Raw genomic sequence first — 72,089 nt, forward strand, 5'->3', positions numbered from 1 at the left:
CTTAGAGTCTGGAACTGGCTCACGGCTCTTATGTAGATCTTCAACGACTGTGAAAAGAAATATTCGGAGAATAGATCAAGGTTCTACAAAAATCATAAGTAACTTCTATGTCATGAGCAGAATTAGAATTGTCTGTCAATATAAACCATGTGAAATCATATGCCAAGTTATTCAACCTGAATCTCTGCAGCCACTATCCTGTTAGTCCTATGGGCACTAGACAGATGGCCATGACAGGATAGACACTCTCCCAAGGGTCAATACCCTTCTTCACACTTACTGTAGAAGATAACAAAATGGTCATTTGGACCAAGTATCTAAAGAGTGGCAAAGGGTCATACCACAGCATGCATCACCAGCTCCAGGACATCAGGGGACACTGGACTGGAACAAACTGATATGCAGCACATATTAACAGTACTTATAAAAGTTAAGAACATAAAGAACTAGGAGGAGTAGGCACTACAGGTCCTCGAGCCTGTTTCACCATTTAATACAATCACGGCTGATCTCATGTTGGCCTCAACTCCACTTTCCTGCCTGCTCCCAATAACCTGTTACTAACTAAAAATCTGTTTCCTCCTTAAATTTATTCAGGGTTCCAGTGATCACCGCAATCTGGGGTAGTGAATTCCACAAATTTGGGAGAAGTAATTCTCCTGCATCTCTGTTTTAGATCTGTCACTCCTTAGCTTAAAACTATGACCTCTCATCCTAAATTGCTCTACAAGGGAAATCATCTAGTCTAAGTTTACTTTGTCAGTTCTGTTTAGCATCTTGTATACTATTAGGCCTGCCAAATCTCTCCTCATAAAACAAGCCTTTCATCTCTGGAATTAATCTGGTGAATTCTCTGAACTGCCTCCAATCCAATTATAACCTTTTTTGAAGTAACAGGACCAAACATGTACACAGTAGGCCAAAGGTAGTCTTACAAATGCCTTGTACATTTGCAACATTTCCCAACTTATTCCTGCTTAATACAAACAGTTCAAAACCGATTTTTGTTTGTCCTTCTGCAGGCATTGTGTCAACACAAATCATAAACCCAGAAGAAAGGAACATTTCATTCATAGGTATTGACCTCATGCAGTTTACTGGATCATTTAGAAGGGATAAAATGGACTCCTCTGCATCTCTTTACTGGGTAAGAATACCCAGAAAACAATTTGATTTCCTTCATGGCAGGTATAAAAAAGATATAATTTCATTTTTATTTACAACCACAGATATCAACCCGACAACCGCTCAACGAAAAGTCATTGAACTCTAAATCTTAACTCTGTTTTTGTCCCTCCAGATATTGCCAGACCTGAAGAGTTTCTCCAACAACTTCTGTTTTTACTTCAGATCTCCAGCATCTACTTGCTTTTATTTAAGTAGTCTAGTTTGTTAGTGTTGACTGCAAGAGGAACCTTGCCCAATGCGCTGGGAGAAGTATCTGTCCTTTGAATAATGTCACAACAGGAACTGGCAGATTGAGCTGAAGTCCCTCTGAAGGGCAGCATTGCTGATATCATACCACTCCTTCAGCACAGCACGCAAAAACAATTCACTAAGACATGCCACTAAAATAAAACTATATCCAAACAAGACAACGCTCAGCAAGGGTCTTAAAATGAGGGCTATTTCTCCAGCAGAGGTGTGCCAGCTTGAAGAACATTTTAAAAATTTGATTTGTTAAAATCAAACACACACTTCTGGCACAAAAGAGATAACTTGCAATAAGCACACATTCATTTTTTTTGCAAATGATTACAATCAGAATCACTGGTAGGTCAGAAACACTGCCAAAATGCTTCAACATGTATCTGATTTAGTCAGCACGTGAGATAATATGGCATTGTCTTTGTATGGCTACTCGAATTCAACTTTCACTTTGTTCTGTCTTTCCTTAAACTTAGCGCCCTTTTTATAAAGAAGGTAGGTGTGTCGACAGATTAGGATCACTGCCTTATGTCAGGAAAATAACATTCCCACTTCAGACACTGATTTTCCCTAGCTGCAAAAGGTGCAATCGATCTACTTTGATGACAAGTTCAACTGTTTAACAAATAATCCTGGATCACTTTTATTCTAAAATTGAAAGTTTAATTTATCCAGCTTCTGTTTGCCTTTTCTCTTCATTTGCACAAGACGAATGAGAAGTGCTGCAGACTCAAGAACAACCAGTGCAGGCTGATTGAGGAAGAATATTTTGCTTAACTTTCACTTGCTAAGTAAAATCAGTGAATTGCAGAATTGAATAGACAGAATCAATTCAAAGATTGCCATATAAACAGTGACGGTGGAAATGCTCAGCAGATATGGCAACATCCAGAAAGGCAGGCAGAGAGGCAGCCAGAAACATACAGTTAATGTTTCAGTAGCCTTTCATCAGAGCTGAATTTTAAAAAAAAGGATGTAACAGATTTCAAACAGATACGGAGGCAGGTAAAGTGAGAAGAGAACTAAGTGAAGAACACAAGGAAAGGTCTGTGATAGAAGGGAAGGCAAAGGGAATAAATGATGGTGCAAGGCAAGAGGTAATGATAAATGGGACAAGTAAAGAAACAGAAGAGCAGCCTAGGGAAGGTGTAAAAATCAAAATCACCGTCAACAGCTGTTATTCAGAAGAATGGGAGGGAAGTTGTTGAGATCAAATACTGAGCCTGAAAGCCTGTTACATGCAGAGATAGAAAAATACAAACTGGGAAATTAAAAACAAAAACATGAGCAGAGGAAGGGTTAAAAAAAAACAAATTTTTAAAGCAGCTGTCATGTGTCTTCTTTCACAGCCAGGGAATAGGTGAGTTTATTAAAGAAAAGGCAAGTATAATAAAGAAAATACAAAATTATGCAGCACGTAATCATAAAACAATAGAGTTCTTGAATTAAGTACATACCACTGATCCCTTCAGTCATAAGATTAGACATCTTGCAGCAAGAGGAAAGTAGCTTTGTGGTGTAATGGTCCAAAATAAGTATCTGCAAGTAAAAAAGTGACAGCTTAACTATCTTGCAATGCAGTTTGCTTTAACTTCAGCTAGCAAATTGTTGAAATAGGTAACAAGCATAGCACTATGTAAATTCACTATCTTTAGACTGCAGTACTCTTTCACGGCTTTGTGTTTTTCTCCTCTTAGAAAGATCAACTCGCATTTAACTGTGGCTCCATAGAAACATGTTATCTTGAAATGGGTACTGTTACTGTATTTCTCTCAACAATGAAGATGGCAAACTGTTGACTAGTGGGGACGGTGACTGCCCTTATCCTGACAATTCACGATATCCCCTTAAACATATTCCAAAAGGAATTCCTGGAAAGTGATTAGGAGTCGGGGTTCAGTCAGATTTCTCACCCATCCTGCTGCAAAGAGTTAGTTGACAAAGTCATTTTTGTCACAAAAGCTAAGATCAGCTAAAAACAGGGCAAAGATCAAACTTAACATCCTCCAGTGGTTCTCAGTAGGCTTATTCAGCGCATTGGTACAAATATGCTGGGGGGGAATGAGCCTCCACCAGACATCAGAAAAGACAGATCACTACCATTCCCTGGTGTCAGATGTTATATATAGTATATAAAATTAATGTAGCAAGCAGACTTGCTTGAACTGATTGCATGCAATCTACAACATCTCAAGTTCAAAGCGTTTTGAATCAAAATCCTTGAACTCCTTTCCTAGTAGCACTGTGGGCATACTTCCATGCAAGGCCTGCAACAGTTAAAGAAAGTGCCTTACCACCGTCTCCTCGGGATGATTAAGCAATTGCTGGCTTAGCCAACGATGCCTACATCCTGTTAACAAATTTTTTTGCAGTATACTTGCAATACTAGTAATTACAACTCTGGTCTGCTATTCAACCCTGAATCTTTACTGTGATTATTATTGCAAGAGAAGGTATAAGTTAGCAGAACAAAAGGCAAGATACACTAGATACCACCAATCAAATTAGAACAGAAAATGATGGAAATGCACAAAGCGTCAGACATCACCGTTAGAGAAACGACAGCAAGTCATTGAACACTAACTGTCTCTCTTCACACAGCTGTTGCCTGGCCTGCTAAGGATTTTGACTATTTCCTGTTTTATATTATAAATATCAGAGGGTTTCAAATATCTAATGAAAGAAGGAGATTAAAAAGAAGAAAGGATAACAGTAGTAAGTAACAACTTCATCGACTGTGTGGTAAATAGATGTATGTCTCACCAATGTTTTTTTGAATTGGGTGCGTCATTTTGAAACAGAATTAATCACATTCCATGACAAAGAGTTTCCATTATAAAAGTATTGGATAATTCATAAAGTATGCACTCTAAATCAAAGATAACAAGGTGTAGAGCTGGAAGAACACAGCAGGCCAAGCAGCATCAGAGGAGCAGGAAGGCTGACGTTTCGGGCCTAGACCCTTCTTCACTCACTCTAAATCAAAGCTGAATTAAGCAAATGCAAACAAATCTCCATTATTCTCTCTGCTCAGTGAACTTAATTAGCCACGTTTTCAATTGATTCACAGTCCATTAACACATGTTTCTCACCCTGCTGTCTCTGCACTCGCCTGCCCAGGTTATTGAATTCAATGCTATTCTATGGGTCTGGTTCATTTTTGTTACAAACTCTAAACACAGCAGCAAGTGCAGGAAAACAATTCAAATCTGCCAACTAATACGCCTCTCACAATCTTTGTCATTCCCTTCAATCTTTGTTTGTGAAATGTTTAATGTTACACAAAAACAATGTTGAATTCGTGGATTGTCACAAGAGCCAAGAATCAAGACAGTTCATAAAATGTATCTTCACTGAGATGCTGGAAGAGGCATTCAAGACTACGTATTCAGATTTGACAAGAAGCAATAGAGACATTTCAAATTTCTTTGCAGTACAAATTTAGATCCCTGCAGTTACCAAGAAAAAAAGAACTTGAAGCTTCATATCTTCCATTTTGAAACATCCCGAAGTTGTTTGCACAATTAATTACAGTGCAATAACTGTTGTTAATGATTTAACTAGACCATGGTACAATCAAATTATATAATTTAAAATGACAAGGTCAAAAAGTCATACGACACCAGGTTATAGTACAACAGGTTTATTTTAAATCACAAGCTTTCATAGTGCTGTCCCTTCGTCAGGTAAAGTGCAATTTAAATGACTGCAGAATATGTACCCCCGAATATGTACTTTTTTCAATTGATACAAAATTAATCCACACATTTGCAACCCATTACAAATTTGTGTTTTCCAACTATATCTAGATAAACCAAGACTGACAGTTTAAAAACCAAAAGAACTGCGGATGCTGTAAATCAGGAACAAAAACAAAGTGGCTGGAAAAGCTCAGCAGGTCTGGCATCAGCTGTGAAGGAGAAAACAGAGTTTCGGTTCCAATGACCCTTCCTCAGAACTCAAGACTGACAGTTTACTCTATTTGGGTTGGATAGATCGAAGATGATTCCTGTAGGTGAGTAGCTCCTCCCTCAATGTCTCATTTGATAAGGTTATCAATGCTCTGTATTTTATGATATTCTATTGGTATGCACACAGCAGATATTACTAATACACCAAAAAGGTTTCATTTCATTCAAGTGGTTTTAAAAAAAAAGCACAAGGTTCCCTGAAAGATCACAAAATTTCCAAACCCTTGTTTGATCTTCCTCTGAAGAAACTTTAAACACACAGTTTTGATCTCTAAAAGGGAGGAGCAGACAGCCCCCTGCTCCACTGTTGCCCTTGACTGGTCATCCAAGATCTGTACAGGATGACTTACCCCTCCTCATTCAGCACTACAGATACTTCAAATGTTGCACAGAGGGGGAATGGGGACCCAAATTCAATCCATCCATGATGCTACATGCTTAGTTGATGTACCAGAGTCAACAGACAGTAACTAGGTCGTCAATTACTTATTTTTTAGAAAGTGCAAAATCATGCAAACATGTTCAAACATTAAATCATTTTTAAATATGAACAATCAAGTCCTTGCCTTACCTTCCATTCTCCTTCTGTCCTACAGTCCTCCAATACATGTTTCTTGATCTCTGCAAGGAAAAAATATACAATTCAAACTTTTTTCATCAAATCGTCTCATAATTCACCAGCTGAGCTCTGGATGAGAATAAGTCCTTTTTTCTTTATTTTGTTTCAAGTGCTTCCAAATGCATTTTCTATAACATCTGAAATAGGGCATTTAAACATAGGTTTATAAAGTAAATTTTTCTGGAGCCATCAGCCAGTCTTCATCGCTATATGATCATTTCTAATCAAAACCAATCATTTGCGCACTGTTTACCCGCAATGCTCAATCTGTGTCTAATCACAACTGAAAGAATGAGGTCCCATGCAGTTCAGAAGATTATTTCTGATAACTTAATTAATCAGCCAATGGCTAATCATATTGACCACAGTGAAAATTTTTGTGTCTGCAAAAATGCAAAAAATCATGATGTTTACATAATTTATCTTTAATGCAGAAGAGCCTCTTCTGTCTGAAAGGGTTAAATTACCAACTCTTGAAAATAATTACTTGAACATGAGGTGAATGTTGATGCTCGTTCTTATAACCAATTCATATCAGTCATATACAAGACAGAAATTCTGTCAATTACAACTAATCGTGGAAGGAAGATCCAATATTTATAATTATAATAAATTTAGATATTGTATATACAGAGATGATATGTTTGTTATATTTGGATCCAAGGATGCATGTAAAAAACGTCATAGTGGGCTCCATCCTGTGTTCAAATTTATATGTGAAACCAAACAGTACAATCAGCTTCCTTCCCTCAGCTTACTAGTTGAGACACTGGCTGGGTTCTTTAATACTGCCTGAGAACCTACCTTCACTGGTCAGTTTATAATACACCAAGATTGGCCTTATCAACAACCTTACATGAGCCATTTGTTCACTGCACAAGCTTGATGCTAATTAGGGCATATCAAAGCCATCTGCAGGATAATGGCTACCCTATTCAGATTATTTCTAGCCGTTTACTGCATAACCTCATGGAAAGCCTAAAATGATTACTTTCGGTCCTGTAAAGTGCCCACTATGTCTCCGATTACCCTGGAAGGAATCGTATCTCAAATATTTGAGCATTAGGTGAAGCTAAGCTGATTCTAGCTACTACACTATAGGAATGGTGCGTACCACCAATAGAATGTCACCAAATTAAAAAGACATGCTGCTTATGACATAAATGGGTAATGTGGTGAATGAATTTCAGTGCTGGTGTGCTGCCAAATATGTACATAGGTTAGTAAATTGTATCAAACAGCAAATCTCTTCAGCAGGTTGCAACAAGCAGGTACTGACAACTCAACAAGCACACTTGCAAAACACGCAACAGGCAACATTAGATGGGATTCTGCTCTTTGACAACACTCCCTGATTAATATCCTTGCACATTCAGGAATAAGCATTAAATCAATGAAGCATTGTCAGTAGGGTTCAGTGTGGTGCACTTGTGCATGCTGGATGTTAGCTGCTTTATCCTACTTAGGGCCCTGTTCTTTCTGCTGACAAAGAATACACATACACACTGCATTTGTGTCAACTCAAGAAAATAGGTAACAGCCACTCGCTTGTCAATTTCTTGGGGCAATGCCGTGACCAATCAGAGCTAACCTGTCCAGCTTAAAATTTTAACAGACCCTGGCTGTTGTTTGTCAATCAGCATTAATGGGTGCGTTCTTCATGGCAAAGCCTCTAATTTCAATGAATCCAATTAACACAGTGGCCACATTCTATTCAGAATTATCCATTAACATCCATTTGGTATTTCCTCATTTTGAAATACTTTACGATGTCAGGGTTAAAACTTCAAAGTAATCCAAAGACTTCATCTTGAATTCTATATTTTCTTTATATTAGGCAACCTGATCTATTTCAGTGTAATTACCGTGTTGGAGTTTCTCAAACTGAAAAACAACGGAAATGGAGTAAGGCACAGAAAAGCAGTTTCTAGGCATTACTGTATAAACATTAAACACTATTTTACATCATTGATGTAACTTGCACACCCACACACACAAAAACAATACATTTCTCACCTCCGTAAAGTCCTTTGCAGGTGAGACACAGATGTTTTAACAGGCATATGATTACTTGTTTGGCCGGAGCTAGACAGGAAGGAGGGGGTGGATGGCTCAGTTAGCTGCACAATTGGTTTGCTATGCAGTGGCACCAATAGCACGTGTTGAATTCCCACACTGGCTGAGATTACCATGAAAGAAGACTTCCTCAACTTTTCTTCACATACCAAGCTTGGTGATCCTCAGGTTAAACCACCAGTTGCTTCTCTCTCTCTCTAATGACAGAATAACTCTACAGTCCAGCAAGACTATGGCAAATTTACCTTTACAAGAAGGGTGTACACTCCAGAGAGTACAGTGGAGACTTATGCGAAGAAAACTTTTACAAATGAGGTTGAATAAACTGGAATTATTTTCTTTGAAACAGAGCTAGACCAAGGGAGAATTAAAAGGTATATAAGAATGAAGGGTCTAGACAGAGCAGATTTTATTGATGTGTCTGCTAAGATAAATTCTGCGCTCCCTGAGGATATAAGTAAGTTATTAGATCATAAAATAAAATACAGCAGGAAAATTAGGCCATTCGGCCCATTCAGCCTGCTCCACCATTCGATCATGGTTGATGTGTTTCTCACTCCCATTCTCTTGCCTTCTCCCCCTAACCCTTGATCCCCTTACAAATCAAGAACCTATTTCTCTCTTAAATACACTCAATGACTTGGCCACCACAATTTTCTGTGGCAATGAGTTCCACAGATTAACCACCCTCTGGCTGAAGGAATTCCTCCTCTTCTCAGTGTTAAAGGATCATCTCTTCACTCTGAGTCTATGCCCTCAGATCCCAGTATGCCCTGTTGGTGGAAATATCTTCTCCGCATCCACTCTATCCAGGTCTCTCAATATTCTCTAAGTTTCAACGAGATCCCCCCTCATCACTCTAACCTCCATCGAGTATAGACCCAGACTCTTCAACTGCTCTTCATACGGCAAACCCTTCATTCCCAAGAGCATTCTTGTAAGGTTTTGAGGAAGGGTCACCAGTTCCGAAAAGTTAACTCTGATTTCTCTTCACAGATGCTGCCGGACCTGCTGAGCTTTTCCAGCAACTTCTGTTTTTGTTTATCCTTCTTGTAAAACCTCTGGACCACCTCCAAGGCCAGCACATCCTTTCTTAGATACAGGGGCTCAAAACAGCTCACAATATTCCAAATGCAGTCTGACCAAAACCTTATACTGCTGAAGCTATATATCTCTGCTTTTGTATTCTCGCCCTCTTGGAATGAATGCTAACATTGCATTTACCTTCCTAACTGTCAACTAGACCTGCATGTTAGTCTTAAGAGAATCCTGAAATATGACTCCCAAGTCCCTTTGCGCTTCAGATTTCCGAAGCCTTTCCTCATTTAGAAAATAGTCTACACCTCTATTCTTCCAAAGTGCATCACCTCACATTTTCCCACATTGGGCGAAGAAGTGACAGATGGAATACAATCTCCTAGCCTGTTCAAGTCCTTCTGCAGCCTACCCACTTCCTCAACACTACCTGCCCCTCTGGCTATCTTTGTGTTATCTGAAAACTTAGCAACAGTGCCCTCAGTTCCCTTGTTCAGATTGTTAATGTACAATGTGAACAGTCTTCCGCCTCCCTCGCTTCTTAAACAGGGGTGTTACATTAGCCATTTTTCAGTCCTCTGGCATCCTCCCTGACTTCAATGATTCCTGAAAGATAACCACAAATGCCTCTAAAATCTCCCCAGCTACCACTCTCAGAACTCTGGGGTGCAGTCCATCTGGTCTAGACGATTTATCCATCTTCAGACCTTTCAGCCTCCCCAGCACCTTCTCGTTAGTGATGGCCACTACACTCACTTCTGTCCCCTGACTGGTATGTTGCTGGTCTCCTACTGTAAAAACTGATGCAGAGTACCTATTCAGTTATTTAGTACCTATTTCAGTTAGTAGCAATCCTAGTATGCCCTGTTGGTGGAAATATCTTCTCCGCATCCACTCTATCCAGGTCTCTCAATATTGTCTAAGTTTCAACGAGATCCCCCCTCATCATTCTAACCTCCATCGAGTATAGACCCAGACTCTTCAACTGCTACCCATTGCTACTTCTCCAACCTCATTTTCTAGTGGTCCAATGTCCACTCTAGACTTTTTCTTACTTTTTATATATCTAAAAAACTCTTACAATCTTCTTTTGTATGAAGAGATATACACTGGAAGGGGTGAATGGTCTATTCCCGTTCTAATGTTCTTCCTAATAGCCATAACGTCAAATCATAGAGAGAGGCCATTCCACCCACCATCAACTTGGAGAATTGGAACGGAGAAATTTAAACTCTGATAGTAGACGACTCAGGTTTTTAAAATTATGAAGATAATTTTGGTTGAGATACTCAAAGTTCACACTTGGTAGCAAGTCTAGAAAGCTATAGGGTTATCATGATAGATTAATTAAAATCCAAATGGCTGCCAAGAAGTGATATTTTCTCAAAGATTGTTCGTACATTCTGCACCAAAAGTTAACTACAGTGTGTTCCAATCATCTAATCTACATGAATTAACTTGATATGCAGTCTTCCTCATGCGCTTTAGGACATGTCAGGTTGAGAGGTTAGATTAAGTTCAGTCTGCCATTTTCTAGAACGTGCTGGACCGTTTTGTGTAATTGTGGAGCTATTTGTCAGGTCCTTCCTGAAACTGGAGCTAGTATAACCAGCATTTGAAAGTGTTGCACATGATTGGCAATACTTTCTTTTAGTATTTCAAAAGACAGTCAGCAATTATCTCCAAAATGAAATTACAATTATAGTTACATTTATCCATTAAAGTGACAAGTTCAAAACCTATGTTCATTCCATTACATTTGACTTCATGCTCTACGGAGCAAAACAAAATGTTATTTTGATATTTTTAAAAAATTACTGACTTTGTTTTATTTTGTATTTATAAAACATCATAACAATTCCTAGTTAGCTAATCAACTGGACACTTCAAAGGAAAAGTGACTCTTCCTACTGTGTACAATAGATTAGTTATATTTTCTGATCTAAATTTGTAGCATCATTATAGTAGCACCTCAGCCTATTATTTTCATATACACAACTTCAGTCCCTACAGATGGATGACTTATTGAATCACTTACTATAAAATCCAGTGTTCAGAAATGATTTACTATTAAAGTCACATTAAACAGTCTGCATATAGATGCCTTTAGTTTCCTATGTTAGTGGAAAGGTTTATATAACAAACTGCAGTGAGCAGAACATTGGATTTTACAAGTACATTAAATTCATATCAATTCAGAAATACTCAATGAGATGATAATTTATGTTAAATGTCTTACCGTACTGCACAGACATCACTAAATTATCTGAAAATGGCATGGGCTTAACATTTAAAGTACGTGCCAAGATGGAAAAAATGCCTCTTAAAAATGTCTAATACGTATCCTCTTGTAATCCTGGAGCTAGACAAGATTTTTCTAGAGTAATCAACATGGCATAAGAAGTGGCTAACTGCATTTGAGACAGTGAAGGGTGTGAATCCTAACAGCATCTTGGTTGCAATTCTACAGCCCTCCTGCTCAGACTAGCCACTCCTTGGCCAAGCTCTCCCAATCATTTGCACCCCAGATATTTAACTGACAATACTAGAAGATTGGCCCGGTATGTCCTTGCCACAAAAATCAGGATAAATATACCTGGGATCTGCGGACAGCATCCAATGCCAGTATATCCTTCCTTAGATAAAGGGACCAAAACCATTCACAGTATTCCAAGCGTGGTCTAACCAGTGTGTTGAAAAGTTTTAACAAGACTTCCCTACTTTTACACCGCATTTGCCTACTACCTGATGAACTTTGATGCTAGCTTTCTGTGATTTATGCAGTGGGACTCCCAAATCCCTCTGTTGTAGTTAATAATTATTTATTTAGTGTCATGGAGACATACAGCATGGAAACAGACCCTTTGGTCTAATTTTTCCATGCCAACCAGATATCCTAAATAAATCCAGTCCCATTTGCCAGCATTTGGCCCATATCCCTTGCAATTCATATACCCTTCCAATTCATATACCCTTCCAGGTACCTTTTAAATGGTGTTGTCCCAGCTTCTACCACTTCCTCTGGCAGCTCATTCCATACATGCACCACCCTCTGCGTGAAAAAGTTGCCCCTTAGGTTCCTTTTAAATCTTCCTCCGTCTCACCTTTAAACCTATGCTGTCTAGTTTTGGGCTCCCCCACCCCGGGGAAAAGACCTTGTCTATTTATGCTATCCATGCCCCTCATGATTTATAAACCTTTATAAGGTCACCCCTCAGCCTCCAACGCTCCTGGGAAAATAGCCCCAGTGTGTTCAGCCTCTCCCTATTCTCAATCCTAGCAACAGAGTCTATAGATGTAAGGCTGGAAAAGCACAGCAGGTCAGACAGCATCCGAGGAGCAGGGAAGTCATCGTTTTGGGACGAAACCCTTCATCAAGACTCACTGTCTCCAATCCTGGGAACATCCTTTTCTGAATCCTTTCAAGTTTCACAACATCCTTCCTACAGCTGGGAGACCAGAGTTGAACATAGTATTCCAAAAGTGCCTTTCCAAAGTCATGTACATGCAAAACATGACCTCCCAACTCTTATATTCAAATATACCTACTGCGATTCCGAGCTGGCTGTGATCCCCACCCCACGCTGTAAACGAGGAGTGTAAAACGCTGCCCAGTGAGTCGTCGTGCTGTTCAACATGGGGGGTATCACAGCCAAGCTTAGGACTCGGGCCTAAAGCGAATGTGTGCAAAACCCCAGCCCCAACGTCCGGAGGTCCAGCCCAGGCCTGTAGCACAGCGGCTGAGAGCTTTGTCAAGACTTGGGGAAGAGTTTGAAGAGTTTGCACGCTGCTGGGGCTGTACACGGAGCTCCTAGCCAGCTTCACTCCGCTACTGATCCCAACACATTCAACCAGAGGGGGATAATTCCCATTGGTGGGGATAGGGTTTCCTTCATCTAAATGAAAGCACGCACAGAAATGGTGTGCGTAAACATAAAGTAATGCCATGGAGGGTCTGGAAACTTTCACAGTTTCTGCACACCGCCCACCCCACTTCTTATAGTAACCCTTTTATTTTCCCCGGAGGCTTCAGAGAGAGAAGCAGAAACAAAAGCTTGCTGTCACTGCTGTGATTGAGGGCCGGTAAGACCATTGCAAATACGCAGGCTACAAACTAGAAACTCAGGCCGGGGACTGCCTCCGCCAACCTGCTGCTTCCGATCGGGCACTTCCGCGTTAAAGTCACCGGGAGAAGCCGCCGCCGCCCGGCTCCAGCACCCCCCGGGGGGGTGGGGAAGGGGTCCGCAGCTGCTCCCTGTCCCGCACTATCACTTACTCTGCCAGGCCACTCGCTTCAGGCTGTGCTCCGCAGTTGCCATCTTTACTTCTCTCCGGGCAAACCCTCCAATGACGCGAAGGCTCCGCAAACTTCAATCCGCTCCAGCCTCTGGGGAATAGCGAGAGGGAGTGTATACCAGGCAAACTCAAAAGTCACCCTGCACACGGGCAGACCTTCACATGTAGAGGCACGGCAAATAAGCAGGTTACAAACTAGAACCTTTACAGGCTGTGCATCCGGATTCAGATAGTTTGCAGACGGGCAGAATCCAAACCACTACTTTTGTAAATATTGAACCTAGCGGTAGCAGTGCAAACTGCAAACCAGGAGTTTTTCAGGAACTGGACCCGCTGCTAATAGGCATAAAGTCCAAAATTAGATCTCTACACACACACTCCCCAAATAACCTTCAGGAAATGACACTGAACTCATAGGCCGAGGCTTCCGTAGGTAAAGTCGGGAGTTCCCAGGCAGTAGTAGACTCTACAATTACTACTCAGCGAGGGGCCACGACAGTATTCAAAATAAAGTTTGCGAAGCACTTCGATGGACACTGCAACGAATCAAAACTCCTTGGGATACTGAACCCACAGGCACTGTAGAATAATTAAAGAAAAACACCTGAAAACAAAGAAATTGAAATAAATAATAATTTCCATGCCCTCCCCCAACACCTGAGTATTTTACTTTGCAATTTCCAGTTGTGGGAGAAGCCAAAAAAGAGCTCCAGAAAGTTGTGAATAAACCGAATAAGAAGCGAGAAGTTGGAACAGAACTCATTGCAGGAAGTTGTTGAGACAAATACCTTGGATGCTTCCATGAAGAAATGAAAATGATTGTTTATTTTTCAATGTATGAGGATGAATTAAGAGGAGATTCATGTAGATTATAAGGGCTGGGGAGAACAATTAGAGTGAAGGCCTGATTCTATTCTACACAGTTAACTCACTCTAGATGGGATTTGTGCCCCTAATCCCTGGTTTAGGAGGCCAGTGCCTTCGCCATTAGGTCACTAAGGCAAATGTAGAAGAGAAAGGGTGGTGTTGGAGGGTTGCTTTTCAGACTGGAGGCCTGTGACCAGTGGTGTGCCACAAGGATTTGTGCTGGGTCCACCGTTTTTTTGTCATTTATATAAATGATTTGGATGTGAACATTGGAAGTATGTTTAGTAAGTTTGCAGATGACACCAAAATTGCTGGTGTAGTGGATATGAAGAAGGTTACCTCACAGTACAATGGGACTTTGATCAGATGGGCCAATGGGCCAAGGAGTGGCAGATGGGAGTTTAATTTAGATAAATGTGAGGTGCTGCATTTTGGAAAGGCAAATCAGGGTAAGACTTATACACTTAACAGTAAGGTCGTGGGGAGTATTGCTGAACAAAGAGACTTTGGAGTGCAGGTTCATAGTTCCTTGAAAGTGGAGTCACAGGTAGACAGGATAGTGAAGACGATGTTTGGTACACTTGCCTTTATTGGTCCATGCATTGAGAATAGGAGTTGGGATGTCATATTGCAGCTGTACAGGACATTGGTTAGGCCACTATTAGAATATTGCATGCAATTCTGATCTCCCTGCAATAGAAAGGATGTCGTGAAACTTGAAAGGGTTCAGTAAAGATTTACAAGGATATTACCAGGGTTAGAAGGTTTGAGCTATAGGGAGAGGCTGAACAGACTGGAGTTATTTTCCCTGGAGCGTCGGAGGCTGAGGGGTGACCTTATGGAGGTTTATTAAATCATGAGGGGCATGGATAGCATAAATAGACAAGGTCTTTTTCCTGGGGTGGGGCAGACCAAAACTGGAGGGCATGGGTTTAAGGTGAGAGGGGAAAGATTTAAAAGGGACCTAAGGGGCAACTTTTTCATTCAGAGTGTGCTATGTGTTTGGAATGAGCTGCCAATGGAAGTGGTGGAGGCTGGTACAATTGTGTGTCTTCCTTCTTTTTAAAGTGCTATTGTTTTGATCTTTTTATTTTCCCAAAATTGCAAAACAATGCAACAGCTTATAAAACAGTAATTCCTGCTCCTAGAATTTGAGGAATTCAGCTCTAACACAGAAAATACCTCAAAAAAGGAGCAGCTCTTACAGCCCCTTTTTTTTCCGGTCCACCATCTTGGATTACCCAGAGTCCTTTCCTAACTGTGACATTTTTTTTTTGCAGATGGTTAGTCCAACGTTATTGTGGATACTGTGATTATTTTCAACTTAATGACTGCCAGTGAGACTCAACTTAATGATTTGGATCTGCTTCAGTTTACCACTGAAGAAGGTCAACAAAATGTGCCTGTAAGGACTCTCCTTGCCCCATCTCCTTGATATCTCCCAATATTATAGTCCCCAACTCCTTTGATCCTGACATTTTCTGTATCTTGCTTCTTTAGGCCATGTTTGATGTCTGTGCTTTCATTCCAGGGATCACACTCCCTGAAATTCCCTTCCTAAACCTCTCCTACTGTCCCCCTTTCTCTGCATTTTTAAGACAGTTTCATCTCCTCGACAAAGCTTTAGTTACCACAGAGTTCTGTTAAATCGTCTAAGTTCCAGGACATCTCTGCAGGAGTTCCTCTGGGCAGTGCCCTAGGCCCAACCATCTTCAGCTGCTTCATCAATGGCCTTCCCTCTATCCTAAGTGGGGATTTTCACCAATGATTGTACAATGTTCAGCACCATTTGCAACTCCTCAGATACTGAAGCAATCCATGTTCAATTGCAATAAGATCTGGACACTATCCAGGGCTTGGGCTGACAAGTGGCAAGTAACATTTGTACCACACAGGTGTCAGGCACTGCCCATCTACAATAAGAGATGTTCTAACCACTGCATCTTGACATTCAATGCTTTTACTTTCACTGAATTCCCCACTATCATCATCCTTGGGGTTACCATTGACCAGAAACTCAACTGGACTCACCACATAAACATAGTGGCTACAACATCAGGTCAGAGGCGAGGAATACTTCAGCAAGTAACTTAGCTCCTGATTCCACAAAACCTGTCCTACTATCTACAAAGCACACATCAGTAGTGTGATGGAATGCTTCCCACTTGCCGGGATGGGTATGGCTCCAACAACACTCAAGCAGCTTGACACCATCCACAACAAAGCAGTCTGTTTGATTGACACCACATCCACAAGCATCCAATCCTTGACACTCAGTAGCAGCAGTGTGTAATATCTACAAGATGCACTGTAAAAATTCACCAAAGATCCTCAAACAGCATCTTCCAAACACACAACCACTTCCACTGAGCAGAATAAGGGCAGCAGATGCATGGGAACACCACCACCTGCAAGTTCCGCTCCAAGTCACTTGCCATCCTCACTTGGAAGTATAATCACTGTTCTTTCACTGTAGCTGGGTCAAAATCCTGATATTCCCTCCCTAAGGGCATTGTGGGCCAACCTACAACACATAGATTCCAATGGTTTGGTTCAAGAATGGAGCTCATCACCACATTCTCAAGGGCAACTAGGGATGGGCAATAATTGCTGGCCAGCCAGCATTGCCCACATTCCACAAGTGAATTTAAAATAAGTGTTTGGGGATTTTTTTTCTAACATTAATGATGCTGCAATAATGCAACTTAATCTGTATTTGACCAAGGTTAAGAAAAGCAAATTGAATAACAAAAAATAGCATCTCTTTTCCAAACGAAATTGAAAAGAAAAGAGAATTCTTGAAGATTTGTAAGGATTAAGATTTTTTTTTGAAGAAGCTAGAAACTAGATATGGTAAGACTATAAGCAAATTCAATATCCCTGAGTCACTTCCCTTGTTTTGTCACAGATTAACATTAAATTCCATTTATTCGTTTTTAAGCAGTTATCATCCACTCTGATCTTTTTATAGGTTAGACTGTCAGTGCTACCACAATAAAAACACCTGGTACGCTTATCAGTGACTTGATGCCAAAATTTTTCCTTGAACCTGCATCAAAAAAGAATCCTAAATATTTTTAATAAAATCTAGTACATTAATCCGTGCTCCAAAGTAACTGAATATGGAACAATGAAACCTTATGCATGCAAATGTTTTCCAAAATAATCAAATGCACCTTGAAGTCAATTTACTTCACTCTTATGAATGGTAAAATAAATTCTTTAAGAGCCAATGTGATAATAATGTTATCTTTATAATTACACTTAATGAGGGAGATTGAAACAAACAACCATTTCTGCAAAGAAAATTTGAATCAGGAATAGGCCGATCAGCCTTGAATCTGCTCACAATTAAATCAATGAACTGTATCTCAACTCACCCTTTGCTTTATGTACCGTACTTTTTGATACTTTTGTCTAGCAAAACCTACTGATATCATTATTGAAAATTACATTTTAGCTAATCTTTTAGATAAAAGAGTTCCTGATTTCCACTGCGCTTTGAGTACCTGAGGTATAGAAAAAGTATTTCTGATTGCTCATTAATTTCTTATTATTCCTGTAAACAATTCAACTCAATCATCTTCCATCGTTTTAAGCTTAAGGAAATATACACCAAGTTTATAGGACTAGGAAAAGGGATAGATCATATGGTTCCTTGATCCTCCTCCACTGTTCAACTAGATCATGGCAGAAGTACTAACTATCCACTTAGTTCGTTGTATTATCATATGTTAAATCTACCTCTCTACATCATTTATTACTTCTATCCATAGTATAACTCTATGCTGTGCCCTGCTAAGGTTTACAGCCGAAAACTGAATGCATGTCCAAATAACTAAAGCACTAATCCCTCACATTTCTATGGTAAACCACTAAAGATAAAGGCCACCAAATGCATTAGCCTTTTAAATTATTTTAGTTTTCTACATTTTAGTGATTTGTGTTCAATGACACCCAAATTCTTTTTCCCCTCAAGGTGGCTCAGAAAATATTCTGATTTATCTTACTCAGAGGAGATGATCTCTCACTTTCACACATTGAACATCATCTCCCACAGTTGTGTCATCTCACATAGTATGCCACTCCTTGTGAAACACTTAGCCTTTTTTGGCTCTTCTTATTTATTTGGCTTATCAGTCATTGGCATGAACACATTGGGAAGACAATGAAATTACTTGGATACAGCTCCCTTAATTTAACTTTCTTGTCAGAGATATCACAGAAGCTAAATTTTGCTGACACTCCTCAGTTTCATTGTTCTATCAGTATTTTCTTCAGTAAAGCTCAACTGAACTGACCTGTCAAAGTTTGACTTTCAGTAGTGTTCCAACCATATGCAACCGATTTGTTTTTTAGAACACGAGAACATCTGGAATAGTCCCCTTGAACCTGGTGCACCTTACGATAAGAGCATGTTGAACTTTTACTTCACTTCTACTTTCCTGCCATACCCTCATAACACTTCATTAGTACACAAAAACTATCAACCTCAGTCTTGATTGTTTGAACAAATGAATATTTGAGGTACAGAATGCCAAAGATTCACAAACCTCTGTGTGAAAACATTTCTCCTCATTTTTGTCCTAAATGGTTGACCCCTTAACATGAAACTTGACTCCTACTTCTAGAGTGCCTAGCCAGGATTAACAATTTATAAGCAGTTACCTCGTCAAGTGCTTTTATACATTTCAATGAGACCACCTTGCATTCTTTTGTACTTCAGAGACAATGGGCCATTCTACTCGATATCTCCTCAAAGGATAGCAGTTACGCCCAGAATTAAATCTAGTGAATTTTTATTGAAACACCTCTCAGTCATATATCTTTTCTTAGGTAAGAAAACCACAACCATATAGGGTACTCCAAATGTGATCTCACCAAAGCCCTTTATAATTGCAGGAATACTTTCTTATCCTTTTATAGTAAAACCCTTGCAATAAACCATTTAACTTCCTGACTGTTTTCAGCACTTGCATGTTAATTTTCAGTGATTCATGTGCAAGGACAAAAAAAATTCCTGTGAATGCCTACATTTACTCCTACATCCCATTTTAAAAAGCTATTCTATTTTCCATTCATATTTAGGAGTCCAGTACAGTGCTACTTCTGATTTAATGGTATGCTTGCTGTAGCATATTCAAATTATTAATTTAAACGATTTGGAGAAAGTTAGCACAGTGAGTTTGGCACATAAAACAACAAGATTTATGTCAAATGTGACCAATCTTTCCATGGCCTGCAATACAAAGTGATGAAATTTCTACTTAGTTGTGTACAGCCTTGGTCAAACTCCATGTAGTGTACTGCAAACAAGCATTGTCACAGCATAGTTAACACCATAATCAAATCAAGGAGATTAAAAGGTGAATTATGAGGATAGACTGTGGGCACTTGGCTGTGTTCCCCTCAGTTTAGAAGGTTTGGAATCATTGAACTGAGTTATTTAAGATGCTGAAGGAGTCCATAGGATACAGAAAATTGTTTTATTATGGCGCAGAAATTTAGATCAAAGATGTATTACCTTAAATAGGAACTAGGCTATTCAGAAAATCAGGAAGCTGTTCTCTCTCACAAAGTGCATTTTAAACTGGAGTACAATCCTCAAAAGGCTATGATCAGCTGAAGCTTTCATTGCTAAGATTTGTAGGTTTCTGTTAGGGAAGGATATTAAGGATAGTAGTCAAAGATGAGTAATGGGGTTGAGATCAGTTGTGTTCTTATTGATGGAAGAACAAGTTTGAGGGGCTGTTTTGCCTACTTCGTTTCCTGTGGGAACTGACCTATGTACAACTAATAATAGACTATAAAAGACAGGAGATTTTGGGTGTTTTTCTTGTCTAACAAGATCATATTTGCAAACTAGCCCATTTCCCTCACAGTGACTGGGTCAGTGTCAGTGGACTAGAGGTTGTTTATCTGCTGCCATCTTTGTGGGAAGGGACAGTTAGGAAACAGTCCAAACTGTTCAGGAGAAGGGGTGGGAATTGTCTTTTTTTAATGTTCATTTATAGGATGAGGGCATTCCTGGCTCAGCCAGCATTTATTGCCCATCCCTAATTGCCCAGAGGGCAGCTAAGAGTCAATCACATCACTGTGGGTCTGGAGTCACATACAGTCCAGACCAGTTGAAGATGGCAGTTTCCTTCCTTAAAGGGCATTAGTGAACCAGGTGGATTTTTCCAACAATTCATGGTCATCATTAGACTCTTAATTCCAGATTTTTTTAAAAATTATTGAATTCAATTTTCACCATCTGCCATGGCAAGTTTCAAACCTGGGTCCTCAGGATATTACCTGGGTCTCTGGATTAACAGTCCTGCGATAATACTACTAGGCCATCAGCTCCCCATTATGGGCATGATCATGATGTATGGATACAGGGTAAAATTCAATGGTGCACTAGCTAGGATATTGATTCGTTGGTGATTTGCAATGGAATTGTTTTATTATGGCGGAGAAATTTAGATCAAAGGGGTATTACCTTAAATAGGAACTAGGCCATTCAGATAATCAGGAAACTCTTCTTTCTCACAAAGTGTATTTTAAACTGGAGTACAGCTCTCAAAAGGCTATGGTCAGCTGAAGCTTTCATTGCTAAGATTTATAGGTTTCTGTTAGGGAAGGATATTAAGGATGGTTGTCAAAAGTGAATAATGGGGTTGAGATCAGTTGTGTTCTTATTGTTGGGAGAACAAGTTTGAGGGGCTGTTTTGCCTACTTCATTTCGTGTGGGAACTGACCAATGTACAATTAATAATAGACTATATTATTTTCTTGTCCTATCGATTCGAAATGGTGCCATGAATTGACTGTTCTCTTCTGTGCCTCACTGTGCAAGGAGAACGATAAGGAAACAAAAGTCTCCTAATGTGGCAGTTCCAATGCTGAAGCGGTGGGAGGGGAGGTAATCAACAATGAAACAAAAAGACAAAAAAGGGGGTAAACAGCGCATGCGAATTAAAAATACAAAATAAACTGGAACTTCAAATGAAAGTGAGGGAGGTGAGAAGCAAAATCGAAGGGGGAGAGAAGAGCGAAGGAAAGAGAGAAGAATGAAGGAACGCAAAGGGAGAATAATGAAGGGAGTTTAATGAAGGAAAAGGGGAGGAGAGATGAAAGGGAGGAGAAAGAAAAAGGAAGAACTTCAGATAAAAAGGAACAAAAGCAGAAGTTGCTGGAAAAGCTCAGCAGCTCTGGCAGCATCTGTGAAGAAAAAGACAGAGCTAATGTTTTGAGTCCGGTGACCCTTCCTCAGAACTGATGTTGCTGGGAAAACATCAGTCAATATGCAGATAATAGGGAGGGGAGGGGTGGGGAGTAAATTATAGGATAGAGCCTGAAGAGAGAGAAGAGCAGGTGGGTAGACAAAGGAGTTGATAACGATCAGGCTGGGAGGGTGAATAGTTGTTAATGGGAGATAGTAGGAACTGCAGATGCTGGAGAATCCGAGACAACAAGGTGCAGGGCTGGATGAACACAGCAGGCCAAGCAGCATCATAGGAGCAGAGAGGCTGACGTTTCGGGCCTAATGGGCACTGTTAGTGTCTAACAACAGGTGGTGTGTAATGGTAACAAGGCCTGGTGTTTGGGGCCTTGGACATGGGAGAGTTTAGGCCCTAAAATTATTGAATTCGATATTGAGTCTGGAGGGCTGCAGGGTCCCCAAGCGGCAAATGAGGTGTTGTTCGTCCAGCTTGTGTTGAGCTTCGCTGGAACACTGCAGCAATCCAGAGACAGAGATGTTGGCCAGGGAGCAGGGTGGTGCGTTAAAGTGGCAGGCAACAGGTAGCTCAGGGTCCTTTTTGCGAGCAAAACATAGATGTTCTGCAAAGCAGTCACCCAGTCTATGTTTCATTTCCCCAATGTAGAGGAGACCACTTTGTGAGCAGCGAATGCAGTAGAATAGATTCTGGGAAGTGCAGGTGAAGTGTTGCTTCACCTGGAAGGTATGTTTGGCCCTTGGATACTGGGGAGGGAGGAGGTAAATGGGCAGGTGTTGCACCTTCGCTGGTTGCATGGGAAGGTGCCGTGGGGCTGTGGGAATGTGTTGGGGGTAAAGGAAGTTTGGACCAGGGTGTCCCAAAGGGAATGGTCCCTGCTGAAGGCGGACAAAGGTTGAGAGGGGAGTAAGTGTCTGGAGGTGGCATCTCGCTGAAGGTGGCGGAAATGGCATCTGATGATCTTCTGGATGTGGCTGCTGGTGGGATGGTAGGTGAGGGTAAGGGTAACCCTATCGCTATTGTGGGAGGGAAGAGAAGGGGTGAGGACGGATGTGTGGGAGATGGGTTGGACCCAGTTGAAGGCCCTGTCAACAACGCTGCTGGGGAATCCTCGGTTGAGGAAGAAGGTGGACATTTTGGAGGCTCCCTGGTTGAAGTTGTATTGGAGAAAGGGTTGTGGGTGGGGGCTTGAATAGGACTGGAACAAGCAACGTTCCATGTACCCCACAAAGAGACAGGCATAACTGGGGCCCACGCGGGTATACACGGCCACCCTTCTGACCTGAAGAAAATGAGAGGAGTTAAAAGAGAAGTTGTTGAGCGTCAGAGGAATCATGGATGTAAGTGGGCAGGGATTGGACCAGGGAAGAGAAGACTGAGTCAAGGTAGGAAGAGATGAGTTCTGTGGGCAGGAGCAGGTTGAAACAATGGGTCTGCCCGGACAGTCCTGTTTGTGGAAATTTGGAGGGAGGTAGAAGCGAGCTGTGCGGGGCTGGACTATCAGCTTGGAAGCAGTGTGGGGGAGGTCACGCTTATCGGCAGGCTTAAAAACAAAGTCAAGGTTAGATCTGAGTGCATGGAATGCAGTCAGTTCGGAGGGCAGCAGGTTGGATTGGGTGGGGGTGGGGGGGGCGGGGTCAGAGATATTGAGGTGACCAATATCACGTCGACAGTTTTCAATGAACAAATCGAGTGCAGCTAAAAGGCCAGAGGGAGGGGTCCAGGTGGAAGGAGAGTGTTGGAACTGGGCGAAGGGTTCTGTGGAATGGGAAGAGGACTCTTGTCCAAAGAAATGGGCACGGAGGTGAAGATGGAGGAAGAAGAGTTCGACATCATGTCGTGCCCTGAAATTCGTTAAGGTGGGGACGCAGAGGGATAAAGCTGAGGTATTTGCTGAGTACAGAACGTTCAGCATCAGAGAGGGGAAGGTTAGGAGGGATGGTGAATACCCGACAGGAGGTGGGGTTGGGGGAGGGGCCAGAGTCAGAGGGAAGGGGAAGGGAGTAAGTTTCCAGAGGACCATGGGTATCTTTGAAATGTTGCATCCTGTGGGCCTTGATGCCTGAAAGGAAAATAAAAAGTTTCTTGTTAGCACGACGAATGAGCCGGAGGATGAAGTGGAACTGTGGAGTGGTGCAGCCCTGAGCCAGCACGTTGTGATGCTGTTGGAGAGAAAGGTTGAGAGTGTGCATGTGGCGCCGCATGGCACTGAGTGTGGATTTCAGGATGCGGCGAGAGCAGCTGTCCGTGGAACGTTGAACATCACGGAGATATCTGTGATCCTGGGAGGATTCAAAACATGAGGGATGAAACTTCAGTTGGGATTCACGTGGGGTGAGCCTGAGCCAAAGGCAGTCACTGAGGAATGTGATATAGCGGTGGAAACAAGTTTTAGCAAATACTTGGTCCAACACCAGAGGTGACAGTGAAATTAATGTCGGTGAACAAGAAGAAAGATTGGAACGGAAATCCCGTCAGAGAGAGGAGCAGAACTTCTTCAAGCTGGGCATGCCTAGACAAGATGTGGCAGTGAGTTAAATACTAAATAAAAACTGAAAGAACTGTGGATGCTGTAATTCAAGAACAAAAACAGAAGTTGCTGGAAAAGCTCAGCAGGTCTGAGCAGCAAAGTGAAGAAAATATCAGAGTTAATGTTTCGGGTCTAGTGACCCTTCCTCAGAACTGATGATAGCTGGGAAAACATTGGTTTATATGCAGAAAATAGGGAGGAGGACGAGATAGGGACTAAACGATAGGATAGAGCCTGAAGAGAGACAACTGCAGTTGGACAGACAAAGGAGTTGATAACAATAAGACTGGGAGGGTGAATAGTTGTTAATGGGGACTATTAGTGACTAATGATAGGTAGTGTGTAATGGCAGGCTATGTGATAACAAGGTCTGGTTTGTGGGGTAGGGGGCTAGGACATGGGAGAGTTTAGGCCCTAAAATTATTGAACTCGATATTGAGTCTGGAAGGCTGCAGGGTTCCCCAAGCGGAAAATGAGGTGTTTAAGCTCAACGCAAGCTGGAAGAACAACACCTCATTTTCCGCTTGGGGACCCTGCAGCCACATCCCCACTTCCAACTCCTCCTCCTATTGGATATTCACCATCCCTCCTAACCTTCCGCTCCCTGATGCTGAATGTTCTGTACTCAGCAAAGGCCTCAGCTTTATTCCACTGCGCCCCCACTTTAATGAATTTCAGGCACGACATGACATAGAACTCTTCTTCCGCCATCTTCGCCTCAGTGCCCATTTCTTTGGACAGGAGTCCTCTTCCCATCCCACAGACCCCTTTGCCCAGTTCAATACATCGTCCACCTGGACCCCTCCCTCCGGCCTTTTAGCTGCACTCAATCTTTTCATTGAGAACTGTCGACATGAGATTGGTCATCTCAATTTCTCTGTCCCCCTTCACCCAATCCAACCCATCTCCTTCCAAACTGACTGCACTCCATTCACTTAGATCTAACCCTGACTTTGTTATTAAGCCTGCCAATAAGGGTGGTGCTGTTGTAGTCTGGTGTACTGACCTCTACATTGCAGAGGCTGAGCACCAGCTCTCAGATATCTCCTCCTACCTTTCCCTGGACCATGGCCCCACCAGGACGCACCAGGCCATTGTATCTGCTATGGTAACTGATTTCATTTCATCCAGTGATCTCTCCCCCAGCCACTGCTTCCAAGTTGAGAATGCACCAGCCCCGCACAGCTCGCTTCTACCTCCTCCCAAAAACCCACAAACAGGAACGTCCGCACAGGCCCATTGTTTCAGTCTGCTCCTGCCCCACAGAACTCATCCCTTCCTAGCTTCATTCAGTCTTCTCTCCCCTGGTCCAATCCCTGCCCAAGTACATCCGTGATTCCTCTGATGCCTTACACCGGTTTCAAAATTTACAGTTTGCCGGTTCCAGCTGCCACCTCTTGACCATGGACGTGCAATCCCTCTACATGTCCATTCCCCGCCAGGAGCGTCTTAGGGCTCTCCACTTCTTCCTGGAGCAAAGACCTGAACCGTCCCCACCCACCACCATCCTCCTCCCCTTGGCTGAGCTCGTTCTCACCTTCAACAACTTCTCTTCTAACTCCTCTCATTTACTTCAGGTCAGAGGGGTGGCCATGGGTACCCGCATGGGCCCCAGTTATACATGTCTCTTTGTGGGTACGTGGAACATTCCTTGTTCCAGTCCTATTCCAGCCCCCACCCACAACTCTTTCTCCGATACATTGATGAAATTGGTGCTGCTTCCCTCTCTCGTCCAGAATTGGAAAAGTTCATCGATTTTGCTTCCAATTTCCACCCTGTCCTCACTTTCACCTGGTCTATCTCTGGCTCCTCCCTTCCCTTCCTTGACATCTCTGTTTCCATTTCTGGGGATAGACCATCCACTAATATCCACTATCAACCCACTGACTCCCACAGCTACCTGTTATACATCCTCACATCATGCTTCCTGTAAAGACTCCATCCCATTCTCTCAGTTCCTCCGTCTCCGTCGTTCAGATGAGGCCAACTTCGACAAGGGAGCCTCTGAAATGTCCACCTTCTTCCTCAACCGAGGATTCCTCAGCACCATTGTTGACAGGACCCTCAACTGGGTCCGACTCATCTCCCGCACTTCGGCCCTCACCCCTTCTCTTCCCTCCCCCAACAGCATAGAGATCCCCTTGCCTTACCTATCATCCCACCAGCATCCACATACAGACGATCATCATATGCCATTTCCACCACCTCCAGTGAGATGCCACCACAGATACATATTCCCCTCCCCTCCCTTGTCCGCCTTCAGCAGGGACCATTCCCTCTGGGACACGCTGGTCCACACTTCCTTCACTTGCACCACACTCCCACAGCCCTACGGCACCTTCCCCTGTAACCGGCGACACGTGCCCATTTACCTCGTCCCTCCCTAGTATCCAAGGGCAAGCAACACTTCACCTGCACTTCCCAGAATCTAGTCTACTGCATTCACTGCTCACAATGTGGTCCCCTCTACACTGGGGAAACGAAATGTAGACTGGGTGACTGCTTCGCAGAACATCCACATTCTGATCGCAAAAAAGACCCTGAGCTACCAGTTGCCTGCCACTTTAACACACCACCCTGTTCCCTGGCCAACATCTCTGTCTCTGTCTTGCTGCAGTGTTCCAGCAAAGCTCAATGCAAGCTGGAAGAACAACAGAGATAACAAGGTGTAGAGCTGGATGAACACAGCAGGCCAAGCAGCATCAGAGGAGCAGGAAAGCTGATGTTTCGGGCCTAGACCCTAGACCCTTCTTCAGAAAATTTTGAATTGTCTTGAGTGAGCCTTGAGCGAAGGTAGCCTTTAACCACAGTAACGAGCATCACTTGGCTCTACACATTCCGGATTTGATTCAACAAAATCAGACCTGCCAAGTCCCTGTGAGGGGAGTCGACTTGAAATCTGCAAAGACAAATGCGAGCCTGCAATCTCTCATTGGGCAAGGTGGAATAAAAGGGGCGGTGTCTAAAACCAGATTTATAGACTTTCCCAGAAGTGACACAGCCCCATAGAAAGTGACATCTTCAGTCTGTTTTTCCGGAGCGAAACTGCACGCCGCCGTTGCATAAATCTTGCAGTTTGATGGTGCAGGAATCTATCAAACAATGGACATCAGAGGATTGACTTATGTGCTGTTAGCCTGCATTGTGAACGTGAGTTACAACAAGTGCGTATCGAAAAGATACGTTTCAAGTTTCGAATAATATAGTTACTTTGCCAACGGTCGAACTGCTACAGTTTCTGGCAATAACTCCGTAATATGTGATTAAATTCAGTTAACCCCCCACTCTTCATGATTGCATACAAACATTTTAAAAAGTAAAGTGTGAGCATTAATGTACTTGCATGCACTATCGAAGGACAAAGTTGCTTGGCAATGAGAGGGCAGATGCTGAATACAGAACAACTGCTCCTTTCAAAACCTGTCAGCATCTCCCAGGCTTGTTCTCTGAATCAATAGAGAGATTGAAAAAAAAATTATGAAATAGAAATGTGATATTTATACCGGCGTCAAGATGAAAACTAGGGAAATTTGGAAGCGGTTTCCTCCGGCTTGTCACAGTTCTACACAATAGCTGACCTGTCTGAGCCACAGGAAATGGCAGGGATACCGTTGATTATTAGGGAAAAACAAACATCAATCTCTCGTAGATTGATTTTACCCCAAACCAGGACTGGTGTAAACGTCCCTTCGGTGTGTAACTAACAAATGAATTTAGCACAAGATGAACCCAGTGTCTTGATTCCATTCTAATTTTTTTTGTATTTTTTTTTACAGATGTCCTCGGCAAACAGGGGTAAGAATAAATAAGTTATTGATGCTTGTGGTTTCTACATTTAATGTCTGTATTGGATCGTTCTACCACAAACGAAAAAAGCCCCGTTGTTTGTGGTACATTTTAAAGAAAAAAAAAAGTTTAAGATAAGTTTAAATAAATGGATGAAAAATATGTAGGGTCATAAAAAGTTGTGTCTCCCATGCAATTATATATACATATGAAGACCCACACACACATACACATGTATGTGCTGTTATGTATGTTTGTCGTCAGACGTTCGAGTTCACATTGTCATAAATATGACCATTAACCTGTCCCCTTTCCTTTGAAGATTTCACCATGACGATTTTCACCGCGACATCCAGGAGTATTTCAGCTGGTTGGAGTAAATATGTGGGAGCACATTCCTACAGGGTTTCTGCTACCTCCGTGGCAGTTATGGGGCAGCCAGCGTTTGTTATTTTCAACAATCGATTTGTTCTCGGTACAATCACCTCCTTGTTACCCGCAACTTTGTACAACGTCAAAGTAGAGGTTCTTGACGGCAACGGTAATGTATTGGCCGAGGATCAAATACAACAGATCACAAGTGAGTTCCGCCGAGTCTGTATTTCCCAGCTCCTCATCAACAGGGACCATCATTTCGTATTTGTTTTTGTAAAGAGCCTTGTGCATATGGCACAGAAACGTCAAGGGAGGGCAGATGTGGGGTTAACCGTAAAAAAAAACTCCACAAAGTTGTGGGCTATTCTGCGGTTTTTTTAAATTTAAAAACAGCATTGGGTTTTGCTCTGCAAATACATTGAACCCGGGGTGAGGTACAGCACTGACACCATAAATTTGAAAGAAACTCATCTCAGAAAGCCTTGCCCATTCCAGTCTACCCTTTTAGGCACATCCTAAGTATCGATTGCAGCCGATCCATGCCTTCCCACCCAACCCTGACCTCCCCTATTGAAAATGAGCTATCATAATTCAATACTGGGTAGCTAAATAGGGGAAGAAAAAGTAGACCCGGTAAACAAAGTGGATGATCACTTTGTGTTTGGAATTGCACATTCCCACCTACCCCTATAATCTTTGATTTCCCTGCCTAACAAGAAAATAAAGGTAAAGTCACCAGACCACAGGGCTGCTCTTTTATTAGAGAGGGAGAGGACAGTTGCTCGTTTAACCTGAGGGTCACCAGGCCTGGGGCAAGGAGAAAGGTTGAGACAGTATTCCATGGAAACCTCAACCATACAGAAATTGAACCCACATTATTGACATCATTCACATTGCAAACCAGCCATCCAAGCTAACCAGTTTAACTAGACAATCTAAATCATCTGGCTTTTCGGATTTGAAGCTTAAATTGTATGCCTTCTCACGCACACCAGAAAATTGGTTGTGCACTGTGCAAGATTTTCAAACCAAATAGTTAGAAAATGGTGAGCAGTGAATAGTGAAATTTCCAATGTGTAACTTCAATAGGTGGGATTCACTGGCAGCTCACCATCGGAAAACTATTATGTATTATTAAACTATTATAAACATTGAGAATTTTTCAGCATTAAGCTGAGTAAACTGAGTAAAACACTGAGTAAGTGACAAATAAATTTTCGGTTGCCCGCATTTCAATAGTTACTGGCGATATCATTCACTGGCAGAGAAAATGATGCAAATAGTTGTTGCAAAAGTAGTCTTAATTAAATTGAGGAAGTTTATTATTGAAAATGAAATTACATATTGTTTGATTCAACTGATACAAATACAATGATAATACCGCTACATATTTTGGAGAGGCAATTTGTTTAACTGTGATTTTGTTTTATAGCTCCTGATATTCCTTTAAATATAAAGGCTTATTCAAAGACTAGCAGTAGCATTACTGTGAATTGGTCTGCTGTTCCCAAAGCCACTGGCTATGTCTTGAAAGCAAAATCTGGCCGTTCAGTCGTTGAAACTGTTGTGAATGATTCATCTGGGACCCTAACAGGGTTGCAGCCATATACTTTATATACCATCTCCGTACAATCTTCTAACACTGGAGGAAACAGTCAACCATCAATGTCTGTAGAAACAAGAACAGGTATATTCAAACATCGTTCAGTATGGGGGAATGTGAAAGCATGTATCTAAACTGTTGATTCAAGAGTTTCTGGTAAAATAAAATATGTAAACTTCTCACATATATTTCTACAATAATTGGAATTGAGCTTGTGAAACTGAGGTCTTTTTAACAACATGAAAAATTGACACTGGGCCCCAATTTTAATACATTCAACACCAATTGATGCCATGGAGTTAACGTGGGGCCCTAGTTAACTAAATCATTTCAATGAAAGCTAATCTTTCTCAGAGGTCTTATGTTGTAAAAAGGAACAAAAATAGTTGGAATGCAAAACTCCAGTAAGCATTACGAATAATATCTCATATAATGTTATACAAGTATACAGTTACGTAATGTTATACAACATACAAGTTATGTTATATAATGAGAAATGTTTAGTATTGAATATTATTTCAAGTGCTTTCAATGTTATGTGTTTACAGTCTTAGCTGCCCCTGTCATCCATTCTTCATCACCGAATTTCAAAACAATCACTGTCAATTTGGAGCCTGTGTCCCAAGCGGTGAAATATAGCTTCATTATCATCAGGTCAGATGCAGTGGGCAACAAGATTAAAAAGACCATAACCTCCACCAATGTATCATTCACTGACCTGGAGCCAGGTACATGGTACACTATAACAGCACATGCGTTGGATGCCAGTGGTATTCCTGGCGATGATAAGATAAAGGAACAAATAACAAGTAAGTGATAAACATTTCTAATTAAAGATTAACACTGTTTAGTATTTTATAGTCCAGAGACCAAGGATCTCTACTTGGCCCATTCTTATTTCTCATCTATAAGCAGCCCCAAGTGATGTCATCAAAATGCCCAGTGTTAGTTTTCACATGTAAACCTATGTCTCAACTCCTTCTCTGTTGCAAAATTAATAATCTGTTTCGCTAATATCCAGTACTGGATGGGAGGAAATTTCTTTATACAAAATATTGTGAAGGTTGACGCAATTTTCTTCTATCCCCATTCTAAACCTTGGTCACTAATTATCAGCTCCATCCGTCTCCGTAGTAATCGTCTGAGACTAAACCAAACTGTTTGCGATTTTGGTCTCATATCTGACTAGAGATAAGCTTCCAGGCACATATCCACACCATCACTAAGACTGCTTATTTCTGGTAAGGAACATTGTCCAATTTTGTGCCTGTCTCAGCTTATCTGCTGCTGTAACCTTCATTCATATATTTATTATCTCCGGATATGAATATTCTAATTCATTCCTGGCAAGTCTCCCACATTTCAGATCACTGCAAAATTGAGGTCATCAAAAACTCTGATGCCTCTCTCCTTACTCATGTTAAGCCCTGTTCACCTATCACCCTTAGGCTAACTGACCTACGCTCGCTCCTGGTCAAGCGACACCTCAATTTTGAAATTCTCGTTCTTGTCTTCAAATCCTCTATGCCCTTTCCCCTTCTTATTTCCAACCCTAGTACTCCCCCAAACATAGAAACAGAAAATATTGGAAGTACCGAATAGGTCAGGCATCATCTGTGGAGAGCCAACTGGAATTAATATTTCAAGTCTGTGAGCTTTCAGTAGAATGCCATAGCTGTGCTCAACTAATTTTGACCATCTTGCTTTTTGGATGTGGTGGCCCAGTACATTTTTGAAGTTTAGTGGAACAAATAATTCTTTCAAGGAAATGCCAAAAATTTTTATCAACATGCTTTGTTAGCGATCATGCTAATTGGGCATTGAAGACATTGGTGAATTGTTAGTGATAATCTAATGCAATTTAAACATATGAATAATCTGACAATAAATACCACACAATCTGGAAACAGAGTCCAAAGAGACAATAAAATGTTTCACTGTTATTGTTAACAGGTTTCATAACTTATGGTGTAATTTGAATGCTTTCTATATTTCAGGACCCCATGCTCCAGAATCTGTGAGAACAGTTCTTACCACTGATCCCATGAGCACATCTCTGGGGGTTTTTGTTACGTGGAATGCCTCAGAAGGCACAACAAGTTACCTTGCTGTACCCATTGAAAAATCTCGGCATGTAATCCAGAACTGCACATCACGATCCACATCCTGCATCATTTCCCCAGTCCCGTGTGGTACACAGTACAATGTCACTGTAGTAGCCTATAATGATGCCGGTCCATCTGATGCCACAAAACCTACAGAGTTTACAAGCAGTAAGTACCAGAGTTAAGTAATAGCAAGCTATCAGCTATTTACAGCTTGATTTTGTTTCATGTCAAACAATCTTTTTCTTCCATTGTTCGAGCTAAAGTCTGTTTGATGTTTAACTTCTAAGAATTTATTGTGCTACCTACTCATAAAACTATCAAATTTATACTGTTCAAAATTATAAGTCGAGAGGAAACAAATCTTTAAAAAAAAGCAATGTAGCTAAGAATTTAACCTGTTTTAATTTCCTAGTCAGCTTTACACCTGCTCAGTGGCTTCCTGAATTAGTGGGGCCAGATGATCATCCCCATGGATTTTTCAACAAATAAAAAAAATGGGAAGGAACTGAACTGACAAATCCCTGGGGATGAATGAAATTATCCAATGAAATTATCATGCAACTACATCTCCAACTAAAGTAGTCACTTCGTTACTATTGCTATTATCAAAGAGATAGCAATTAAGATGATGGTCAGAATCACCTCTTAAAAGTTGATTCTTGGATGCAGATGTGCCATATTAAAATGATTCAGGAGTTTTGGAACATTTACTTCATACACAAAAACATGAGCTTTCTGTGAGCACTCTCAAACCTTCTGCATGTCTAGAATTCAGACTTTTATTCTTATTGTATTAATCTCCAATTAAGCCTATTGTGTCCCACCTTATATACAAAAACAAACACAATGATGACCAGAATACTTTGAACAGAGTTTGTTGAATTCTTCTCCTCCAAACCACTATAGCTGATGACAGTGGTATATTTGGTTGACTCATTAGCAAGCATTCCACATAGTAGGTGGAAATGTCCACCTCAGTCAAATTCAGCAATAATATTAAACAAATCTATATCTACTTTTGTTTAAAAATGTTAAACTAGTGACATCACAACATTCATCCTACAAGTGCAGATGGAAAATGGGATTACAATTTTCCCTTGTTTTCCATGAATAATCTCACTGAGATTCTACAATTGTGGTCCATGTTGACAACCAAAGTGTGAATGATAGTGAAAAGTTGGTGTCCTTGCAATATTATGATTGTTGCCACATGGAAGGCATATTAGGCAGTTCTGTGCAGTTACAATAATTACAGAGTCCTATTCACAATTTAGGATCCAAATTAGAGTTTATGCATGAGGCTCTTGCCTGTGTCTGGTCGACTCCCATCTACTCAGTAAATTGGAGATCAGTGACAGAGTGAGACTGGACCCATTCAATTTTAATAGCTTGTCCCTGCAGTTCCTACCAGTGGGTACAATAAAAGAAAATCTTCCTTTTTGTTTTGAATGAATTATATTATCGTCAAAGGGAAATGTATGTCTTTGAGTTAGAATTTGAATTAGGTTTTGTTGTCACATGTACTGAAGCACAAAAGTACAGGAATACAGTAAAAAGTGTATAATGTCAGCACACACGATGCCATTTCAGGTACAAAATACCTAGTTACAAATCTTAGGTACTAAAATAGATTAGGTACAAAAATAGAGAAATATAGAAAAAAAGCCAGAAGTTCTACATTGCAGTTCTTCATATTATGAACTAGGAAAATAAAGAAATAAAGTTAAAAGATAAACATCACAGTCCTTTTATAGCCTGCAGTTGCTCCATGCTGTGGGCTTTCTACATGTGGTCCACACAGTTGCTCCTCCGAGGGGGAGGCGATGGCCTAGTGGTATTATTGCTGGACTGTTGACCCAGATAATGTTCTGGGCACCCAGGTTTGAATCCCACCATGGCAGATGGTGGAATTTGAATTCAATAAATACCTGGAATTAAGAATCAAATAACAACCATGAATCCATTGTCAATTGTCAGGAAAAACCCATCTGATTCACTAATATCCTTTAAGAAAGGAAACTGCCATCCTTACCTGGTCTGGCCTACATGTGACTTCAGACTCACAGCAATGTGGTTAACTTTTAACTGCTCTCTGGGCACTTAGAGGTGGGCAATTAATGCTGCCTAACCAGCAACGCCCTCATCCTGTGAATGAATAAATAAAGTTATGAAAACAGTATGTATTTCTTGTTTGTTGAAACAATTGGTTTCTTTTTAAAACCACTTTTTTTTAAAATAGTACCTTGCAGTCCAAGTGACATTACAATTCGGGAGATCCACTCTGGTAACCTGACAGTATCGTGGTCCCCATCCCACCTGACTGATTACTACACGGCATTTGTGAAAAGAGATGATGGCCTCGAGGTTATGTGCAACACTTCATTAACAAGCTGTTCCTTCCAGTCCGAATGTGGATTCATTTACTTTATCAGCGTTTTCTCATACAACAAAGTTGGGCAGAGTCTTCCAGGAAATGTTTTAAATTACACAACAGGCAAGTATTATATTGGCAGTTAATTTTAACTGGACAAATTAATCAATTCCTCAAATTCTCTGTAGAGAACCAATGTTTTAAAAGAAATTCAAACTTCCAGTTAATACCTAAAAAGATGGCACAATAAAGGCTCATGTTTTAAGTCTGTAACAAATGACTAAGAACATCATCTCCTAATCACTATATTTATAGGCTGTTTATAACTTAATCCACACAACGGAAAATTTTTTTCCTTTTAGCATAATTGAAAACTACACTTCAGAGTTATACTTTATGCTATCCTGTAAGTAAACATTTAATTTTCCCTGGAACCAGTTTGAGGTGATTTTTAGTTATCAAGGGTCCACATCTGTTCTTTCCCTTTCTTGGCCTGGAAATTTTTAATGTCAGAACCGCCTTTCACAGTGAGTTTTTCTCCTGAGATTCATCCATAAGCACAAGTTAAATGAAACTTTCAGCGTTGTTTTAATACTTCAGGAATTCAGACTTTCCAATCTGAGCACAAGCTTCCACCTATATTGCTGTGTAATGGAGCCCATTATCTTGCTGCCAATAGCTGCCTCTGTCTCTCAGATTCTGGCATATTAAATTTGTCTGTAAGCTTGCAAAATATCTTAGACCCTTCCCCTCTCACAGCCTATCTCCTTTACTGGGAATCACGTCGGTCTTGTATCCAGGCTTGGGGCATGGATAGGGTGAATAGTCATGGTCTTTTTCCTAGGGTGGGGGAGTCCAAAATTGGAGGGCATAAAGTTTTTGAGAAGGTTTGTAGCTCGGGTTGTGAATGAGGTTGTAGACTTGCTTGCTGAGCCGGTGGTTTGGTTGCAAACGTTTCGTCACCCTGAGAGGTAACTTCGTCAGTGCGCCTCCAGTGAAGCTTATTATTTATATGCCTCAGTTTGTTGGGGTGTTTAGTACCTCTTCCGGTTCTGTTTCTAAGTGGCTTGTACACAGGGTCTAATTCAATGTGTTTGTTGACGGAGTTACGGTTAGAATACCAGGCCTCCAGGAATTCCCTGGCATGTCTCTGTTTGGCAGGGAATTCCTGGAGGCCTGGTATTCTAACCAGAACTCCATCAACAAACACATTGAATTACACCCTGTGTACAAACCACTGAGAAACAGAACTGGAAGTAACACCCCAGCAAACTGAGGCACATAAATAACAAGCGGGACAGAACACCGATGCTTCACCGGAGGCGCACTGACGATGTTACCTAGTAGGGTGACGAAACATTTATAACCAAACCCACTGGCTCAGCGAGCATGTCTACAACCTCATTAGGGGACATAGTTTTAAGGTGAGGGGGCAAGATTTAAAAAGGACCTGAGGAGTAACTTTTTCACGTAGAGAGCGTATGTATGGAATGAGCTGCCAGAGGAATTAATGGAGGCAGATACATTTACAACATTTATTGGGGGGCATCTAGATGAGTATATGAATAGGAAGGGTTTAGAGGGATATGGGCCCAAATGCTGGCAAATGGGACTAGGTCAGATTGGGATGTCTGGTCAACGCAGACGAGTTGGACCGAAGGGTCTGTTTCCATGCTGTATGACTCTATGTTAATTGGTGGTTTAAAGGAAGTGGCCCAAGAAGTGTAAGCAAGGAATTATCTCTTTGGGGAAGAACTGTTTCCAGACCTAGCTGCCTTCTGGCTGGGTTGACTGCTGTGATATTGCTTTGCCCCAGTGGTGGTGAACTGAATCTGAACAAAAGTTCAGGGCCTGCACTCTGAGAATGACATAGAAACAGCTTGCCCCTTGAACTAAAGCAGGTCTCCTTCCAGTGAGATTGGTGATCATTCCTCCTGCTGCATGGCTGTTCTGTGTCTACAGTTAGCATCTACCTCTTCACTATCTACAGAAGTCCTGGCTTTTCTAATCAAATGTGGCTTTCATCATCAATTAATACCACATCAGATATCGTATTATCAAAATAAAATATTATATCAAGCAGAAGATAGTTAAATACATGAAGGGGTTAATAATAGAAGGGGAGGTATGTTGATGAAGTGAGAAGATGTAAGATGGAGTCCCATGTGTAGCAAAAACACAGGCATAAATAGTTTGAATCAAATGACCAATTCTGTTCTTTAAGTACGGTGAAATGCAGCAGGCACGCTCTACCAATTAACGTTCCGTACCTGCATACGTCAGTTTACTTTTGGAAAATTTGTTTCTGATATTTTAGTTATAAAAATGTTTGTTCTTTGTGTTCTAGCACCTTGTTGTCCAACACATGTTAAAGCTGTGTTTGTCTCAAGTGATACTATTGAGGTGAAGTGGAATCCAGTTCGTGGAGCTGAAATGTATGAAACCAAAGCCCAAGATGCAAGCTCGGCAGTATCCTGCAATGACACTTCCACAGTGTGTACATTGTCTGGATTGAAATGCAACACAATCTACAATATTACCATATATTCTTACAGTGATATCAGGGGATTCAACTACTCATGTCAGAAAAGATCAATCACCACAGGTAAAGTGCCAAGTGGCTTGCGTGTGCATCATCATGTCAACATTTGGCTGGATGCTAATAAACAAATTAAATGTAAGAACAATTTTTAAAATTCTCTTATGGGACATGGGCATTGCTGGGTGGACCAACATTTATTGCCCATCCCTCGTTGCTCTTGAGAAGGTTGTGGTGAGCTGCTTTTTTGAATCTCTGTAGTCCATGTGCTGTAGGTTAACCCACAATGCTGTTAGGGAGGGAATTCCAGGGTTTTAACTCAGTGATAGTGAAGGAACAACAATACATTTCCAAGTTAGGATGGCAAGGGGCTTAGAGGGGAACTTGGAGGTGGTGGTGTTCCCATGTATCAGCTCCCCTTATCCTTCTAGATGGTGGTGGTCATGGCTTTGGAGAATGCTGACTAAGGATCTTTGGCAAACTTCTGCAGTGCATCTTGTAGATAGTACGCACTGCTGCTACTGAGTGTCGGTGATGGAGGGAGTGGATGTGGCAGTTTTGTCCTATATGGTGTCAAGCTTCTTGAGTGTTGTTGGAGCTGCATTCATCCAGGTAAGTAGGGAGAGTTCAATCACACTCCTGACTTGTGTGTTATAGATAGTAGACAGGCTTTGGGGAGTCAGGAGGGGAGTTATTCACCGCAGTATTCCTAGCTTCTGGCCTGCTCTTGCAGCAGTTGTATTTATATGGCAAGTCCTGTTGAGCTTCTAGTCAATGATAACCCTCAGGCTGTCGATAGTGGGGGAATTCAGTGATAAATAGAATCTAATTTCCATAATGTTGTTTCACACAATGCTTTATATGTGATTAACGTAAAAACTGCTGAAATGGAATAAAGGTAATAATGTGTTTTGCCTTTAAATACACAATGATAATAAAAAATATTAATTTATTACATTGTTAACTTAATTTGTAATCATTGATACAAAACATTATTGTGACATTTACTTGGAATAGCTGAGAGACTGACATTGTTTCTTTTTCCCCACAGGGCCATGCAGTCCCAGCATTCTAAATATTACAAAAGTGAGTCCATCGACCATTAATGTGTCATGGCAACAAAATAATCATGATGCTGTATACAAGGTTTTTGCTTTTGGAAAAACTGGGGTCAGATCCTGCAACAGCTCAGGATCTTCTTGTGAAATCAATGATCTCCCATGTGGAGCTATCTTCTCTGTCAGTGCAGTGGCCACAACTCCAGAAGGGAAGAGCTTACCCAGTTACAGTCTACCATTAGAAACTGGTAAAGGCATAGCCATTTCCTTAGAACATTTATTCTGTACAAAACATATTCCATTCAATTGGTCTCAGACACTATGGCAAAATAATTGCTGATGTTCCATCTGTTTAATTGACTCACACAGTTATTGAACCACATAGGACTCAGTGATTGTCAAGTCCACAGCCCTGGTCTGTACTGAGTTAATCTCAGTTGACCTCAGAAGGTAGTTGGCTGTGGTTTGCCTCAACACTCCTGTGATAGAACAACAGAAAAGCAGACAAAATTACTCCCTCTGAATAAATAGGGTTAAATGCTACTTTAGGATTTGTACATGAGTTCTCATCCTAGGGTATAACTCAAAACACAGCCAATGCCCTGCCAAAGTTCTGTAAAACCATGTAATTGGTAATTTATCCATTGTAGGACATTGTCAAAAAGAATTTGATTGCTGACTTTCCCTTCTTAACAGCAATTCACAAGTATTTAATTAGCTACAAAGTCTTTTCGGACATCCTGAGATTATTAAAGGTACTTAATAATTCTAAGGATTTTCTAACAAGCTCTTCCTACGTTGTATATGGATATCAGTGAGGATAGGACTGTTAGATGCTCCCAGATTCAAGTTAAATGTTCTCTTAAAGCTCATATGTAAGTAAGGCTGTTTAAGTGAAATATTAGAGCGTGACTGACATTCGTATTCTTAGGAACAATAACCAAGTAATGTGTCTATCCTTCTAAAAGGGAATAGAATGGGGTGGCGGTGGGGTGAGGTATGAAGGGACAGAAATTGGTAGCTGTGACAGAGGAAAATTGTTTTAAAATTGGTTTTAAAATTCAAAGTACATTTCAAGGGAGTCAGATAAACTTTCAGGTCTAGAGGACTGCCTAGTATTTCTTGAATTTTAAATATGCTCTTTTGTTTGAATCTGAGCATTACCTTGAACAGTTACATTTCCCTAACATTATTTTCATGGGATTTTGTATGCATGCGTTTAGTAATTCTGTTGCTGGTGTGATTTTGGCACCAATACATGCACGGGTAATCCTCTACTTTCGCTATCATTTTTATAATAATTTAAAATAAATCCAAATACGTAAGAGATGAAAACTGTACTCTCAATGTAAATTCTAAATCTTATGATGATTTTTCTCATAACCTCATAATTTTGCTTTTGTTTTGTAAGAATTACTGGAAAGGAAATTTTTGAGAAATACAAAACCACATATTTCACAGTAAACTCTTTGTTTTCTTCCTTAGCACCCTGCTGCCCAGACAGCTTCTCTGTCACACAGATTACACAGTCAATGACCAATGTTAGCTGGACTGAAGCAATTGGAGCACAGTCTTATACTACAGTCCTGGAATCAGCTAAAGGGCAGGCTAAATGCCACACTGGAGAAAACCATTGCCTTCTTGGATGTATAACTTGTAGTACCAATTATACAGTGTCTTTAAATGCTATTAGTGAAACTGGACTGACATCAGTGTGCAATTACAAAGGATATTCATCCAGTAAGTAAAGAGCAGAGTGGTTCCATTTATATAAAGTTAAATTCTTCTGTTATTGTCAAACGTCATTCTCAATATGTCATTTATCAAGCAGTTAAATTTAACATTGGGTGTCATCAGGTAGTTTCGTTTGCAGCTTGTTTTTGTTGTAGTTGTAACCCTGATATCATGAGCTGAATTTCCCCTCTCACACTTGGCAAAAACAAAGCAGTTGCATCCCAGAAGTGGTGGCAGTGACTTATAGATCCATCCCTCAACAGTGTGACCACAGTGATCAGCATTCTATTGCTGAGCTGTCAGATTGGGCCTCAAATTTATCTCCACCTATTGTTTATTGCTTCCTCTCCCATATATACTAAGCTTTTTCCGAGCTACAATCTGTTCAGAAGAAGGGTTGCTGGACCCAAAGTGTTGACTCTGTTTTCTCTCCACAGAGGCTGCCAGCCCTGCTGAGTTTATCCGAACATTTCTGATTTTGTTTCAGATTTCCAGCATCCACAGTTCCTGTTTTATTTTTGTTTCCTCATTTTCATGTGGTAGGCCCATTCAAATTGGATGTCAAACTATTATGCTGGCAATAGGATTTTCATTACCATTCTTAGCCTGATCTGATTGGACAGTAAAGTGTGCACTTCCACTGTGTACCACAAAACTCCAACCAGTCTCAGCGGGCAAGGTAGTGGGAGAAGACCAGATGATCAGCACCACCTCATTTTTGTGGGACTCCAAGGACAGGCACTTTTCCCAGGCCACAAAATCACAGTGGTCTGAAGACAAAAGACATTTGGATAGATTGGACTGAAGGGTCTATTTCCATGCTGTATGACTCTGTGACTGTAATTACTTTAATCCCCCCCAGATCAGCTGTTACCCTCAAGACCCTAAATTCCTTCACCTTGAAGACCAACTGCCTGATATTGTGGCAGCTCAGAAAATGCATCCTGCCCTGCAACACACACTTTGGGACCATGAGCAACAGCGCCTTTGCACATAAGGCTGACTCATCCAAATTTACCAAGCCTCCTGGCATGAGTACCAACTGGTCAGCTTTTTCTTTCTTTATTCATTCACGGGATGAGGGTGTTGCTGGCTGGGCAGCATTTATTGCCCATCCCAAATTGCCCAGAGGGCAGTTAAGAGTCAAACACATTGTTGCAGTTCTGGAGTCTCATGTAGGTCAGACCAAGTAAGGATGGCAATTTCCTTCCCTAAGGGACATTGGTGAACCAGATGGGTTTTTCCGACCATGGATTCACAGTCATCATTAGATTCTTAATTCCAGATATTTATTGAATTCAAATTCCACCATCTGCCATGGCAGGATTTGAACCCGGGCCCCAAGAACATTACCTGGATCTCTGGATTAACAGCAATAATACCACTAGGCCATTGCCTCCCTAGCTGGTGCCATCATGAGCAAGATGTTTGAATATTTCTCCAAGGGAAAATTAATCCTCACTATTTTTAACTCAAATCTAACATTCTGTTCAGGTAATTGCATTGATTCCGTTATTCTTGACAAGGTAGTACATGTTTACACTTAAAGCAAAAGTACAAAGTTTTTACTATCATGGGCATGTTTTACTTTTTAACAGTAGCACCAAGTTGAGAATAGTGGATCTGTGGAGACGAATTCACAGATTGTCAACTTGTAGTTTAAGTCGTTATTCTACATTTTGTTATTTAGCGAATTGATAAAAAATAATCACATGGGATTTCCAAAGGGACTTTTAAAGATTCAGACTGACGGTTCTTCACCTGGTGATAAAACCAGTCTGCAGAACAACAGTCAGAGCATCTAAAAATGTTTTTTTTTAACGTAGTATTTCAATATGACAAGGCACTGCAAGTATAACATATTATTCAATAGACCTCGGTTTGACAGACAAATCGAGTTATTGTGAATTAGGCTATTTCAAGAGGTTGGCACTATATCATAAGGACAATTAATTTAGAATTCATAGAATCGTAGAAACTCTATAGTGTGGAAACAGGCCATTCAGCTCATTGAGTCCACACCAACCCTCTGAAGACCATCCCACCCAGACCCACTCACCAACCCTATGCCTGTAACCCTGCATTTCCCATGGCTAATCCACCTACCCTGCACATCTTTGGACTGTGGAAGGAGACTGGAGCACCCTGAGGAAGCCAACGCGAACCTGGGGAGAATGTGCAAACTTTAGGGCTTTTCTTTTTAGAACAACGAAGGATGAGAGGTGACTTGATAGAGGTGTACAAAATGATCAGAGATAAAGATATAGTGGACAGCCAGAGGCTTTTTCCTAGGGTGGAGGTAGCTATTACGAGGGGGCATAGTTTTAAAATGAGTGGAGGTAGATATCGGGGAGACGTCAGAGGTAGGTTGTTTACTCAGAGAGTGGTAGGGGCGTGGAATGCATTGCTGGAGAGGGTAGTGGAGTCGGCCTCATTAGGGGCATTTAAGCAGCTATTACATAGGCATATAGATGATGGTAAAAAGTAAGGGTGGAGGTTAGATAGACCTTAGGTTTCGGGTAAAAGTTCGGCACAACATCGTGGGCCGAAGGGCCTGTACTGTGCTGTACTGTTCTATGTTCTATGTTCTATGTTCCACACAGACAGTCGCCCAAGGATGGAATCAAACCCGGGTACCTTCAGCAGATGTAAAATTTTGGGTGAAAGCAAATATATTGACTTTACTGATTTACAATAATTAACCTTGAAGCATTCTACGAATATCTCCAAGTATTTTTGAGTTAATTTTCTGGTTCTACTTCAACAATGTGGATTTTTTGATCCTTTGTATTTAGTTGTTCATGAAACCAGCTAACTTAACGTCAAATGTAAGCAGCAGTTATTGTATAGTTAATTGTTTAGAAGATCAATGTGTTCACGCAGTTTCATTTATATTTTCTAATAGGTGGCTGTTGTCCGTCTGCTGTTAAACTCTACAGGTTAGGGAGCAATGCATTAAGGGTTTACTGGCATGCAACTGCAGGTTCTGTGAACTACATCGTAAATGTTACCAGCAACAATGCAAACTTCACCTGCTCTACAGTACTGTGGGAGACGTACTGTGACATAACTGGGATTTACTGCGGGGACATTTATATGGTCACTGTTTCTCCTGTTTCCAAAGATGGATCAATGGTCACATTTTGTCCAGTGAAAATGTATTCAGGTAATGTGATTTTATGACTTGAAATCTGAAGCCAGTTGAAATTGTTTTCAGTTTCTGTCCCATGAGGAATCTTCCCATTTAGAACATAGAACATAGAACAGTACAGCACAGTACAGGCCCTCCGGCCCACAATGTTGTGCCGACCTATTATCCTACTAAGATCAAATCACCCTGCATACCCTACATTTTACTATCCTCCATGTGCCTATCCAAGAATCGCTTAAAAGTCTCTAAAATATCTGACTCCACTACCACTGCTGGCAGCGCATTCCACATGCCCACCACTCTCTGTGTAAAGAACCTACCGCTGACATCTCCTCCTTACCTTCCTCCAATCACCTTAAAATTATGCCCCCTCGTAATAGTCATTTCCGCCCTGGGAAAAAGTCTCTGGCTCTCCACTCTATCTATGCCTCTCATCATGTTATACACCTCTATCAAGTCACCTCTCATCCTTCTTCGCTCCAATGAGAAAAGCCCTAGCCCCCTCAACCTTTCCTCATAAGACCTGCCCTCCAGTCCAAGCAGCATCCTGGTAGATCTCCTCTGCACCCTCTCTAAAGCTTCCACATCCCTCCTGTAATGAGGTGACCAGAACTGAACACAATATTCCAAGTATGGTCTAACCAGGGTTTTATAGACCTGCAGCATAACCTCGCGGCTCTTAAATTCAATTTCCCTGCCAATGAGAGCCAACACACCATACTCCTTCTTTACAACCCTATCAACTTGGGTAGTAACTTTGAGGGATCTATGGACATGGACCCCAAGATCCCTCTGTTCCTCCACACTGCCAAGAATCCTGCCATTAGCCCTGTATTCTGCATTCAAATTCAACCTTCCAAAATGAATCACTTCACACTTTTCTGGGTTGAATTCCATCTGCCATTTCTTTGCCGAGCTCTGCATCCTGTCAATGACCTGTTGCAACCTACAGCAGCCCTCCATGCTGTCCACAACTCCACCATCAGCATCTTCGTGTCATCAGCAAACTTACTAACCCACCCCTCCACTTCCTCATCCAAGTCATTTATAAAGATGACAAAGAGCAGAGGTCCCAGAACAGATCCCTGCGGAACACCACTGGTCACCGAGCTCCAGGCTGAATACTTTCCATCTACTACCACACTCTGTCTTCTATTGGACTGCCAATTCTGCATCCAGACAGCCAAATTTCCCTGAATCCTATAGGAGGCTCTGAAATAAATAGAGAGGGCGGAACAGTGATAGAAGGTGTATAGTGGAGCAGATAGGTGGGAGAGAAGACGAACAGGTCAAGGAGGCGGGCATGAAGCTAGTAAAAGTGAGTGTAGGTAGGAAGTTGGGATGGGGGTTGGTCAGTGAGGAGGGAGGGGCAGACAGGTGGGAGAGAAGACAGACAGGTCAAGGAGGCGGGGATGAGGGGGGTGGTGGGGAGATTTTGAAACTTGTAAAGTCCACACTGAGACCATTGGGTTTTAGGGTTCCAAGGCGGAATATGAGGTGCTGTTCCTCCAGTTTCTGGGTGGCATCGTTGTGACATATGAGGAGGCCCAGGATGCACATGTCGTCCAGGGAGTGGGATGGGGAGTTGAAGTGGTGGTTCACGACTGGGAGGTGTTGTCATTTGTCACGAACCGAGCATAGGTGCTCCACAAAGTGGTCTCCGCGCCTCTGCTTGGTCTCCCCGATGTAGAGGATGTGCAGGTGAATATCTATTTAATGTGGAAGATTTTTTTGGGACCTGGGATGGAGATGAGGGGGGAGGCATAGGGATAGGTGTCGCACTTCCTGTGGTTGCAGGGAAAGGTGCTGGAGGTGCGGGGGCTAGTGGGGAGTGTGAAGCGGCCAAGTGATTCACAGAGAGAGCGGTCCCTCCGAAAGGCAGATAAGGGTGGGGAGGGAAATATATCCTTCGTAGTGGGGTCAGATTGCAGGTGGCGGAAGTGGCGGAGAATGATGCGTTGAATCCGGAGGTTAACGGGGTGATACGTGAGGATAAGGGGAATTCTGTCTTTGTTGTTATTGCAGGGAGTGGGTGTGAGGGCTGAGGTGCGGAAACGCAAGAGATGTGGTCGAGGGCGTTTTCAACCACTGGGTGGTGGTGGGGGTGGTGGTGGTGGGGTGTGGGGTGGGGTGTGGGGGTGAGGGGGCGGTGGGGGTGGGGGTGGAAATTGCGGTCCTTGAAAAACGAGGACATCTGGGATGTCCAGGAGTGGAACGCCTCATCTTGGGAGCAGATGCGGAGGAGGCGGAGGAATTGGGAATAGGGGATGGCATTTTTGCAGGAAGGTGGGTGAGAGGAGGTAGTGTCTAGGTAGCTGTGGGAATTGGTGGGCTTGAAATGGATATCGGTTTCCAGGTGGTTGCCAGAGATGGAAACAGAGAGGTCCAGGAAGGAGAGAGAGATATCGGAGATGGTCCAGGTGAACTTAAGGTTGGGGTGGAAGGTGTTAGTGAAGTGCATGAACTGTTCGAGCTCCTCATGGGAGCATGAGGCGGCACTGAAGTAGTCATCGATATAACGGAGGAAGAGGTGGGGGATGGGGCCAGTGTAGCTGCGGAAGAGGGACTGTTCCACGTATCCTACAAAGAGGCAGGCATAGCTTGGGCCCATGTGGGTACCCATGGCCGCCCCTTTCGTCCGTAGGAAGTGGGAGGAGTTGAAGGAGAATTTGTTAAGCGTAAGGATGAGTTTGGTTAGGCGGGTAAGGGTGTCGGTGGAGGGGGACTAGTTGGACCTGCAGGACAGGACCTGTTTGTCTTCTCTCCCACCTATCTGCTCCACTATCCACCTTTATCACCACACCCCCCCCATTTGTTTCAGAGCCCCCTACCCCTCCTCCATTTCTGAAGAAGAGTCCAGACCCAAAACGTCAGCTTTCCTGCTCCTCTGATGCTGCCTGGCCTGCTGTGTTCCTCCAGCTCCACACCTTGTTATCTCAGACTCCAGCATCGGCAGTTCCTACTATCTCCCTGAATCCTATGCCTCCTTACTTTCTGAATGAGCCTACCATGTGGAACCTTATCAAATGCCTTGCTAAAATCCATATACACCACATCCACTGCTCTGCCTTCATCAATGTGTTTTTTCACATCCCTCAAAGAATTTAATAAGGCTTGTGAGGCATGACCTGCCCCTCACAAAGCCATGCTGACTATTTCTAATCAAACTCTGCTTTTCCAAATAATCATAAATACTATTTCTTAGAATCCTCTCCACTAACTCCACAGGACTAAGTCTGAAAGCAGGAGAGATTAGCACCCTGTTCGGCCACCAAATTTTCCAGTAGTCAAGCAAATTATTGGCAGTTGGCAGGCTTTTGACTTGGATATGTCTTCCAGTTGAGGAGACCTTATCCTTCGAGAGCTGCCAGTCATTTACAGACTGGTTGGTCGAGCACTTGGCAGTGCTATGGAGGAGGCTATAGCTGCTGCCAGTAAAACACTGCCTGGTCTCCCACCCCATGATGCAGCAGCAACTCAATGAAGAGGCGTGTGTTGTTGGTTTTGCAGGGGGGATGGTGTGATCTCTTGAAGTGAGGTGTCATGGACGTTCAATACAAGGGCAGAGGTTTGCTGTCAATGGCCACTGCACTGCTGTATGCCCATGGCCTTGACTGTGCACAGATTAGTGCAGCTTACTCAACAGGCAGTCTGCCCACACTGATTTACCAGGCAGTAGCCCCACTATCTCTCTCTCCCTGTCTGGAATGGAGATAAACGTAGCCAAGGCAGGCATAGGCTCTTAATTGATCATTAATTGACCACTTACTTGCATCAATTGGCTTGGGCCTTCCGACCCAATACGTAACTCCATCTGAAGTGCCAAGGTTGCTGGGTTCTGATTGGCCAACCTCCCACCTCAGTAAGTTGCCTCCTGCTTCCAGACTCACTGCCTCTGGGACCGGAAGATTCTACCCACTTATTGAGAATTCTCAGCAATTGTATATGATGAGTTTATTAGGAAGATTAAGGCAAACAAATCTCAACTTTAATATTTTTACCTTCTCCCCCAGTATCCTGCTCGATGAATTCAGGTGCAATGGGTAAGGATTATATTTTCTAAATTTCACTATTTACTGGATCTGGTTTTTACATATAAGTTAATTAACATACTTCAATAGTTTATGTCAAAATTTACACAATTTGTTGTTTGAATATTATTAATAACATTTATTTATTTATCCAGTAATTTATCGAGGGAAGAGGAGCTTATTTCATAGCGAAGCTTAGGAAGGATAAGGTGAAAGTTCTTTTCGATATGCAGATAATTATTTGGCTTTTAATATGGTTTATTGTATCAACTACAAGACTTTCTAATATATGTTTCTTTTGCCAGGATCACAGATCAATAAAATCAATTTATCCAAACTGAAGTCAATGCAAAATGATGTTCTTCACTTACACTTTTCTAGAGAAAGCTGTGAAAAATAATGACATGATTAATCTGAAAATCACTTTGATACACATTGCTTCAAATACCAGGAACTAAATACTGGGAACTAATCTGTTGATCTGATAAATAGCCAATATGTTTAAGCAAACCCTTACTTTTAATCAAGAAACAGATAACCTAATATGATTAACCTTAACAAAAGACATTCATTACATTAACCATATATCTCTTAAAATTAGCATTGGTTCTGATTAAACTGGTGGAAACAAAATTAGGACAAGGAGAAAGCACTTTTCTGTACCTTGTTTAGATATCATATCATCTTTTTATCCTATTTGTATAAATGAAGGAAAGCTGAAGGCTGAATCAAGAAGGAAATGTGAATAGTAATCTTTGGAATACTTCTTGTTGTGCATGTGATATTAAAAATAAAAGCCAGTACAGACGTTCCTCTTCAATATGTGCAGCAATGATTTATCTATGTCATGATACTGTAGAAATAGTTTAAAATTCATTTATCCCTGTTAAAAAGTCAACTACATCCAAAAGCACTTTTGTACAACACCTAATCATTATTAAATGTTCAATATGTGTGGATATGAATATCATGTCATGATTACAGAATAATGATGGAATATGAGATAATCTAAGTATAATACAGTGGAGATCTGCAATCTTCTTCAATAAAAATACAAAAATACAAAACACAAAGAGCCAACTCAACTCCTGCAAGTAACTTTTCAAGTTTGGTGAGCTGGGAAACATGCAGTGTGCCAATCTGTGGTATATTTATCCTGTCATTTTAAGTTAATGAATCCATCAATCAATCAACCTCCCTTTATTCCTTCTTTCCTTCCTGCCTTCTTTCTTTCCTTCCTTCCAGCAGATTGTACTAGGTCAGCTGGTTTTGGACAAGAAAGGGATGGTCCTTTGGTCACAAGTCATGCTCCTCCTTTAAGCCGACTCTCACCGCAGCCTTCTAACCCTTGTCATTCACCATTTTGGACCCGCTTCGCTCGGTTCTACTACCCAGGCCGGCTGGTACGCTGAGATTTGTTTCAGTCTGACTTCCATAACCTGCCCTTATATGGTTACTGGTGGTAGTCTCAGCAATGGCCACCACTTGTCCTGGAACTGCTGGGACTCTAGAAGTGCCAGCCAATCGGATTGGCCAGCAATGCTGTAAGGTGAGACTTCCTCCCAGGCTGAGGGCAGAAGTTTCATCATGAACTAATTAATACCCTGCTGGAGGTAAAATGGCTGAAAAGATTTATTCATGTTATGAATGGTCAATACAAGGGAAGAATTTTTTTCTATGAGGGCAAACATCATTGAGACAACCAAGAGATAGTTACATGTTGCAATGGAAGTACCAAAGCATTCTGGACGGATGAATTAAGAGGACAGCATGGTTTTCCTTCCTTGTATTTCTTTTCTGTGTTCACAGGGAGAATACCATTGCCTTTGAGATCATATAAAACTGATCAATGTGAGTAATTCGTGTTTTCAGAAAGTTAGTTTATGAGGAAAAGTTGAAGCTATTGAACTGAATTTTACCAACAACCAGATTAGTGTGAAATATCATGGAGCTTCATGGACTATTTTTCTCCAGGAGCTCGGGGGAGTTAGCTCATCTATTTATCCACTGCTCTGTGTCATTATGTCAATATTAAGCCTTTATCACACAGCACTCACATATCCTGTGGTGGAAATATTCACTGCTGCTAGGACCTTCCTCCACTGGTGCTGTATTTAAAGCCCAGCCATGCACCAGGACAATCACTGCCAACCATAAATAGCCCTTCCCAGTACAGACAGTGGAGGGAAATGAAAAATAAAAGCTTCTGAGGGCACATTAATGGTGCAGTTTACTTCATTGGAAATAGAAGCTCACATTTCTACTACTTTACATCATTATCTGTCTGCTCGACTGTCGTTGTAACCACAGATACAAGAATCAGGCTACAGAGGTTACCCGTCCTTAGTATTATACCATGCTAGAACCTTGTCTAAAGGAGTGCTAAAACCTTTCGCTAAAACCAAATAACAGCTTGTCATTATTCAATACAAGAAAGCCTTCAAACAGCTGAAAACATTAACTTTTATTCAACAACAGGAAAAGTAAACTAAAAAGCATTGCAAAAAAGCTGTGTATGCTTCTGGGAACAAGCAAGAACTGTTTGTCCTTGAGAATCAACAGGTTTACAGCCATCATCGCTTACCCAACTGACGTCTATTGGAAGTAGATATCAATTAGGTCCTGTCTGGTCTGTTACACATGGCACTGCACTGCTCCATCATGGTGATGGTGCTGTTTCCCTGCTCAGTTCCTCATCTTCCTCCTCATAAGACTTCTCTACTCTCCCAGGTCTTTTGTCCCTCCTTTTTTTGGCTCCAGTTGTGCAGGGCCCAGGATGCAATACTATAGTGTCTGGCACTTGGGAGAAGCCAGTGGTTTCGGCAAAGTCTACTGTTTCAGCAGAAACACTGACCTTGTTATGGGAAAGAAGATGAAACAGTGTGATCTGCCACAAAGTGTATCAGTAACAGCCTTGATACATTTGTGTGTTGACGACATGAGAGATCTCACCCAGATCCCCAGTGGATCCCCGGAAGTAACTACTTGCATAAAGTTTTAGCACAGCTGTCGCCTTGAATGACCTGTTCAGGTCTCAGGTACCACTTCAACAGCAGCCACAGTTCTCCGATGGTGTCCTGGAGACATCCTCAGTCTGTAACACGTCTGGCTCATTTGGAGAAAATGGTCACAAGGGCGACAGACTTTGGGTCTCCTTTTCCTCCCTCAGCTATGAATTCTTCTTGTGGAGGCTGTTTGGCAACAGCTATGACTGTCAAAGACCACCACTCCACCCCAACCCCCACACTGTAAACCATATCTTCGTACACTTATATATTGAATTGTCTCCTCTCTATCCCAGCATTCCACCTCCAATCTCCAAAATCGACTCCCTTAACTTCCCCACCACAGCAGTGGCCTCTAATAATCTGCTTTAACTTTCAGTGAACAAACCTCCAACACTGACCATGGCTCACCCTCACCTCAGCTTGGATGGACAGCCCTGACTGATGAGTGATCAGACCCTTGAATGATCTCTGTGCAGCTCCCAGACTGACTTACCGCAAATCCCTTGATTTCTTGCACTGGACCTGCAGGACTAACCATAGCCCACTTCTTGGACGGTAGTGACACAGACCCCATGACTTTGACAACTCCAAACACTAACCGGATTCTGAAGAATGAAACTGGACAAGGGCTCAAAGTGACAGTGAGGTAGCATTTTAGTGAAAGTGATCACAACACCATATGTTTTACATATTCTATGGAAAAGGAGAAGGATGGTCTGCAAAACAAAAGGGTTTTGGATTCAGATAAGGCAGATTATCTTAAAATAGGGCAGGATCTGTCCAAAACAGATACTTGAGGGAGAATCCACAGCAAAACAGTGAGAGATGTTCATAAAGATGCTGCAAGAAGTACAGGCCCAACATGTTCCCTTTTGACTGAAATGTAGGTCCAACAAGCCCAGAGAACCATGGATATCTAGGAATATTCAGGACTGGGTAAAAAGGAAAAGGTAGGGATGTACAACAGGTACAAATGGAGTAACACAATGGAGAACATTGAGAAGTACAGAAAGAGCAGGGAAGAACTCAAGAAAGCAATAAGGAGAGCTAAGAGGGGGCATGAGACTCGCAAGATTATGGGGAATCCCAAAACATTCTACAAGTATTTCAAGTGGAAGAGAATAATCAGGGAAAGAGTAGGGTCTATTAGAGACCAAGGGGGCAATCTCTATGTGACATTGGTAGAGTGTTAAATGAGTATTTCACATCTGACTCTAATTGGGAGAAAGAAGGTGCAAGTAGAGAATTCAAGAAGATGGACTATAGTTCTTGGGCAGATTGATATTGGAAGTGAAGAGGTATTGAAGGTTTTGGCAGATTTAAAAGTGTACAAATCCCCAAGTCTGGATGAATTGTATCCCAGACTGCTGTGGGAGATGAGGGAGGAAATTACAAGGGCTCAAACCAAAGGGCTCTGTGGCTTTTGCCACAAAGGAGGTGAGGTGACAGAGGATGGAGGACCCATAATGTGGTTCTACTTTACAAGAATGTTGATAGACATAGCAAAACAACGATAGACCAGTGAGTCTAACATCAGTGGTAGGGAAATTATTAGAGAAAATAGTGAAGGAGAAAATGATTCCCCATTTAGAGAGGCAAGGTTTGATGAGGGATAAAGTCAGAAATCAAACAACACCAGGTTATAGTCCAACAGGTTTATTTGAAAACACAAGCTTTTGGAGCCTCAGTCCTTCTTCAGGTGCTAGTGAGAGAGATAGTATCAGACACAGAATTTATAAGTAGAAGATCAAAGGGTCACACCATTGATGAGGATTCAAAAACCAGAGGCACAAATTTAAAATTGAGTAAGCTAAGAATAAGATGGAGAATTATACATAACATGTTCATCCAAACCCTGAACTACTAAGAAAAAGCAGTAAAGTTCAAAGGACATTTCTGGAAGGAAAATGACTAAGGGGTATGGTAAGAAGGCAAGTAGCTCTAGTTATTCAATAGAATAGGGCAGGGTTGTTTGCAGTTTTGATATTTTCCTGTACAAAAGAACTTGAATTGTTATGAAGGGATCTGTTCTATTAAAGGATAAAGTAAAAGGTGGCTCATTGTCCTAGATTTTGAGGATGTGAACAATGTCTTTAAAGTTAATTAGGCCAGATCATGTATCTATTTTCTCTAAGTTGTAATGATCCCTGTTATTTTCGTCAATACCTTTGATGACCAAAAGCCTGAAGTATTGTTGTAATTGGCCTAAATTAAATTATCTCCTCCCGCAGGAGATTATTATTTAATATGACAAATCCCTTCTATGAAAGACATGTAACGATGAATTTCTATTGGCCTTTCTTCAAGTTGCATTCTTAAAGTAACAGCTCTGTTTGTGAATAGATTAGCTGGATTCCAAAATGCATGTAAAGAAAGAAAAAGTGTCAATAATATGGCTATTGTGTGAGATGTTAGAGAGAAGTAAATGTGTCAGACAAACATCGCATTATTTATGAGGAATTTGCTTGTGCAGAGTCATAGAGGAGGAAAAAAAATTAATAAATAAGTGATGGAGTGTGTTACAACAGTGAGTCCTGAAAATTAATAGCCATGGATGCTTAGTAGATATTGGGAAGAAGTGGTAGAGTCAAAGGATTGAGGTGGCATTATAAAGAATGATTTATAGCACAGACATTTGATGCCTTCACGAGTTAATAGAGTAGGACAGACATATCAATTATAAGATTGATAGGAAGCAAGAATTTTTAAGAGGAACTGTAGTTAAAACTGTTGACAAACAGTTCCACACCAGGAGGAACCAGCTGTATCAGATGATTCTATTATTAGGGACATGGATAGAAAACAAGTTTGTTGCAGGAAGGGGAAAGAACAAAAAGGATGGGAATATATAACAATCATCAAAATAAATTGACTATATTTGAACAAGAGATGACAGGAATTCAACTTTAAGTCCTTGGCAATTCCATTAATATTTTATTCAACCACTGGGTGAAAATGAAGAAATCGTATGAAATCACCCTGTCGATTAAGAATGGTATTGGAGAAAGGGAGGTATTTGATAACAGGAATCTCACAATGTTGCTAAATGGTAGGAGGGAAGAGAAAATACTTTAAGGGTTACTGTTTAGCCTAAAATCTTAGCAAATATGAAGATTGGGGCTGCTTGTTAATAACTTTTTAATTCAGTATCATGACATGACTTGCTACAAATGATACAATAAATGCTGGCTCAGCCAGCGACACCCACATCTCATCAATTAATAAGAAAATCTCTACTCCCAAAGATGAACTTTAGTCAATGAGAGATGGAAGATTCTGCTCTCTGTTCTAACCAACTTCTGTGTCATGGTGATTTATTTGAATAAAAGGTCTCCAGCTCATAGGCACTACAAAAACGTTATTATTGGAACATAGTGACTGGAAGTGACATTGCAAAGCTCAGATTTAATCCTTTTGACTGAGTATTGTGCAGAGCTGAAACCAATTCTCTACTCAGGGCGATAATTTGTATTGTAAATGAGAAAATTAGAGGCAGCACTGGTTACTGTACAGAAAAACTGCAAACTTGTAAAAAAAAAGGTTTCAAACATAGGAAAGACATTGCAGAATAATTGTAATAATATTTATGAAGCTCATGCAGCCTCATTATATCATATACAATTGAAATGAGGGAACAGGAAGAATGTGAGATAGTATCATTATTTATAATGGCAACTTGATATAACCCCATTCATTACAGCATCATCTTTGAGAATCAAATTTGTTCTGGGTTCTAACAAGGTGCATATCTTATAACGGGGAAAAACACGCAAATGGAACAATGAAGAAACAATGTCCATCTTGCTGATCTAATAGAGCAATTTAATGAAAGTGGTCTGTACTTGTGCTCATTATGACCATAATAATTAATTCGAAGACTTTCAGCTTATAAAATTACATTATGCTAAAAAACTATATGATAAGTACCCATGTTGTAATCATTTGTCTTTTGTATTATTCCAGTGTTGTAATTATTTTTAGATGCGGAAGATATTTGTACTTATCAAGATGTTAACTACAGACTAACCGAATGCTTTTCAACTTTGGCCACTAGTCTCTCAGCATTCAATATCTCCAGTGCGAAGATTAGTGTGAACTAAGTATAAAATGACCTGTATTATGTTCCATCAACCTTGACTCCAAACCTAATTGTAAAGGTTAAATAATGTAGTAGCATATCCAATTTCTGGGAGTGATGTCATTAGTTTTGTTTTTACAGATTGGAAAAGCTACAAAAGATAATAAACTGATTGGCTTCTACTAGTGGAAAGCAAGACTCATGCTGATGGAGTGGGAATGTTTGGATGAATAACATTCAGCTTTTCTGGAAGACTGTACCTGTAGCAGGAGTGCACTTGCACAGTATTTGAGTGTCAAATTAAATAATACGTTCTTACTGAATCCACTGCCTTCTGACGCAGACAAGAATCAAGTCTGACATTATGGGACAGAATCTGTGCATGCTTGAGTAAGCATAAAACCAGTGGTATTTCTCGAAAATTAGAAATTTAAATGTTTAAATTAAGTAATTTAGAATCACAGAAACACTAAAATCCACAGTTAGGAAGAACATAGCACATTGTGTCTTGGCCATTTCTCTGTAGTAACTAGCCAATTAGTTCCATCCCACACACTCTAAATTTTTTTATAGGTGCAGCTGGAAGCATTCATCCAGTTCTCCCACCAACAGAAACTCTGAAACAATTTTCAGTCGGGGTTGGACTGGATTTGCTTTCAAATTGAAGAGATATGATAGCAATTACATACATCCCCACCCTAAATCACTCAGAGAGTGTCTGTTAGAAATATATAGCCTATCTTCAGATTAACATCTCTACTTTAACCTCAGCACCTAACTAGCAGCATAATTGCTGACATTTTAAGGTCATAAAAATATACTTAGAAATAAGGTGGATTGAATTTCAGGAACTTTTATAATAAATGATGGTTTAAGACATGGTTATCAGCATCTTAACATTAGTTATCCTTTTTTTTTAACAGCCTGCAGGTAAAAGGATCAGGTAGTTTGAAACAAATAGATCAGTGTTTCATTGATTTAACAATAAGGGTGGAGATTCCTCTTGTTGACATTTAATTATGAATGCATCTTATGTCATTAGAGCCCTTTTAGCAAACTGGGTCAGGTGAACAAAGCAACATTTTCATTGAATCTTCTAAAATACGATTAGTATCCAACAAGGAGTGTGATTTGTTAAGATCTGAGAAGGAATCAGAATGTTATTGATTAGTGAAATTCTAGAAATCTTCTAGAATGATTCCCATTCTACAAAATGTACAAATGATAACACATCTTTGACAGTGGGCTGAATCCTATGCATTTTTTTAGGCTATGTGCAAGTTGTGTCTAGTTGTTTGGAGGGATTCCTGCTGCAAAGCCTAGCAAGAACTCTTGCATCTTACCAGACGTGCCTCATTAACTATCAACCCTGCTCTTTTGAATCCCTACATCCAATTCCAACCTCATCTTACTACATGCCATTGCAGAATATTTTGCCGCTCACTGGATTCCCACCGAAAGACCAATACCACTTGTGCCTGTCCCCTTTTAGAAAATTCACTATGCACCAGGACAAGTATTGGCAATCCAGCATCTTTCCTCACTAGCAATGCACAGCACTGACAAATCCAGTGTGCTCATGGCAGATAGCCAGCATGGCTGACACTCCCTAGCACTTACAACCCCATTCAGTTGCCAAATTTACTCCAGGCCATACAGTTTACCTGTCTTTAGCTACATCCCATCCAAACACCCTCTAGTTCAGCATTGCAATGCCCACTGTAGACTCACATCTTGTCATTGTCCAGTAGGGGAACGTCACATACAGGTAAACAATCTCACAATTCCAAATATGAACTTCTATTGCCAGCTACCAAAAGAGAACATAATCAATTCTAATAGAGGCTCTAGTTCACTCCACAGTGCAACACAAATGCTGTCATCATGACCAGTCCATGAATGTTTGCTGCACCCAGTTCTCACCTAAGGGAACTGCCAGGGTAGTTGTCATGTGGGGCTAATGACATGGTTCATGAACTGAGATAGTATAATATTGGCTAACCTTTGGCCTTGTAATCCAATCTGATCCAATTGCTTTCTCAAATACTTTTTTTTCTCTAATGATAGTGATTATTTCAAGTTCCTCCCTCCTTCTAGTCTGTTCATTGCCTGTAATTGTGATGCTTTTTGTCCTTTCTACCATGAATTCATATACAGAGGCCTGAATTTTATAATGGGAGTGAAGACCCCAAAACTGGGGTTCCCAAGTTTGTGCTCGCAGGCAACAAAGATCTTGGCAATTGTACATTGGCTTCCCCATCAGGAAGCTGAAGATCTAAAGTCTCTCTGGTGCCACTGGGAGAGATAATTTCTGCTGAAGCAGGAGACACTGGAACTTGGTCAGGTCCATTTAGTGGTGGCAAGGAACTGCCTCTGGTGGGATCTTTGATGGTAAGAGAGCTGTCTTCCTGGCTGGCAGTCCCTTTTTGGGCCATTGAGACTCTGATTTTGAATTCCACCCAACCTCACCATGTAACCCCAAAGAGCCCACCTCCATTTAGCCAACTGTCCCTCACACAGTTGTTGCTCCACTGTTGGCAAAATATGAATGGTCCCTGTAAAAATGACCTTTAATTCTGCTTTTAATCATGCTAATTGGCTATCCAACTTCTCAGAAAAAGTTTTGCGTTCCACATCCAGTCCTAGTGCAGGTTGAAAACCCCAGAATTGGGATCATATCACAAACTTTCCTGATACAGCTTCCCGTAACTTTACAGCACCCTGTCCTCCCCCTCTGCCTCTCCAGGGGTGGTAAATTGTCACCAGAATATTGGCCCACAAACTCTGCCATCTCCATGATTTCTATTATTGATTGTCCAGTCTCAGCCATTAAGGGACCAACTCTAACTCTTCTGTAAATTTAAATTCACTCGTGGAAGATCTTACTGATTACATCTTTCTTGCTGTTTTTGTATTTATTCATTTCTGGGATGTGGGTGTTGCTGGCTGGTCAGCATTTATTACCCAACTCTAGTTGCCCTTGAGAAGATGGTGGTGAGCTGCCTTCTCTGCAGTCCACCTGCTGTGGGTTGGCCCACAATGCCATTAGGAAGGGAATTCCAGGATCTTGACCCAGCGACACTGAAAGAATAGCGATATATTTCCAAGTCAGGATGGTAAGTAATTTGGAGGAGAACTTGAAGGTGGTAGTATTCCTATATATCTGCTGCCCTTTCTCTTCTAGAAAGGTGATGGAAGTAGTCGTGGCTTTGGAATGTGCTGTCTGAGGATCTTTGGTGAATTTCCTGCTGTAATAATCTATTTTCTTCAGTTTTTTAATGTCATCCTTTTGTTGTTTTTTAGAAGTTTCTGGCTGATGACTAATTTTCACGTAAATGTGGGCCTTTTATTTCAATTAGTTATCACCCTTAACTTCCTCAATTAGCCATGGATTGTTCATCCTTCTTGTGGAGACTTTCTTCATTAATGCAATATATTTTTGTCAAGAATAATGAAAAGTCTCTTTAAACATCTATCACCATTGATCTATCGTCTTATCATTTCGCATCAAAGATTCTCATTTTCACCCTGAAGTGAAATTCTATCATGCAATGATCACCTTTTCCCTTAGGATACTTTACCATAAGACTATTTACTGATACCTATGACTACATATGACTCAATCTAAGATAATTCCTAGTTAGTTCAACAATATAAAGGCCTGATGCAGCAACAATTTGGAGTTGTTTCACTACCCCTGAGTCTGGTGGTTTGAGACAGAGAGCTTGCAAATTGCTATATGATTCAGTTGAGGTGTCACTGAGAATCCATTAGCAAAGGGGGCAGCAGTAATTTAAATCAGAATGAAGTTGGCCCAAAGGGCAGGGCAAAATGGACCACAGCAATGGGTTCCACTTTCAGCAATCTTTTCATGGCTACATTATGACGAAAATCTATGGTGAACTTTCCAGGTTAACCAGGAACAGGCAGCAATTTGAATCATCACAGGAATATTTACAGTTAGAATCTAGTTTAACATGTCCACTTACTTTGTTGTCCCTACTTCAAGCCATCTAAAGCTTCCCTCAAATTTCCGCAGTTAACTGTCAGGCTCTACACAGCCGTATTCTTCACCTGCAAATATTCCTTCTCTAACAGACTGGCATATGGGGAATTTGTGCAGATTCATTGACATTTAATTGTTTTTTGAATTTGCATTCACCCTTATTGAGGAATAATTCCTCTCACCTGACTTGAAGTCCATTGGATGGCAAACTGAAGGCCTTGAAATATTCTACTCTTTTCTTAAGAAAGATGTCCATAATCAAAGATAATGCCTATGGAAGAATTTGGTTTTCAAACCTTTCAATTCTTTTTAGAAGGAAACAGCTCCCTATTGCCTAGGGCTGCATAGAAGGGGGAATAGAGAAAGCAGTCAATAAAAGATGAGGCCAGTTGTAGGAGACAGGCTGAGACAGAGATTGAGAAAGGCAATGATACACAGGTGGAAAGAGTTGTCTTTGTGAAAGACAGGACTGAGAGCTCAGTTAGGGTTAAATAGGATGCCAAAGTCTCAAATGATCGAGAGAAGCCTCAGAGTTGCCAGAGAAAAGGAAAGATAAGCTGAGAGATAGGATAGATAGCAATAGATCAGAGGAAAGATTGTAAACTGTACACACATCTACGAAAGTCAAAAATAACATGGCACCAGATTATAGTCCAACAGGTTTATTTGAAAACACAAGCTTTCAGAGACTCACTCCTTCTCCAGGTGTTAGTGAGAGAGGTGGCATCAGGCACAGAAATTATAAGCAAACGATCAAAGGGTCATAGAACTGATGCAAATGCATTGAACAAACCTAAGGTGGCTGTTAAATCTTTAAGCAGTTAGAAAGGGGATGCAGGTTTTGATTGATTAATATGCAAATCCCAGAGTTTCTTTCATGTCACTGCCCCAAGATAACTAATGGTTTTATTAATATACCAGAGGCGACATCTCAGCTCAGACAATCCATTTTAGGTGTGAGGCCTTGATTAGAATCTGCCTGTGTTTTAACTTGGAGTCAGACTGGTTTTATTTCCAAAGTAGGAATTTATAAAATGTTACATTGATTTCCACAAATTGTGTGCTTTTTGAACAAAATAAAATGTATCTGCAATTATAAATCTGTAAATGTGAAAATGCAAATTCACCCCAAAGTTTTGTATGTGTGTGTGTGTGTGTGTGTGTGTGTGTGAGAGAGAGAGAGAGGGGGTTGAGAGAGTATGTGTTTGTGTGTGAGAGAGGGAGAGGGAGAGGTAATGTCTGTGTGTGTGTGTGTGTGTGTGTGTGTGTGTGTGTGTTTGAGTGTGAATGTGTGAATATGTGTGTGAGAGTGTGTTTGTGTGAGAGAATGTGTGTGTGTTATACATGTGTGTGAGTGTGTGTTTGATTGTATAGCGTGGTGGGTCACCTGTAGTGCAACATGAACCAAAATCCCAGTTGAGGCCATCCTCCTGGGTGCCGAACATGGCTATCAGCCTCTGCTCGGCAACTCTGCGTTGTTATGTATCCTGAAGTCCGCCTTGGAAGACTTTTACCCGAAGATCCAAGGCCAAATGTCCTTGAGCGCTGAAGTGTTCCCCCCACTGGGAGGGAATATTCCTGTCTGATGATTTTTGCACGGTGTCCATTCATCTGTTGTTGAGGCGTCTACATGGTCTCACCAATATACCATGCCTCGGGGCATCCTTGCCTGCAGCGCATGAGATAGACAACATTGGCTGAGTCACATGAGTATCTGCCGTGCACGTGGTGGGTTGAGTTCCCACTTGTGATGGTAGTGTCCATATCGATGATCTGACATGCCTTGCAGAGGTTGCCATGACAGGGTTGTGTGGTGTTGTGGTCGATGTTGTCCCGAAGACTGGGTAGATTGCTGCAAACAATGATCTATTTAAGGTTTGGCGGTTGTATGATGGTGAAAAGTGGAGGTGTGGGGAAGATCTTGGCGAGGTGCTCATCATTGTTGATAATGCGTTGAAGGCTGCAAAGAACATGGCGTAGTTTTTCTGCTCCTGGGAAGTACTGGACAACAAAGGGTAACCCATCGTTCGTATTTTGTGTCTGTCTTCTGAGGAGGTCATTGCAGTTTCTCACTGTGGCACGTCGGAACTGGCGATCGATGAGTTGAGCATTATATCCCGTTTTAATGAGGGCGTCCTTTAACACCTTCAGGTGTCCATTGAGTTCCTCCTCATCTGAACAGATCCTGTGTATGCGTATGGCTTGTTCATAGGGGATGGCTGTTTTAACATGATTAGGGTGACAGCTGGAGAAGTGCAACATCATGAGGTTATCCGTAGACTTGTGGTAGAGTGAGGTATTGAGGTATCTGGCCTTTATGGAGATGCATGTGTCCAAGAATGAGACTGATTCTAAACAGTAGTCCATGGTAAGTCTGACTGTGCGATGAAACTTATTGATATCACTATGTAGTTGTTTCAGTGATTCCTCACCATGAGTCCAGAGGAAGAAAATGTCATCAAATGTACCTGTTGTATAGCATTGGAAGGAAGTCCTGTGCAACAAAGAATTGTTGCACACATGCACACATACACACACTCTCTCTCCCACACACACACACACACACACACACACACACACACACACAAATCTTTGGGGTGAATTTGCATTTGCACATTTACAGGCTTATAATTGCAGATACATTCTACTTTGTTCAAAAAGCACAAAATTTGTAGACAGTCAATGTGGCTATTTATAAATCCCTACTTTAGAAATAATTCTAAACAAGGCCTCACACCTAAAATGGATTGTCTGACCCGAGATGTCGCCTATGGTATACTAATAAAACCTTTAGTTATCTCGGGGCAGTGACATAAAAGAAACTCTGGGATTTGCATATTAATCAATCAAAACCTGCATCCCTTTTCTAACTGCTTAAAGATTTTAACAGCCATCTTAGGTTTGTTCAATACATTTGCATCAGTTCTATGACTCCTTGATTGTTTGCTTATAATTTCTGTGCCTGATGCCACCTCTCTCACTAACACCCGGAGAAGGAGTGAATCTCTGAAAGCTTGTGTTTTCAAGTAAACCTGTTGGACTATAATCTGGTGCCATGTGAATTTTGGCCTTGTCCAACCCAGTCCAACTCCGACACCTCCACGTCATCACATCTATGAATACAGAGGTAAATGCAAGGCTAGAAACACTTTTGGATTATTGTTTGGCACTTTGTAGAGGAAGAAAATAACAACAAACAAACAGGAAGAATTATTCAGTAGAAGAATTTGCCCAAGAATACAAGCCTGAGAAGGAGAGTGTTGTCATTGCTGTCGAACAACAAATAGTGTTTCATTTATCCAGGGGTTGTTTATTTTGGTTGATTGCAAAAAAATAGGAAAAAATCCACTTTTGGGACTTGTGTACCTCATCTTAGTTCAATGTACATGTGGTGGGCTTTACGAATGGAAAGATATTGAAGAAAATTACACAGACAGGTATTGTGCCAATGTGTTCTGGTCATTTTCAGCCAAGCATCCTCACCTGCCCTCCCAGAAATTGCATTTCTCACCAGAAATTCATAAATTGTCTCTAAACATAACAAAAATTTGTGGATGTGCATGGGAACCATAAAAACGTGGAAGATCATTGCCAACACATCGGATTAAATTTGGGTGCACATTAGACATATCTATTACTGCTCATAGCTATGGCCCAATTTAGCTCTAAAAACTGAGAGTTAACTATATTGGCAAGAAAAGCATTGATCCCTATACTGCCCATGGGGAATCTTATTTTATATACTTCTCCCCAGTCCAGGAAACAGTTGTCAAACACAACCCTCTGTTTCCTGTCACTCAGCCAACTTTGTAACCTTGCTGCAATTGCCTCTTTTATATCCTGGTCTGTAGACAGGACTTTTATGTAGCATTTTATCAAATGACTTTTGCAAGTCCACATACAACATATCAACCACATTACACTCATCAATGCTCTCTGTTAGCTCATCAGACAACTTAATCAAATTAGCAAATAAACTTTTCCCTTGTTAATTATTTGCGACTATTAATTCTGTTCTAGATTATAATTTCTCAAATATTTCCCAACAGCATTAAGCTGATGTACCTGTAGTTGTTGGTTTAACATTACACCTTTGTTCAAGAAAGGGCATAAATCGCAATTTCCCAGTCCTCTGGCACCATCCTGCTTTACGAGAAGAATTGGAAGATTATGATCAGTGCACCTGCAACTCTCTCCCTTTATCCATGTGTGTCATCAGCTAAATCTAATCTCACTCAGGTGATTTATTTTCCATGTTTTTGGCCAGAAAATATCCTGTGGTCTGAAAGACATGAGGGAAGTGAAACAGATAAAATATATTGCAAAGCATTGAAGCAAAACTGAATATATTTACCAGAACTTAATGACTAAATAATTTCAAATTGTTAAAATCTTGTTTGCTCTAGAAGATTGTAAAGAACGGGTTTATGTCAGTTTACTCAAACATAGATTTAGTTGGAATTAATTTACAATCAGTTATAAACATGAGCTGCTTCAATACAATCGTGGTCATGACAGACCAAATAAAACTTAAATTGATTTCTAGGTGTCCAAAAAATGTGTACTTTATATATATCTGTTAATGGTTATTCTAAGTACTTATCTGTGATTTCTTTTTTTTTCTTACCTTTTAATAATATACTTTTACCAGAAACTAACTCATATCCTCGAAACAAAATTCTGAATTCTGGATCAGCAACTTATGGCAGAGAATTCCACTTTCTAAACAGGCCAGTGTATTTCGTTTTAGGCGTTTAGAAACACTGGAACATAAAATATCGGAGCATGAGCAGGCCATTTAGCCTTTCAAGCCTGCTCCACTATTTAATAAGATCATGACTGATCATCCAACTCAGTACCTTGTTCCCATTTTCCCCCATACTCTTTGATCCCTTTAGCCATAAGAACAATATCTAATCCCTCTTGAAAACTTTCCATGTTTTGTCCTCAACCACTTTCTGTGGCAAAGAATTCTATAGGCTTGCCATTCTGTGGGTGAAGAAATTTCTCCTCATCTCAGTCCTAAATGGCCTATCCGGTATCCTTAGGCTATGAACCCTGGTTCTGGACTCCTCCTTCATGGGGGACATCCTTCCTCTGTTTGCCCTGTCCGTTCCTGTTAGAATTTTATACGTTTCTATGAGATTCCCACTCATTCTTCTAAACTCCTTTGACCATTGTCCCAAAAGATCCAATTTCTTTTCATATGTCAGTCCTGCATTACAGGAATCAGTCTGGTAAAGCTTTGTTGCACTCCCTCTATAGCCAGAGCATCTTTCTTCAGATAAGAAGACTGAAACTGCACACAATACTCCAGGTGTGGTCTCACCAAGGTCCTGTGCAATTGGAGCAAGACATCCCTATTCCTGTGCTTCAATCCTTTCACTATGAAGGCCAATATACCATATGCCTCCTGCACTGCATGCTGCACCTGCATGCTTACTTTCAGTGACTGGTGTACAAGGACACCCAGGGCTCACTGCACCTCCCCTGTTCCCAATCTGACGTCATTCAGATAATAATGTCTTCCTTTATTATGCTACCAAGGCAAATTTTATCACATTTATCTACATCACGCTTCATCTGCTGCGTATTTACCCACCCACTCAACTCGTCTAAATCACTCTAAAGCATTTCTGCACCTTCCTCACAGTTCACCCTCCCACCCACCTTTGTGCTGTCTGCAAACTTAGAGATTTGACACTTAGTTCCCTCATCTAAATCATAAATATATGTTGTGAATGACCAGGATCTTTTAGCTATATTGGCTTCTTTTTATCACTGTTGCACTGTCCATTGAAAACAATCAATGGAAAAAAATAGCTGGTGGAGATCTTTCAGCCTATCAAACTTCAGTTGACCATTCAGATAGATAATTTCTATCTGCATCTTAACCACATTTACTCACCGTGGCTCTACGACATTAATATGAAGGCTGAGCAAAAATCTATCAATTTGAGTTTTGGATATATCAATTGAGCTAACCTCAACAGTATTTTAGAGGCAAACGTTCCAGGAGGAGCAATAAGTCCATAGAAGCATTGCTTCCCATAATATATCAGCCCCCTAGAGATATCAATTCCAGTGGACACCCCCTAATATAGCCTACAGACAAACAACAGTGTTGTTTAAATACAGGCATCCCATTATAAGTAAAATGAAAGGGATGTGGTCCTGCAGTCAGGATTTAGTGATTGAGTTGGAAAGTCAGCAAACAAAAAATAAGATTAGTAGTTAAATTTTGAATTACTCACAGTAGCACAAAGTGAGTATCAAAATAGAGGGATAAATTAGATGAATGTATAGCTTGGAAGATGATGCAAGTTGGAGGGCTTTAGATTTCTGGGACATCATGATACACTCCAGGGTTTATGGGATACCTACAGACCAAATGGGTTGCACCAAACAGAGTTGGGACAAATTTCCTACAAGGTTATTTGATTGTGCTATTGAGGTGGTTTTAAACTAATTTAGCAAAGGTGTGGGAATCAGAAGGTCGTATTAGATGGGAACACCAAGGTACACAAAACTGGGAGAGACAGACGGTGCTAATGTAAGAAATAATACATGGGGTCAGGAGGAGAATAATAAAGTCTGTTTTAGGGTAACTGCCTGTATGTGAATGCATGGATTCTGTAAATGAGGTTGGTGAGTTCCAGACAAAGATAGACATATGGAAATACGACGCTGTGGCTAAAACAGAAATCTGGCTTAGAGGCAGAAAAGCAAGACTGGGTACTAAATATTCTTTGACACAAGGTGCTTGGGAAAGATAGGAATGGAAGGAAAGAGAGAGGGGTGGCAGCATTGATTAAGGAGAACATTAATAATGACAGTTGTCCTTTGATGTAAGATGAGATTTACTCAGGGTCACAAGTTTTTGCAGGGGGTCTTCATGTGACTCAACAGACTGATTTTGGACTCAAAAATCTGTGGACACATGGGGTAGGATGTGCATGTGGCATTGAGATCTGGAGTATTCTTTCTTTACCTTCTCTTGCATGCTGAGCCTTGTCATTAATGTATTTGGCCTCTAAGTATAATGTAGCTAGATGGTCAAGTTATCATCATTAAGGGAAGGATTGCAGAGCCATCATCAGTTCATTGAGAAAGGGGGTATTTCTAGCCCTGGTTCTTGGATGTGAGGGGTTCAAGCATCAATAGGGAAGCATTTAGAGAACAATGATAATTTTATGGTAAGGTTTACATTGCCTGTGAAAAAAGGACAAGGAGCAATCCAGACTAAAAACAGTCAACTGTTAATTTCAGTGAGGTAAGAATGGACATGACCAAGATAAACTGGAATCAAAGGTTGGCAGCAAAACTGTAAGTGAACAATTTTGGATACTGTCAAGGTGTATCCCCACCTAGGGAAATGTATGACTGACAAATCCAGAGCATCTGAATGACAAAAGAGAGAATAATTAAGCTGGAGAAGAATTAGTATGCTTATGATAGATGTCAGGGAGATAATGGAACTGGGAACAGGCTGAATACATAAGGTAAATTAGAAAGCAAATCGAAGAAGCAAAGAGAGAGTATGAGGCAATAGTGGCAGTTAACATAAAAGGAACTCCAAAAGTCTTTTATAGACATGTGTAATAGCAGGGTGGTAAAAGGAGGAATGGGGAGAATTAGGGATCAGGAAGGAGATATACACATGGAGACAAGAGGGCATGGGTGAGCATTAAATGAATGCTTACATATGTTTTAATCAAGAAAGAAGATGCTGTGCAGATCATTGTGAGAGACAAGACAGTTCATATTCTTGAAGTATTTAAAATTGATAAAGGAGGAAGTATTATGTAGGCTGTCTGCTTAAGCATTAATAAGGAACACTTGAATGAGGTGCCTCCAAGGACATGAAAAGAAGTGAAAGGCACTGGCCATAATTTTCCAATCTTTCTCAGGAGCACCAAAAGACTTGAAAATTATAAATGTTGCAGCCTTGTTTATAAAAGTTCACAAATCTGGCAACTATAGGCCAATCGGTTTAACCTCAGTGGTGGGAAAGTTTACAGAAATAATTATGCTGGACAAAATCCGTAGACACTTGGGCACGTGTTAACAAATCTGTACTTGCTTTCCTCAATTAAGTACAAATCATGTTTAACTAATATGCTTGAGGCTTTTTGGATGAGGAAACAGATATGATTGATGAGGGGAATGCTGTTGATGTCATGTACCTGGGCTGCCAAAAGACATTTGATAAAATGTCACACAACAGCCTAGAGAGCAAAGCTCATGCTCTTGGAATAAAAGGGACAGCAGCCACATGGATATAAAATTGAATGAGTGAAACAAATAAAAGTAATTGTTAATGCTTGTTTTTCAGATTGGAAGAAATTATATTGTGGGGCTTCCCTGGGGTAGTGTTAGGACGTCTACTCTTCGTGATATATTTTAATGCTGTAGATTTTGATGTAGTGAGCAAAGGTTCCAAAGTTGCAAACAAAACAAAATTTGGAAAACAAAATTTGCCAATTGTGATGAAGACAGTGTCAATCTTCAATAGGTTGCTGAAATGGGCAGAATAATAACAGATGAGATTTCATGCAGAGAAATGTGAAGTGATTTATTTTAGTAGAAAGAACACAGTGAGACAATCTAAAGTAAAGGGTGCAATTCTTGAGGAGCAAAAGAGTGTTAGCATAATCGTTGAAATTAGTAGGTCAAGTTGAGAGTATGGTTAATAAAGTATGCAGCATCCTACATTTTATTAATAGGGACAAAGCATACAAAATCAAGAAAATGATGTTAAACCTGTATAAAATATTGGCTTGGCATCTATTAAAGTATTGCATTCAGTTCTCGGCATCATTCTTTAGGACTAATATGTAGAGGTTGGAGAAAGTGCTGAAAAGATTCTCAGAAATGGTTCAAGGGAAGAAGAGTTCAGTTATATAATCGACTGGAAAAGTGGAACTGTTTTCTGGGAGAAGAGAAGGTTGAGAGAAGTTTTGATAGAGCTATGCAAAGTCATAAGGAGTTTGGACAGAGAAGATAGGGAGAAATGTTGCCACTGATGAAAAGATCAAGAACCAGGGTTCACAGTTTCAAGGTAACCAGCAAAATAAGCAACGCAACATGAGGAAAATTGTTTAAATCCAGCAAGTGGTTAGGATCTGTGTGAGAGTGTGGTGGAAGCAAATTCAATTAAGGTATTCAAGAGGGAGGTATCCCTTTTGAACAATTATCTGAGAAGGAAAAACATGCAAGGCTAGCGGGAGAAGGCAGGGAAGTTATGGTCAGTGAATTTCTCTTTCAGAGACTCAGACACAATTGGCCTCTTTTTGGGCCGTAACCATGAAATATCAATGACTGGACATATAGGAGGCTGTCTTCAGCAGTGCCTTTCCCTGCTCCCACCAAAAGCTTTCCCCCACACAGTTCATGTGCTTTTCATGTGAAGTAATACTTTCTGTCATTAGCCCTCAATGGCCTTGCTCTAATCTGGTCAGCGTTTGTTTTATTAGAAAACCCCTATTGGATCACACTGACTCCGAATAAGGTTTGAAGAGTTGGGATGATCGGGTTGGGGTGCAACGTGGGACTGGGCACATGTTGAGGCTGGATGAGGCATCATTCTCCTGGAGAACCAGCATGGGCTGGGCTGGATGGCCTTTTACTGTGCCAAATCCTTTGATAGCTCTGTTCAGCCCTTTAATTTCTAACCCTAAAGTCTCAGATATCTATTTGCTATAGTAACCCAAGAATGCAGGGTTACCATTATGATGAAGGACTCCGGAAGGTCTCTTGACTCCAGCGATGATTATATTTGTGGAGCTGTATGAGTATTGTAACCTTTTAAGGGAGTGAGAGTAAAGGTTTTCTGGAAGTAAATTAGAAATAATTTATGGGGAGTTTCTTAGGAGGTGGGTCGCAGGAAGGTTTCCTGATTGGTTCGTGGAAGTGGGGTGGGTGATAGTTCCTTTGCCAAACTCTTCAAAATAATTAGCTGGTCCTTTGGGGATTTCATTCATAATCAAAGCCTTGTCAGCCCAGTTTGATAGCTAGCTCTATGTAAAAACTATGCCATGGGGCTTGTAAATATGCTGAGGATATGTTTAATATTAACCACTTTGTATCAGGTAAATCGTTTACTTTAGGGCAACTTACCGACGGGAATACTAAAAATGTTAAAATTACTCAGAAATTGTTATCCAATAATGTTTAAAAGTTCTTTTCTCCCTCTCTTTCCTGCAGGTGTCATATTGCCGTTCCGGTAAGTGTAAATATCTAATACTTTTCTAAACAAAGCGGGAAAATCAGATTGTCTCTCTCAGTGATTTGATTCTGACGGTCCACTTCAGTATACGTCCAGCAATTGTTTGTTTCAGTTGGGATTTAGGATATCTTTTTACAGTAGTCCTCCTGTTTAAATGTACCAAGACTGAGCATTCCAGTTGCACATCTTTGTGAATTTTCTCTTTAAATCCGATGTATTTGACAATATTGGTCCTTGACGCCGTTTTTCAGTGAATCCCTTCTCTGTCCTGTTCAAGAATTCTTGATTCGCGGTGCAGTTAAAACTGTTTTGTCATCCACTCAATCATGCCGCGTTTAACATTTAGCACAGACGCACATCCACAAATTTCAAAAAAGTCTTATCAACAGTCGGGTCCTTGAGGTAAAACCAGCAGTATAGATGATATTGTTGAGTAAAACAAGGTAATGTGGATGAACAGGACTGCCCCATTCTGAAGAACAGTAACACTGGAACCGAAACGTTAACTCTGGCTCTCTCCTCAGAAGCTGCCCGTCCTGTTCATTTTCTCCAGCAATCTCTATCTTTGACATTGTTTGAGAATTATCTACTTTAGTCACTAACTGCTGGGCAAATGGTCCCTCCTCAACGGCACTAAGACAATTGAATATTAATTCAGAAAGAGAAACATGGGTAACGTTTTGAGTCTGATATGACTCTTCTGGACAAGCTCAGGTTATCAGGAACAAAAACAAAGTTCCTCCACAGATGCTGCCAGACCTGCTGAGCTTTTTCAGCAACTTTGTTTTTGTTCCTCATTTACAGCATCCGCAGTTCTTTTGTTTTTTATTCAGATTATCAGGCACTTTCTGATTTTATTCCCCATCTCCAGCATCCGTAGTACTTTGCTGTTGTAACTTCGATTTCAACTGGAATTGATCCCCTGCTGATCTCTAATTTTATATTCCAATTGGGTTTTGGCTGAAGCTTATTGGCAATTGCAACAATAGAGACCCTCTCTATTGCTGAACTCTCTTAAAGTCAAATGTTCCAAAAACCGTTCCTTCTAATCGACCCACTTCGATTTATTTAAGTTTCCTCGTGGTTAACAGAGAATTAAAATACAACTGGAACATAACTTGAAACATTCAGTTCTTTACTTTTAATGGAACGCCCCCAACTCCGGGTGAAATTATAGGGAGAACGTGATGGGAAAACAGAAAATATAGTCTGAATACAATTAGGAAGTCGGCTTCATTCTTCCAGTCCGGGGCACCGACAACCACACACCCTTCACCATGTGGTTCACCATGAGGTCTGTAGAAAGTTTACACTTCGGATTGTAATGCAGAAAATCAGATTGCAAGTTAGAAAATTGGCAACAACTAATCCAGCAGCTTTGTCTGTTTTTGGCATTTTGGTGACTTCAGTTGTGCTGTTTACCTCTGGTGTTACTCTGTTCAGAAATTAAATATTTATCCACCCTTGGATAAAACAACTTCTGCAGGGGAATGGTGCGAGTAATTTGCTTATTTTTTTTGGTAAATGAAGCCACGTATGTTAAAACTACTCAACCACCTCATTGTTTCAACTGACGGAATTAGCAGTTTTTAAAAAGGCTCTTCCAACAGAATTGACAACATTCATATCCATCATGAGCAATCATTCTCCTAGGCTTAGCGCCAGTAAAGTAGTATCAAGGATCTACATATTGCTAGTTTCCATCTCCCTTTAAGATTGTAATCTGGAAAATAAATCCTAAGAAAGGAAAATATCAAATGTTGTAATTGTATCAGCCTCCACCACCTCCTCTGGCAGCTCATTCCATAAATGCACCACCCTCTGTGTGAAAATGTTGCCCCTCAGGTCCTTTCCCCTCTCACCTTAAACTTATACCCTCCAGTTTTGAACTTCCCCACCCTAGGAAAAAGACCTTGGCTATTCAACTTATTCATGTCCCTCATGATCTTATAAACCTCTATAAGGTCACCTTCAGCCTCTGATGCTCCAGCGATAAAAGCCCCAACCTATTCAGCCTACCCTCTAACTCAAACCTTCCAGTCCCAGCAACATCCTTGTACATCTTTTCTGCACCCTCTCAAGTTTAACAACATCCTTCCTACAGAAAGGTGACCAGAACTGCATGCAGTATCCTAAAAGTGGCCACACCAATATTCTGTACTGCTGCAATACGCCATCATGACACCTCAACACGAGAGCTACTCCTGACCTTGTTCTCTGTAGCTGCTTTCAGCTGTGCCTGGCCTCTTGGCCATCTATGAACTGCCTGCTCTAATTGGCAAGACATCAGCAGCCTTCAATGTGGCTGCTGCCTACACTTGCTGTTGGTACCAGGCAGCTTTTACCATGAGCAGAGAACTCATCTCCTGGCTAATTAGACCATCTACATTTAAAAATAGCACCTGAACCTTTATGTGGAGGTTCCCAAAAGTTATCCAGGAGTCAGGTTCCTGGCCTGTTTTGAAAATCGAGCCCAAGATCTCTAAAATTTTACAGGCCAGCTATCTTCAGTTTACGCACAAATATAGAAGGGGCTTTCACAGGTTTGATCCTTCTGTCCATAGATTAAGCCTTCCTTACTGTCTTGTGTATTGAATTTCTTCCTAAATTTCCTCACTGCATATCTAAAATCTGCATCTTACATGATTTGGTTTATGTAAATCACTACAAAGAATTGAAATGTCACTACACAGGTATAAAACGTTAGATAGGAAAAGACCAATTAATCCATTAGTGCTTTCAATATAGTTGTATGCATCACAACAGATGCTTCCTACCAGCCTCAGCTAATGTCAATTGCAGACAACATGACCGTGTTCAGAAGATTTCTTTATAGAAAACAGATGTCTAGTCAATGTGTCCACCTGTGTACATACAACACACAGTGCAGAAATTTACTTGATGGTCTTGATTTAAGTTATATTCGGGAGTAGAAATACCAGGAAGGAAAGGATACTTGCAAATATTGGTAGTCTGAAATAAAAGCGTTAACACATAAAATATATAAAGATTCAGAGAGTCCAGCTTTGGATACTTTAACTCCAAGAATTAACAGTGGTAAAACATTGCTGCACACAAACATCCTCCCCACCAGCAATAATCTTGTTAAAGCAAGGTTTCTGGAAATTTGATATAATTGGATAGATTTTCAATTTGCATTACATATCACAGTTCAATTTGCCAATTCTCATTTCCCCTGATTTCACATCCAGACAGCAATTAGTTCCTAAAGATTCTTTAAATGGGATAATATAAAAAGAGCCTTTTTTCCTGCAAATTCTTTTACCCTTTATATTAAAACTGAGATTATTTTTGTTGTATGTTATTTACTGTTTCCAAGTCAGTGAATTTAAACAAAGTGATAAATAGGTTCCTCAGCCTATCAGACAGAATTGTATTCTCAGTGAGAAATTCAAAATTACCTGGAAATGATAACAGAAAATACAGAAAGCATTAAGGAGTGGGGAAATCACCCAAAACCTACTCTTGGACAAATATAGCACCGGTGTAACATCTCTTCACCAATTTAATTCAGTATTTAACTTATTTTAAACATATTGGTGCATATGCTGAAATAACAACAGGGATAAAAGTAGTCCATTAACAGCTCCAACTATTGTGATAGATTCTTATCAAAAATACAAGAGGAGCAAACAGCATATTCTTGTAAACAAATTACATTTTAATTTAGTAGTAGTTGTCGGCGTAACCTTTTACAATGCACATTTGATATTTTCCTTTCTTAGGATTTGTTTTCCAGATTACAATCTTAAAGGGAGATATACGAATAGGAAGGATTTAGAGAGATATGGGCCAAATGCTGACAAATGGAAGTAGGTCAGATTGGGGTGTCTGGTCAGGGCAGACGAGTTAGACCCAAGGGTTTGTTTCTACGATGTATGATTCTATGACTCTGTGGTTCTTGTTGGCTCCACATGTTGAATTTTCTAAAAACTTAGTTAGGCCTG

At 40.9% G+C, this 72,089-nt stretch overlaps 2 protein-coding genes across 2 annotated transcripts in view; one reads left to right on the forward strand and one right to left on the reverse strand.

Moving 5' to 3' along the window:
* The window catches only part of stxbp3 (syntaxin binding protein 3), a 54,640-nt gene extending 40,659 nt beyond the window's left edge, over positions 1-13,981 (reverse strand). The window contains exons 1-4 of the mRNA XM_020529594.2: positions 13,406-13,981; positions 5,971-6,020; positions 2,886-2,967; positions 1-47 (exon numbers count right to left, since the gene is read on the reverse strand). The exon at positions 1-47 is cut by the window's left edge and continues 30 nt beyond it. Coding sequence (XP_020385183.1) covers positions 1-47; positions 2,886-2,967; positions 5,971-6,020; positions 13,406-13,448 — 222 coding nt within the window. The 5' untranslated portion in view covers positions 13,449-13,981. The remainder of the gene's footprint in view (positions 48-2,885; positions 2,968-5,970; positions 6,021-13,405) is intronic.
* Positions 13,982-27,080: 13,099 nt separating this feature from the next.
* On the forward strand, positions 27,081-47,349 carry LOC109930048 (fibronectin type III domain-containing protein 7). Its single transcript, XM_020529588.2, has 14 exons — positions 27,081-27,195; positions 27,822-27,840; positions 28,154-28,411; positions 29,639-29,893; positions 30,358-30,618; positions 31,807-32,082; positions 34,157-34,411; positions 36,636-36,893; positions 37,879-38,133; positions 39,371-39,625; positions 42,525-42,785; positions 46,784-46,813; positions 46,957-47,010; positions 47,107-47,349. The coding sequence occupies exons 1-13, from the start codon at positions 27,148-27,150 to the stop codon at positions 46,998-47,000; spliced, it is 2,475 nt and encodes an 824-aa protein (XP_020385177.2). The 5' UTR covers positions 27,081-27,147; the 3' UTR covers positions 47,001-47,010; positions 47,107-47,349.
* Positions 47,350-72,089: the final 24,740 nt, after the last annotated feature.

Source organism: Rhincodon typus, chromosome 10 (genome assembly GCF_021869965.1).
Source record: "Rhincodon typus isolate 14 chromosome 10, sRhiTyp1.1, whole genome shotgun sequence".
Lineage (NCBI taxonomy): Eukaryota > Metazoa > Chordata > Chondrichthyes > Orectolobiformes > Rhincodontidae > Rhincodon > Rhincodon typus.

Coding starts and splice junctions, on each gene's coding strand:
- LOC109930048 (XM_020529588.2), top strand. CDS start 27,148: ATGGACATCAGAGGATTGACTTATGTGCTGTTAGCCTGCATTGTGAAC. Junction 36,894..37,878: donor GAAAAGATCAATCACCACAG/GTAAAGTGCCAA, acceptor TTTTCCCCACAG/GGCCATGCAGTCCCAGCATT. Junction 42,786..46,783: donor TCCAGTGAAAATGTATTCAG/GTAATGTGATTT, acceptor CTTCTCCCCCAG/TATCCTGCTCGATGAATTCA.